Here is a 60,948-nt window from a genome sequence, read left to right on the forward strand (position 1 = left end):
GTCCTGCCACTCCCTTCTGGCCTGTAGAGTTTCTGCTGAGAGATCAGCTGTTAACCTGATGGGGATTCCCTTGTGTGTTATTTGTTGTTTTTCCCTTGCTGCTTTTAATATGATTTCTTTGTGTTTAATTTTTGACAGTTTGATTAATATGTGTCTTGGCGTATTTCTCCTTGGATTTATTCTGTATGGGACTCTCTGTGCCTCCTGGACTTGATTAACTATTTCCTTTCCCATATTAGGGAAGTTTTCAACTATAATCTCTTCAAATATTTTCTCAGTCCCTTTCTTTTTCTCTTCTTCTTCTGGAACCCCTATAATTCGAATGTTGGTGCGTTTAATGTTTTCCCAGAGGTCTCTGAGACTGTCCTCTATTCTTTTCATTCTTTTTTCTTTATTTTGCTCTGCATCTGTTATTTCCACTATTTTATCTTCCACCTCACTTATCCGTTCTTCTGCCTCAGTTATTCTGCTATTGATCCCATCTAGAGTATTTTTCATTTCATTTATTGTGTTTTTAATCGATGCTTGATTCATCTTTAGTTCTTCTAGGTCCTTGTTAACTGTTTCTTGCATTTTGTCTATCCTATTTCCAAGATTTTGGATCATCTTTACTATCATTATTCTGAATTCTTTTTCAGGTAGACTGCCTATTACCTCTTCATTTGTTAGGTCTGGTAGGTTTTTATCTTGCTCCTTCACCTGCTGTGTGTTTTTCTGCTTTCTCATTTTGCTTATGTTACTGTGTTTGGGGTCTCCTTTTTGCAGGCTGCAGATTCGTAGTTCCCGTTGTTTTTGGTATCTGTCCCCCGTGGCTAAGGTTGTTTCAGTAGGTTGTGTAGGCTTCCTGGTGGGGGGGACTAATGCCTGTGTTCTGGTGGTTGAGGCTCGATCTTGTCTTTCTGGTGGACAGGTCCACGTCTGGTGGTGTGTTTTGGGGTGCCTGTGGCCTTATTATGTTTTTAGGCAGCCTCTCTGCTAATGGGTGGGGTTGTGTTCCTGTCTTGCTAGTTGCTTGGCATAGGGTGACCAGCACTCTAGCTTGCTGGTCGTTGACTGAAGCTGGGTGCTGGTGTTGAGATGGAGATTCCTGGGAGATTTTCGCTGCTTGATATTATGTGGAGCTGGGAGGTCTCTTGTGGACCCGTGTCCTGAGGTTGGCTCTCCCACTTCAGAGGCACAGCACTGACTCCTGGCTGCAGCACCAAGAGCCTTTCATCCACCCAGGTATGTGGGGAGTTTCTTGCCTTTTGGGGGGTCTGAGGTCTTCTGTCAGCGTTCAGTAGGTGTTCTGTTGGAGTTGTTCCACGTGTAGATGAATTTCTGATGTATCTGTGGGGAGGAAGGTGATCTCCGCGTCTTACTCTTCCGCCATCTTCCTCCGGCTCCCCAGGGAAATTTTTAAAATATTTTGAACTGGGGCTCCAGACCCTCCCGGCCGGACGCACCAGCTCCTGGGCCCGGGATCTGCTCTCGGACGGAGCCCGCTGCCGCAGCCGCAGACGCCCCCGGCCGAAGCCGCTGTAAAGTTTGCTCGGGGTCTCGCCCTCTCCTGCCTCGGCCCCGGCGGCGCCCGCTCGCGCTGCTGTGGCTCTCCAGGCGCAGAGCGGAGCTCGAAAAACCGGTGCGACTTCTTGAGAAGTGAACCCCAGACGCGGCTCTCTGCTCCCAGCCGTTAAAGGTGCAGGGAAGGAGGGGCTTGGCCTGTTTTTCTCTTTCTGACTGACTTACTTCACTCTGTACGACAGCCTCTAGATCCACCCACGTCTCTACAAATGACCCAATTTCATTCCTTTTTATGGCTGAGTAATATTCCATTGTATATATGTACCACATCTTCTTTATCCATTCATCTGTCGATGGGCATTTAGGTTGCTTCCATGACCTGGCTATTGTAAATAGTGCTGCAATGAACATTGGGGTGCATGTGTGCATGTGTCTTTTTTTTTTTTTTTTTTTTGCGGTACGCAGGCCTCTCACCATTGTGGCCTCTCCCGTTGCGGAGCACAGGCTCTGGACGCGCAGGCTCAGCAGCCATGGCTCACAGGCCTAGTCGCTCCGTGGCAAGTGGGATCCTCCCGGACCGGGGCACAAACCTGTGTCCCCTGCATCAGCAGGCAGACTCTCAACCACTGCGCCACCAGGGAAGCCCCATGTGCCTTTTTGAATTATGGTTTTCTCTGGGTATATGTCCAGTAGTGGGATTGCTGGGTCATATGGTAATTCTATTTTTAGTTTTTTTGAGGAACCTCCATACTGTTCTCCATAGTGGTTGTATCAAGTTACATTCCCACCAACAGTGCAAGAGGGTTCCCTTTTCTTCACACCCTCTCCAGCATTTGTTGTTTGTAGATTTTCTGGTGATGGCCATTCTAACTGGTGTGAGGTGATACCTCATAGTACTTTTGATTTGCATTTCTCTAATAATTAGTGACGTTGAGCAGCTTTTCATGTGCTTCTTGGCCATCTGTATGTCTTCTTTGGAGAAATGCCTATTTAGGTCTTCTGTCCATTTTTTTTTTTTTTTTTTTTTTTTTGGCGGTACGCGGGCCTCTCACTGTTGTGGCCTCTCCCGTTGCGGAGCACAGGCTCCGGACGCGCAGGCTCAGCGGCCATGGCTCACGGGCCCAGCCGCTCCGCGGCATATGGGATCCTCCCAGACCGGGGCACGAACCCGTATCCCCTGCATCAGCAGGCGGACTCTCAACCACTGCGCCACCAGGGAGGCCCTTCTGTCCATTTTTGAACTGGGTTGTTTGTTTTTTTAATACTGAGCTGCATGAGCTGTTTATATATTTTGGAGATTAATCCTTTGTCCATTGATTCTTTTGCAAATATTTTCTCCCATTCTGAGGGTTGTCTTTTCGTCTTGTTTATGGTTTCCTTTGCAGTGCAAAAGCTTTGAAGTTTCATTAGGTCCCATTTGTTTATTTTTGTTTTTATTTCCATTACTCTAGGAGGTGGATCAACAAAGATCTTGCTGTGATTTATGTCAGAGAGTGTTCTTCTTATGTTTTCCTCTAAGAGTTTTGTAGTGTCCGGTCTTACATTTAGGTCTCTAATCTATTTGGAGTTTATTTTTGTGTATGGTGTTAGGGAGTGTTCTAATTTCATTCTTTTACATGTAGCTCTCCAGTTTTCCCAGCACCACTAATTGAAGAGACTGTCTTTTCTTCATTGTATATCCTTGCCTCCTTTGTCATAGATTAGTTGACCATAGGTGTGTGGGTTTATCTCTGGGCTTTCTCTCCTGTTCCATTGATCTGTATTTCTGTTTTTGTGCCAGTACCATATTGTCTTGATTTTTGAGGCTTCGTAGTATAGTCTGAAGTCAGGGAGTCTGATTGCTCCAGCTCCGTTTTTTTCCCTCAAGACTGCTTTGGCTATTCGGGGTTTTTTGTGTCTCCATACAAATTTTAAGATTTTTTGTTCTAGTTCTGTACAAAATGCCTTTGGTAATTTGATAGAGATTGCATTGAATCTGTAGATTTCTTTGGGTAGTATAGTCATTTTCACAATATTGCTTCTTCCAATCCAAGAACATGGTATATCTCTCCATCTGTTGGTACCATCTTTAATTTCTTTCATCAGTGTCTTATAGTTTTCTGCATACAGGTCTTTTGTCTCCCTAGGTAGGTTTATTCCTAGGTATTTTATTCTTTTTGTTGCAGTGGTAAGTGGGAGTGTTTCCTTAATTTCTCTTTCAGATTTTTCATCATTAGTGTATAGGAATGCAAGAGAATTCTGTGCATTAATTTTGTATACTGCAACTTTACCAAATTCATTGATTAGCTCTAGTAATTTTCTGGTAGCATCTTTAGGATTCTCTATGTATAGTATCATGTCATCTGTAAACAGTGACAGTTTTACTTCTTCTTTTCCAATTTGGATTCCTTTTATTTCTTTTTCTTCTCTGATTGGCATGGCTAGGACTTCCAAAGCTATGTTGAATAATAGTGGTGAGAGTGGGCAGCCTTGTCTTGTTCCTGATCTCAGAGGAAATGGTTTCAGTTTTTCACCATTGAGAATGATGTTTGCTGTGGGTTTGTCATATATGGCCTTTAAGATGTTGAGGTAGGTTCCCTCTATGCCCACTTTCTGGAGAGTTTTTATCATAAATGGGTGTTGAATTTTGTCAAAAGCTTTTTCTGCATCTATTGAGATGATCATATGGTTTTTATTCTTCAGTTTGTTAATATGGTGTATCACATTGATTGATTTGCATTTATTGAAGAATCCTTGCATCCCGGGGATAAATCCCACTTGATCATGGTGTATGATCCTTTTAATGTGTTGTTGGATTCTGTTTGCTAGTATTTTGTTGAGGATTTTTGCATCTATATTCACCAGTGATATTGGTCTGTAATTTTCTTTCTTTTTTTTTTTTTTTTGTAGTATCTTTGTCTGGTTTTGGTATCAGGGTGATGGTGGCCTCATAGAATGAGGTTGGGAGTCTTCCTTCCTCTACAATTTTTTGGAAGAGTTTGAGAAGGATGGGTGTTAGCTCTTCTCTAACTATTTGATAGAATTCACCTGTGAAGCCATCTGTTCCTGGACTTTTGTTTGTTGGAAGATTTTTAATCACAGTTTCAATTTCATTACTTGTGATTGGTCTCTTCATATTTTCTCTTTCTTCCTGGTTCAGTCTTCATAGGCTATACTTTTCTAAATATTTGTCCATTTCTTCCAGGTTGTCCATTTTATTGGCACAGAGTTGCTGGTAGTAGTCTCTTAGGATGCTTTGTATTTCTGCAGTGTCTCTTGTAATTTCTCCTTTTTCATTTCTAGCTTTATTGATCTGAGTCCTCTCCCTCTTTTTCTTGGTGAGTCTGGCTAACGTTTTATTAATTTTGTTTATCTTCTCAAAGAATCAGCTTTTAGTTTTATTGGTCTTTGCTATTGTTTTCTTTGTTTCTATTTCATTTATTTCTGCTCTGATTTTTATGATTTCTTTCCTTCTGCTAACTTTGGGTTTTGTTTGTTCTTCTTTCTCTAGTTCCTTTAAGTGTAAGTTTAGATTGTTTACTTGAGATTTTCTTGTTTCTTGAGGTAGGCTTGTATTGCTATAGACTTCCCTCTTAGAACTGCTGTTGCTGCATCCCATAGGTTTTGGGTCATTGCGGTTTCATTGTCATTTGTCTCTAGGTTTTTTTTTTATTTCCTCTTTGATTTCTTCAGTGATCTCTTGGTTATTTAGTACTGTATTGTTTAGCCTCTATGTGTTTGTGTTTTTTATGTTTTCTTCCTTGTAATTGATTTCTAATCTCATAGCATTGTGGTCAGAAAAGATACTTGATATGATTTCAATTTTCTTAAATTTACTGAGGCTTGATTTGTGACCCAAGATGTGATCTATCTTGGAGAATGTTCCATGCGCACTTGAGAAGAAAGTGTAATCTGCTGTTTTTGGATGGAATGTCCTATAAATATCAATTAAATCTATCTGGTCTATTGTGTCATTTAAAGCTTGTGTTTCCTTATTAATTTTCTGTTTGGAGAATCTGTTCATTGGTGTAAGTGAGGTGTTAAAGTCCCCTACTATTATTGTGTTACTGTCAATTTCCTCTTTTATAGCTGTTAACAGTTGCCTTATGTATTGAGGTGCTCCTATGTTGGGTGCATATATATTTATAATTGTTATATCTTCTTCTTGGATTGATCCCTTGATCATTATGTAGTGTCCTTTCTTGTCTCTTGTATCATTCTTTATTTTAAAGTCTATTTTATCTGATATGAGTATTGCTACTCCAGCTTTCTTTTGAATTCCATTTCATGGAATATCTTTTTCCATCCCCCACTTTCAGTCTGTATGTGTCCCTAAGTCTGAAGTGCATCTCTTGTAGACAGCATATATATGGGTCTTGTTTCTGTATCCATTCAGCGAGCCTGTGTCCTTTGGTTGGAGCATTTAATCCATTCATGTTTAAGGTAATTATTGATATGTATGTTGCTATTGCCATTTTCTTAATTGTTTTGGGTTTGTTTTTGTAAGTCTTCTTCTTCTCTTGTGTTTCCCACTTAGAGAATTTCCTTTAGCATTTGTTGTAGAGCTGGTTTGGTGGTGCTGAATTCTCTTAGCTTTTGCTTGTCTGTAAAGCTTTTGATTTCTCCATCAAATCTGAAAGACATCCTTGCCAGGTAGAGTAATCTTGGTTGTAGATTCTTCCCTTTCATCACTTTAAGTATATCATGCCACTCCCTTCTAGCTTGTAGAGTTTCTGCTGAGAAATCAGCTGTTAACCTTATGGGAGTTCCCTTGTATGTTATTTGTCATTTTTCCCTTGCTGCTTTCAAGAATTTTTCTTTAATTTTTGCCAATTTGATTACTATGTGTCTTGGCCTGTTTCTCCTTGGGTTTATGCTGTATGGGACTCTCTGCACTTCCTGGACTTGGGTGGCTATTTCCTTTCCCATGTTAGGGAAGTTTTCGACTATAATCTCTTCAAATAGTTTCTCGGGTCCTTCCTCTCTCTCTTCTCCTTCTGGGACCCCTATAATGTGAATGTTGTTGCGTTTAATGTTGTCCCAGAGGTCTCTTAGGTTGTCTTCATTTCTTTTCATTCTTTTTTTTTTTATTCTCTTCCACAGCAGTGAATTCCACCATTCTGTCTTCCAGGTCACTTATCCGTTCTTCTGCCTCAGTTATTCTGCTATTGATTCCTTCTAGTGTATTTTTCATTTCAGTTTTTGTATTGTTCATCTCTGTTTGTTAGTTCTTTAATTCTTCTAGATCTTTGTTAAACATTTCTTGCATCTTCTCGATCTTTGCCTCCATTCTTTTCCGAGGTCCTGGATCATCTTCACTATCATTATTCTGAATTCTTTTTCTGGAAGGTTGCCTATCTCCACTTCATTTAGGTTTTTTTCTGGGGTTTTATCTTGTTCCTTCATCTGGTACATAGCCCTCTCCCTTTTCATCTTGTCTACCTTTCTGTGAATGTGGTTTTTGTTCCATAGGCTGCAGGATTATAGTTCTTGTTGCTTCTGCTGTCTGTCCTCTGGTGGATGAGGCTATCTCTGGGTTTTCTTTAGTTGCAGCAAGTGGGGGCTACTCTTCCTTGTGGTGCACAGGCTTTTCATTGCGGTGGCTTCTCTTGTTGCAGAGCACAGACTCCAGGCGTGCAGGCTTCAGTAGCTGTGGCTCATGGGCTCTAGAGCGTAGGCTCAGTAGTTGTGGCGCACAGGCTTAGTTGCTCCATGGCATGGGGGATCTTCCCGGACCAGAGCTCGAACCCATTTCCCCTTCATTGGCTGGCAGATTCTTAACCACTGCACCACCAAGGAAGCCCAAAATAATATATTTTTATTTTAAGCTATAAAGTTTGTGATAATTTGTTACAGCAGCAATGGGAAACTCATGAAGCCCCCAAGAAGAGGGGGTCCCAGGCAGGCCTCCACAGGGCACACGAACAGGAGGGACCCTTGGTTCAACCATCTGAGAGCTGAGGGTTCCCAGCCTGAGTCTGAACATCACTGGGAATCTTTGATGGAAGGAATGAAGGCCCCCAGATCTGTCTCAACAATTCACAAAGCCCCAGAGAAGTCATTAATTTGCTCCCAGTAAGGCTTTTCAGGTGAGTTAAAACATTAAATTTCTTTATTTGTGGCTGGAATTGTACCCCCACTATGTGGCAATATGGTTCTGCCACCAGCAACGCTGACTAGCAACTTCTGAGTGACTGTAAAACAGGAATTGCATTATCCAGGACTTAGTTCATGCGGGAAGATTATGTTCTGACAGTACAAGCACAGACTTTTCAAAATGTGACTCTTGCTGTTCCATAAACAATCTCCATAAAGTGAGAGGATCATCCATCAGACTGAGGCCAGGCGACTTATTCAGTTCAGTTCCTAACACCTGTTTTATGAGCTCTCTTATACACATTGTCATAGCCAGAGATCAAGACCCCTTGTCTTAGCTCGGGCTGCCATAACAAAATACCATAGACTGGGTGGTTTAAACAACTTAAATTATTTTCTCACAGTTCTGGGGCTGGAAGTCTGTGACCAGGGTGCCAGCATGGTCAGGTTCTGGTTAGAGCTCTCTTCCAGGTGTGAAATGTGAAATAACATGGAGTTATTTATGTCAAGGGGTTTTTTAATGGAGGCAGGAGGCCATTAAGGAGTTTGGCCTTTACACACGTCCTCACCAGGTGGAACCATAAACTTTTGAATTGGGCAAACAATATAAATATGCTAACGACTCTGCAAGAACACCTGAAACTTGTCACAGTGGAGAACTCTTACTTGTTTAGCCAAGACTAGCTTCTGCCTCCACCTCTAATTAAACTTCTTTGTAGTGCAATCTTCCTTCTTTGCCTTTAAAAGTCCTTGACTTTCAGTCTCTAGCAATACCCTGGGTTGCTCCTGGAATCTGTATGCTCTGAATTGCCAGTCTTTGATCCCAAATAAACACTTTTTGCTTGATTATTGACTCCTAGGTTTATTTAGGTTGACACTGGCTTGCAGAAAAGTCACTAATCCCATCATGGGGGGCCACGTCCTCATGACCTCATCTAACCCTAATTAGTTTCCAAAGGCCCCACCTCCAAATTCCATCACAGGGGACGGTGGGGGGGTGGAGGGGGCGTGGGCTAGGGCTTTGACATATGAATTTGGGGAGGACATTCAGTCCATAACACCCCTCCAAAAACACACACAGGGAAGGATGACCCTTGTTTCTCCCAGACAAACCAACATACAGTATACATCTGACAAGAGGTTCCAGTACACATTTTCCAAACACAAAGAGTAACAGTAATCAAATTAGAATACATGTTTGAAAAAAAATTCAAGTATATGTTTTAAAACAAGGGAAATCTCAGTAAACAAGGAAAAGAATATATCTGAAAGGATATTCTATAAATGTTTGCAAAGTAAAAGAGTTAGAATAATATGTGTTGGTTTTGTTTTGGTTTTTTTTAGTTTTCATTCTAAAACTTTAGTCATAAACCAGGCAAAATACAAAACTCACTAGTTTAGAAGTATCAGTTGGAATAAATTGTTTACTCACTCTGAAGTCTTTTATTATTTGTGGAAGTCTTTCAAAATCTGTATTTGCCTTTGGCAAGCAATTTTAAGGAGGCCGGGATTATTAAAATTTGGGCAAGAGAGTCCTTTTAGCAATTTGTGTTTTAAAAGTCTTCTTTTCCTTTTTTCTTTTTTTTAGTTTTTTTTTCCAAAGATGTATTACAAGGACAATAAGCATTTATGAGTGTGAAATAATGAATTCTAAAATAATTAAGAATCAAGTAAAGAACAAAACCTTTTGGTGACTCAGTTATAGGCCAGCTAGGTGGAATAATACGTGTTTTTAACTTTTAGGATATGTAACATAAAATTCTTTTGATTATATGGGGCGAATTTCCCTCAAGAGAAATTACTGAAGAACCAGAGTCTGAGAGGGAACTCCTGGTGGTTCTTGGAGGTGAAATTTTTCATGATTTTTGGCTCAGAGAAGGTGTCTAGTGAAGGAGGCTTGGCTCAGGCTAAGTAACAGGGCTGTGAGGGAGGCTGGGACCTGGAGTTTTCTGGAAGGGGGAGAACTCCTAAGGCTGAGAAGTCCCCAGATATACCAAGGGTGCTCAAAAGGTGCTGAGCAAGACAATCACTGCCCTGACCTCACAGGCTTATAATGAGGTGGAGGGGTGACCTAGGGTAGGAGGGTGTAGGCTTGACTCCCGCTTTGCTAATGGTGCTTGTGGTGACTCATCAGGAGCTCTGCCTGCCACCTCCCAGCTGCATTGAGCTACTGCCTAGTCTGAGCCTGTCTGTTCACGAACCACTCTTACTCATGTACAACCTGCCAGGTTTTTCCTGGAAGTCTACAGGACCCAGATGGAAAATTTAAACCCAGAAGGATAATGATATGATCTTAATCTCTACAGAAAACAGGAATCCTTTTGAATTTCTCTGAATTAATTACACAAATCCTGCCCTGAGAACCCGTGAAGACACCTCCCACCTGCCCCTCGAAGTTCCCACTGGCAGCTTCCTGAAGCCCTGGTCCCCTTCCCTGGAACTGTAGGGGCTTTCCCAGGGGACTCGCCAGGGGCAGGAATATTAAAGCTTTGGTATTTACCTAACATGCAGGCATAGCTTCTCTTTTTATAGGGGTTAAAAGGACCTGTAAATTTCTTTCTCTCTGCCTACTCTTTCTCTTCTCCCTGCCGTACTTCTGGATATTATCCATCCCCTGTTTTACAGAGGAATGAAATGCAGAATGTCATGTTTTGAAATAGTTACTCTTGCAAGGGTCCTTCATAGGGAGGACTAGAGGAGAAAATAGTATGATTTTTTTTTTTTTTTTTTTTTTTTTTGCGGTATGCGGACCCCTCACTGCCGTGGCCTCTCCCGTTGCGGAGCACAGGCTCCGGACGTGCAGGCTCAGCGGCCATGGCTCACAGGCCCAGCTGCTCCGTGGCATGTGGGATCTTCCCAGACCGGGGCACGAACCCGTGTCCCCTGCATCGGCAGGTGGACTCTCAACCACTGAGCCACCAGGGAAGCCCTAGTATGATTTTTTGAATGGGGTTTTACGGTGCCCCACTGGGGAAGCACAAATGCAACACTTGCACGGAATTGAAAGGAGGGCAGTATGGCCTGTGATGGACATGGTGAGGAGACAGGACCCTGTCACTAGAGACCTGCGGTGAATGTGTCCTTTGACTTATATGCCAGTCCCTCCGACCTTGCTGCTCGAATTTCTTAGAACACTCCATCAAGGCCCCACTTAGCAATGCTCAGGGCCTATTTTGGGTTCAGAGCTCGTGCTGCTCTGTTTGAATCAATGGGGGTCACTCACCTACCTACACTTCGGGGGCACCCATCTCAGCAGAGATCAACGGTGACATGAAATGGTGTTGAACAGCAGAAGATGGTAATCTGGGACAGCGACACAGTTCTCGGGAAGTGGAAGTTCAGACAAGAAATGGAGTTTTAGAATTGAGATTGTGGATTTGGGGAGTGGGGGAGTGGTGAGAGGTGAAGGAAGGAAGAGGGGTACATGGGTGGGGTGAACTGCATCAGAAAAGAAGTAGCACATTCATGGCTTTCGTGAAGTACATCTTCAAAGACTCACGGATGGTGGGGGGATAAATTAGGAGTGTGGGATTCACAGATATGCACTACCATACAGACAATAGATAAACAGAAAGGATTTACTGTATAGCACCGAGAACTATATTCGATATCTTGTAATAACCTATAATGGAAAAGAATAGAAAAAAAGCATATATATACACACTATATATATATATATATATATATATATATCTGAATCACTTTGCTGTACATCTGAAACTAACACAATATTGTAAATCAACTATACTTCAATTAAAAAAATCCTTAAAGACTCACAGATGGAAGAGCAGGGTCCTGTTGGAGAGCCTCAGAAAGTATGATGGGGTGGGCAAAGCCAGGCCTGATTTTAGGAGGAAACTGAAATGTCAAGATAAGAAGTTTGGCCTGAGTTGCAAGGGCCTTTGGCGCTAGACAGGGCTGGCTAGGAGCTCACCACACCATGTATCAGCTGTGCAGTTTGGGGTATGAGCAGTCAGATTTCGATCAGAGAAGCAGAACCACTATGGAATGTGTGTGTGTGTGTGTGTGTGTGTGTGTGTGTGTGTGATAGGGGTTTGACCCTAAGAAATCATGGGAGTCGGCTACACAGTCTATGTGAGACCCTTTTTTCTGTGGCTGGTGCTGGAGCCTGAAGTTCTCAGGGCAGGAGGTGGGGAAGAGAAGGTGGACGAGCGGAGGAGGATGCAGGGACAAGCCGGAACCATGAGTCTCTCACCATCTCCAAGCCTCCAGCAGGGTGTCCTGCAGGAAAAGCTGGTGTCCTTTGCCGGGGAGCTAAACATGCACCTGGCCCAGGAAACAGGGAAGCTGGAGCAGAGGGTCTGGCAGGTGCTGGAGGAATCTCGGGCCTGGCTGCGTCCCCGCCCTCCAGGCTGCGAGCAGATAAGCCACAGTGTTGTGAATTGCAGCAATGCCCCACTCCCTGCCCCAGTCTCCCGAGAGCGGAGGAATGTGGCTGCACCTTCACTTCATTTTTTAAAAAATTTATCTTATTTATTTATTTTTGGCTGCATTGGGTCTGCTGCGCACAGGCTTTCTCTAGTTGCGGCGAGCTGGGGCTACTCTTCGTTACGGTGCGCGGGCTCCTCATTGCGGTGGCTTCTCTTGTTGTGGAGCACAGGCTCTAGGCACACGGGCTTCAGTAGCTGTGGCATGTGGGCTCAGTAGTTGTGGCACACGGGCTTAGTTGCTCTGCGGCATGTGGGATCTTCCCGGACCAGGGCTCGAACCCGTGTCCCCTGCATTGGCAGGTGGATTATTAACCACTGTGCCACCAGGGAAGCCCCTGCACCTTCACTTCTACCTTCCAAATCCTGTAAAAAAAAAAAACCCAAGCAACCCCTGGCCCATGCTAATTCAGAACTATGCAAGAAGGAAATTCTATGAAATGCAGTTATGGCTTAGCTAAATTGATGCCCTACAAATCCACCGCAGGGCGAGTTACTAAATGCTCTGAGCCTGGGTCTCCTCATCTGTGAAACAGGAGTCATGAGGGCCCTAAGTGTGAGGGCCGAGTGGTGTAACACATGCAGAAGTACCCCTGGCCATCAACCAATGTTGGCTTCTTTCTCCACCCCTCATCCACCCTCCTGAGGGAGGGGTGGGGAGCACCTCTAGATTATTTGCATGAAGATCAACTGGTCAGAAGACAGCAAATTAACGGAAAGGAATGGGGTGATACAGGTTTGGTAAGGCTGAAGTTTATGTTTATATAAATTTGTAAAAGAGTACACAATTAAGAGCATAAAATTAGATACAAAAGTATTCATTTAGAATGAGAAAATAAATCACAAGTTACAAATTTTTAAAAGCTGCCAGATACCACTAACATTGCAAAATTCAGAAAAATAAAACATTTGTGTTAGCTCACTGCCTGACAAACCTCTCTAATACTCTTTACCTACATTTTTTTTTTTTTTTTTTTTTTTTTTGGCTGTACGCGGGCCCCCCGCCGCTGTGGCCTCTCTCGCCGCAGAGCACAGGCTCCAGACGCACAGGCCCAGCGGCCATGGCTCACGGGCCCAGCCGCTCTGCGGCACGTGGGATCCTCCTGGACCGGGGCACGAACCCGTGCCCCCTGCATCAGCAGGTGGACTCTCAACCACTGCGCCACCAGGGAAGCCCCTCTTTACCTACATATTTGATTGTGTAATCTTTGCCTCTACATACAACCTTTTCAAATCTGCTCTAGGGAATTCCCTGGCAGCCCAGTGGTTAGGACTCTGTACTTCCATTGCAGGGGGCATGGGTTTGATCCTTGGTCCGGGAACTAAGGTCTTGCAAGCCGCTCAGCACAGCCAAGAAAATAAAATAAAATAAAATAATATTAATAAATTTTAAGATACATAAAATATGCTCTAGAGAAAGAATAGAAAGTTAATTCAAACTTTCCTCTAGAATGATTTATCAAAATGTTTCTTCTTATTGACAATTTAGAAAAGTGTCTTTTAACTTCACAGTCTGCTGTTGCTACATCATGTCAAGACATTTCTCGAAAACACCAGAGTCACCCCAACACAGCCCTACAGGAGAAGTGTATTAAAGGAGAAGTCGAAGAGGAAAGAGACAGAGGTCTGAATGACTGTGGTTAAAATCTCTTACTTGGCCGATTTCACAGAAGCATATGACCATATGAACACAGTGCGGGGAGCCCCTTCCATGACCGTGGAAGAGGTTGTGGAAAGGAGAGTCCCTTTCACACTTTTACTGAGGTGTAAGCTTTCAGCGGTTTCTCAGTGAATCTGCCTCCAAAGGGGAGCAGCTAGAGAAGGGAACCCACTTACAAAGGTTATTTGCAATAAACGGAGCTACTGCATGGGGCTCTGAGGGGGATCGATGGAACCAGACAAAGGGCAGTGGGTGCTAGAGATCCTTCGCCAGAAATGCCAGTGAGACTGTCTTCCTGTCCTCTTCAGATTGAGGATTCCGTAGAAATCAGAGTCATCTATCCACGACTTCACAGTCTCTCAGCCAGGAGGAAGAGGAAAAGGAAAGGCCAACCACGGAGAGAAGTGGCCTTTGGACAGTTACTTGCTTTGGGGATACTGTGTGCCTGAGGTGACAGCGGGATGGCCACCCAAGTGGCAAACTGGGTAGGCTCCTTTTAGTGCTTTGCCAGGAACTGTAAGGCAAATGTAAACCCCCTACGTTTTAGCAGAGAAGAGCTCTGGAAGGAGATTCTCCAGCTGAGGAGAAATACTCTGGGGGTTTTCAGGTACCCCTCGAGGACCACAGGCTTTATTGCCGCTGCCCCTGAGAATTCTACATCAAGGGAGATCCCAAGCCCTCCCTGGCCTGGGCTGAGACACATGAACTTGTGTCCTTTTCTTTAACTTGACTTTTTTTTTTTTTTTTTCCTGATTATAAAAGTAAAATATGCCCATTGGGGGAAAAAGAGAAAAACATTAAACAAACAAACAAACAAAAAACCTGTTACCGTTCATAATCCCACACCCTATTTCACATCGGTGTTGAGGCATATTTCCTCCAGTCTTTCTCAATACGTCATTTTTGCAAGGACTCTGCTTTTTTCACAACATATGATCATGCCTTTGTCTTGAAAAACTCAAATTACCATTCAAATACTGCTAGATATTTCATCACATGTGTTTGCAACAGTGGCTGTAGAACTCGAAAGAGTTCTACAGTAAGGAAATAAAATGCAAAAAGTCCAAAAGTAAAGCTGGATGTTGCCACACGTTACGTGGCCAACTAGCCCAGCAGGGCCCCCCAGCGGGACCGACGACCCTCTCCCTTCACTCTTGGTCTCCCCGCCCCGTCCCATCCCCACGACTCCCTCCCTTTCTTGCCCCGCTTCCTTCCCTGCTGAACCTGCTTTATGGCTCATCCTGGGAGAACAGCAGAGACTCAAATCCTTGCTGGCATCGAACTGGAAACAGCGCAGACTCAGCCTGAGGGCAGGCCTCCCACACACACACCCGCAGCCCCAGCGCCTGCGGTTACTTCCTCATACCCGCCTTCACAGCCTGAACCTGGGCCAAACCCACAGGCTGTTTGGAAATGTGGGACATTTCTCTCCCCCTCCGCGATACTGGGCGCCCATTAGCCCCCGAAGCCCCATTCCTTCCTTCTCGCAGGCTCTTTCAATCCACTATACCCTTAAAACCTATTTTCAAAAGAGGGTTCAAAGCTGAGTAGGTACTTTAGAGACTAATAAGCAAGCAAAAGTTTCAGCTCAAGGGAGGAATGCTCCAACTGTGCAACCCCTGGAATCAGGGAGCAGTGGGAGAAGAGGGGGTGGGGTGAGGATGGAGGGCTCCGCGCGAGGCCCCCCCAGGGCCTTGGGTTTCGAGGGGGTCTTTCCAGAAGGGTCGCAAGGCCCCCGAAGGTGGCGTCTGGCAGGGTTCTCCTGCCCCGCCCCCAACCACCCCCGTCCTCCGTGCCAGGCCCAGGCCTCGCTCCGGGAGGCCGGCCTCGGTGAGACCCCGGCTCGGGCGGCCGCAGAGGCCGGGATCGGGCCGCGCTGGGCGCTTTGGCCGCGGGGAGACGGGGGGTGGGGGCCCGGGCCGCGGCTCCCGGGAGCGCCGGCGCGAATGGGGGGCGCCGGGAAAATCCCCGCGGCGGGCGGGGCGCAGGAACTTGGCGGCCTCGCGGGGCGGGGCGCGGGCGCCGGGAGGGGCCGGCCTGGGCGCGGCGGCCGAGCCGGGCTCTCCTGCCACCCGGGACGCGCCGCCGCCGCTCTGGAAGAGGCAGGCCCCAGCGCCCTGCGCTCGCCATGGCCACCTAGGCGGCGACGTGAGCGGCTTGGCGACCCCGCGCTGGGGCCGGGCCGCGCCCAGAACGCCGCTGAGCCCGCAGCGCCCAGAGCCCCGGGCCATGCGGCCGCCGCCTCTGTTACTGCTGCCGCTGCTGTTACTGCTCAGTAGCTGCGGCGCAGCGGCGCCCCCGGCAGGTAAGCGGTTCCTGGACCCCACCCCCCCACCAGAGGCCGGCCGGAACCGTTGTCGCACGGGTGGGTGTCAGCGGAGAGCCCGGAGTATGTGGGGTGCCCACTGGAACCCCGATAGGTTGGGGGTAAACGGGGGTGTCCCTAGCGGGTGGCGTCCGCAGGGAACCTGGATCGGTTGAGGGGCTACAGGGCTGCCCCGATCGGGCGGGGTCCGCGGGGAGCCCGAAGTGGGTGTGGGGTGGTAGGGGAGAATGCCGGGCAGTCTCGGGGCGTGGGGCTGGCGCAGCGGGAGGAGCCGCTGGACGCCGTTCGCCCCTCCCGGCGCCCTGGACATCGCTGGCAGGAAGGAGGGGCTCAAGCTGCCCCTGCCTGAATCTGGACACACTCTAGCTCCTTCTCCCCCACCCCCGCGCCGCCGCCCAAACACCAGCGCGGCCCGACTCCGAATGCCTCAAAATGAACAAAGGAAAAACCGGATCCAGGGCTCGAGGAAAGGCCGCCTCTGCGGGCCACAGAGTCTTCTCCTGGGCCGCCTGAACGTTGCCCCGTCTGGCACGTCCTCACGTCCTCAGTGGCCTGAGCTAGAAGCAGGTCCCAGGCCTGCCTTCCTGGCAGCTGCGTGCCGTGGAGGCCAGCCACCGGCAGGGACCTCCGTCTTGGAGGTTGTGACTGTAACTCAGTCTTACTGTGGCCGGGTGTGTTTAATATTGGTGTGAAATCCCGATAGGGAACGGATAGATGGGGGGGCGGGGAAGGGGGCGGGGCGGGGCAGCGCTCAGGGCAGGACCCAGAAATGTCGCGTTCTGGGTAAGGGGGTCGGTCAGCTGAACCAGACGGTTAATCCCAGCTCCGTTCCCATCTGGACGGCCCTTTACCTGGGATCGGCCACCTGCTTACCTCTGACACTAACTGACCATACTTATGAGCAAAAGAGAAAAACTACGAAAAAAGAGAGAGCAAGAAAGAGAAAACAATGACAAAGGTGAATGTGTGAGAACATTCTGTGCATGTCCACGTGTTTGTGTTTTGCTGGGTTCTTTCCCGTGGAAAAGCCGGTATCATAGCTTGGGTAACACTTAAGAAGTCTCAAGAATTTAGAAGTTTCCTCCCACTTGAATTCTCCAGGTGTTGTTTGCGTTTGTTTCTTTTATCAGCATCCCTTGCTAAAGCCCTTAAACGCCGTAGATCCTGGCTTAGGGGAGCCTTGCATGTGGGGATGTGTGCTCCTGGTTAAATGGCTGTTTCCCCTGGGAGTCGGACAGATGGGTTTGAATCTCGACTCTGCTTCTCCCCAGCTTCAAGCCTTGAACAACCTATGTCTGACCCTTCCCTGCTTCCTTCACATGAGATTTGGGCCCTGGTAAAATGTTGGTAATTGCCCAAGGTAGTCCTTTATACTAGTGCTGCTCCTGATCAGTCTGTGAACTGTTTGTGACTTGTCTGCCAATAGTCCAGAGGTTGAGAGAAGTATTTCGAAACTTTGCGATTTGATATTGCTATAGCACGCATGGGCAGGTCCATCTTTCTAGTGATTATCTTTGATTGTATTCTGCAAAAGTTTGGGTCTCTGTGATGCACTGGAAATAAACTGGTCCTTCACCACAGATCCTTTGCAAAGCAGCACCGCATTATGCTAATCTGTTTTTTGTGACTATTTGAAATTGTGCATAATAAACAATTAAAAACTAACCGGGATATTTTTAAGAGAAACTCTTTGTTAGTCAAAACACAAAGTGAAAAGATGAACGATTATATAGTAAACGGGTAGTAAGTAGAAAAATTTCCAGACTTCTCCATAATTTACAGGTGTCTTTCAGTAGTCACGTAATTGCTTTTATGGTCAGAGGGGAGAAAAATCAAGTACTGGAAAATTTTTAAAGGGAGACTTGCAATATCTACCCCTTCGAGTTGTTAGAAGGATGACATATGTAAAATACCGGACCTGACCCAATCTGTAGTAAGTGGTACTTTAGATAGACGCTAATCAAAGCATTAAAGTGCAGTAAGTCAACCCACTCTTTAGTAATTTAATTACCCGAATGTTGAAGAATTAAGGCTTCTATTTGTAATTGTCATAGCTGCTGCTTATTGTCTAGCAGATTGGAATGTCCTTAGGCCACAACATTTTCTCACCATGACTTTCTGGCTTGAACATCCAAAGCTTCTCAGAGCTTAGAGACCACTGAGAAAGACCATAAATCCCCAACCACATAAAAATCATTGCAGATAAATGTGTATTAAGTAACTCCTGTTTGTCCATAATCTCAACAGTGGAAACTACTATGTAACTGGCATGTTTGGGGGCAAACTCTATAAATGATAGTAATGGCCACCATTTATTGGGCTACTCTTTTAACTCAGACAAGCTGTTAAATGCTTTCTATACATTATCTCTCCTAATTTCCTCACCCATAGTTTGAAGTACATAAGAGCCCCATTTTACTCCCTGGGAAACCAAACCATCCTTTATAGGAAGAGACAAATGGTCTAGGTAAGTAAGCTGATGTCCAGTATTTACAGACGAGAGCAGCTTCCTGGTTATGGGTGGGGATTCAGGGAATGTCTTTTTGACTTCTCCTCATCTGCAGGGAGGTGACATCACTGATGTTCATCATAATGACCCATCCATGGGAAGATCCTGAAGGGTGTTCGATTGTCAAGATTAAATGATTAATTTTGATGTTAGCAGTACTTTATTTTATTATCTGTGTGTGATGTGTGTTTATCAAACTATGCTGTTAAGACCCAGGAGAGACTATTCTTAAAAACGTATAAAATCTCAAACACCTGGATCCAGGGTGGATCGGAGGTGGCCAGTTGGGGCAGGAAGGTGGAACAGAAGGAGCTGTGGTTGTGAGGTGCAGAGAACACACTTGGCACCTCCCTAGGTTATCTCTTCTTACCATTAACAGTTAGTGCACCATTGCCCCAAAGACCGTGGAGAACCAAGTAGAGTGGGGCTTTGTACACCCTACTTAGGACAGTGAGCTTTTATCTTGTAGGAGCTGGGGTGTCATTAAAGGCCTGGTGTCCACCTCCAGGGACTGTATTAGTTTCCTGTTGTTGCTGGAATGAAAGACTACCAACTTGGCACCTCAAACATGTTCGCCGCCTAACTAATTGGATATCAGCCGATTTTGCTGTAAAAGATAAAATAACTGGTTGATCGTTTGGTTTCACAGTTTGGTTTCAAGTGGTTGAAATGTGTCAGCGTTTCTTCCAGTTAATGAAGTTACTGATGACTTTATCAAGCTGACAGATGATGATGATTTGGTTTCTGATTTTGAAACACACTACCTTGGAAGAGAAAGAGACCAACGGCCTTAAAGGTGCAGCGTTGACCCAACGTTTCCCATAGAACTAAACGTTTATCAGGGGACATGTGACAATATGCCAAGACCACACAATAGTGTAGAGGCTTTCACAACGCAGTACAAAGCTCAGTTACAAACATGCATCCCAGTGTTCAGAAACTGACACCTCGCTTAATGAAATACGAAATCTTAGTGAAAAAGAGAAAGCATGAAACAAGTCAATGAGCAAAAAACAAAACAAAACAAAACAATGTATAATATGATGAACGAAAGACTTTGAAGACAAGGGCTTTGTAAAGCCCACAAAATAAAATCAGTTGTTTGCGCAGTATTGCCATGCATCTACACACATTTTAAATGGATTCAAATATTTTGTATTTTGCAATAAAGTCTTCTAAGTTTTGTTATCACTTTTCATGTTTCATTATGTCTTGTGTAATGTCTCTCTTTTATTTTTCATTATTTTACTTTTTACAGCTAAATTGCCTTACGGCAAATTAGTTATTTGGCAAAAATGTTTGCAGTGAAAATGCTGTGGCAAAAATGTCTACGGCAAAGAAGCTTATGGTGAAGATGCCTAGAACCAAATTTAGTGTCTTACAGTTCTGGAGGTCAGCAGTCAGATGCAGCTTTCACTGGGCTAAAATCAAGGTGTTGTAGCGATGTGTTCCTTTCTGAGGGTTCTAGGGGAAGGATCATTTCCTTGCCTTTTCCAGCTTCTAGACAAACATCCTTGTGGTGACATTGGGTCCACCCAGATACTCCAGGATAATCTGTTTTTAGGTCTTCTGATTAGGACCCTAAATTTCTTTTTTTTTTAATTTAACATCTTTATTGGAGTATAATTGCTTTACAATGGTGCGTTAGTTTAGTTTCTGCTTTATAACAAAGTGAATCAGCCATACATATACATACATCCCCATATCTCCTCCCTCTTGCGTCTCCCTCCCTCCCACCCTCCCTATCCCACCCCTCTAGGTGGTCACAAAGCACCCAGCTGATCTCCCTGCGCTATGCGGCTGCTTACCACTAGCTATCTATTTTTACATTTGGTAGTGTATATATTAGTCCATGCCACTCTCTCACTTCGTCCCAGCTTACCCTTCCCCCTCCCCGTGTCCTCAAGTCCATTCTCTACATCTGCATCTTTATTCCTGTCCTGCGCCTAGGTTCTAAAGAAACTTTTTTTTTTTTTTAGATTCCATATATATGTGTTAGCATACGGTATTTGTTTTTCTGTTTCTGACTTCCTTCACTCTGTATGACAGTCCATGCACCTCACTACAAATAACTCAATTTCGTTTCTTTTTATGGATGAGTAATATTGCATTGTGTATATGTGCCACATCTTCTTTATCCATTCATCTGTTGATGGACACTTAGGTGGCTTCCATATCCTGGCTATTGTAAATAGAGCTGCAGTGAACATTGTGGTACATGACTCTTTTTGAATTATGGTTTTCTCAGGGTATATGCCCAGTAGTGGGATTGCTGGGTCATATAGTAGTTCTATTTTTAGTTTTTTTGAGGAAACTCCATGCTGTTCTCCATAGTGGCTGTATCAATTTACATTTCCACCAACAGTGCAAGAGGGTTCCCTTTTCTCCACACCCTCTCCAGCATTTATTGTTTGTAGATTTTTTGATGATGGCCATTCTGACTGGTGTGAGGTGATACCTCATTGTAGTTTTGATTTGCATTTCTCTAATGATTAGTGATGTTGAGCATCCTTTCATGTGTTTGTTGGCAATCTGTATATCTTCTTTAGAGAAATGTCTGTTTAGGTCTTCTGCCCATTTTTGGATTGGGTTGTTTGTTTGGGTTTTTTTTTAATAAATTTATTTATTTTACTTATTTATTATTTTTTGGCTGTGTTGGGTCTTCGTTGCTGCATGTGGGCTTTCTCTAGTTGCGGCGAGCAGGGGCTACTCTTCGTTGCAGTGTGCAGGCTTCTCATTGCGGTGGCTTCTCTTGTTGCAGAGCACAGGCTCTAGGCAGACGGGCTTCAGTAGTTGTGGTGCGCAGGCTCTATAGAGCAGGCTCGGTAATTGTGGCACACGGGCTTAGTTGCTCTGCGGCACATGGGATCTTCCCGGACCAGGGCTCGAACCCGTGTCACCTGCATTAGCAGGCAGATTCTTAACCACTGTGCCACCAGGGAAGCCCCGGTTGTTTGGTTTTTTTTTGATATTGAGCTGCATGAGCTGCTTGTGTATTTTGGAGATTAATCCTTTGTCAGTTGCTTTGTTTGAAACTATTTTCTCCCATTCTGAGGGTTGTCTTTTCGTCTTATGGTTTCCTTTGCTGTGCAAAAGCTTTGAAGTTTCATTAGGTCCCATTTGTTTATTTTTGTTTTTATTTCCATTTCTCAAGGAGGCGGGTCGAAAAGGATCTTGCTGTGGTTTATGTCATAGAGTGTTCTGCCTATGTTTTCCTCTAAGGGTTTTATAGTGTCTGGCCTTACATTTAGGTCTTTAATCCATTTGGAGTTTATTTTGGTGTATGGTGTTAGGTAGTGTTCTAATTTCATTCTTTTACATGTAGCTGTCCTGTTTTCCCAGCACCACTTATTGAAGAGGCTGTCTTTTCTCCATTGTATGTTCTTGCCTCTTTTGTCATAAATTAGGTGCCCATATGTGTGTGGGTTTATCTCTGGGCATTCTATACTATACCATTGATCTATATTTCTGTTTTTGTACCAGTACCTTATTGTCTTGATTACTGTAGCTTTGTAGTATAGTCTGAAGTCAGGGAGCCTAATTCCTCCAGCTCCGTTTTTCTTTCTCAGGATTGCTTTGGCTACTCAGGATCTTTTGTGTTTCCATACAAATTGTGAAATTTTTTGTTCTAGTTCTGTGAAAAATGCCATTGGTAGTTTAATAGAGATTGCATTGAATCTGTAGATTGCTTTGGGTAGTATAGTCATCTTCACAATGTTGATTCTTCCGATCCAAGAACATGGTATATCTCTCCATCTGTTTGTATCACCTTTAATTTCTTTCATCAGTGTCTTATAGTTTTCTGCATACAGGTCTTTTGTCTCCTTAGGTAGGTTTATTCCTAGGTATTTTATTCTTTTTGTTGCAATGGTAAATGGGAGTGTTTCCTTAATTTCTCTTTCAGATTTTTCATCATTAGTGTATAGGAATGCAAGAGATTTCTGTGCATTAACTTTGTATCCTTCTACTTTACCAAATTCATTGATTAGCTCTAGTAGTTTTCTGGTATCATCTTTAGGATTCTCTATATATAGTATCATGTCATCTGCAAACAGTGGCAGTTTTACTTTTTTTCCAATTTGGATTCCTTTTTCCTTTTTCTTCTCTGATTGCTGTGGCTAAAACTTCCAAGAATATGTTGAATAATAGTGGTGAGAGTGGACAGCCTTGTCTTGTTCCTGATCTTAGTGGAAATGGTTTCAGTTTTTCACCATTGAGAGCAATGTTGACTGTGGGTTTGTCATATATCGCCTTTATTATGTTGAGGTAAGTTCCCTCTATGCCTACTTTCTGGAGGGTTTTTATCATAAATGGGTGTTAAATTTTGTCAAAAGCTTTTTCTGCATCTATTGACATGATCATATGGTTTTTCTCCTTCAATTTGTTAATATGGTTTATCACATTGATTGATTTGCATATATTGAAAAATCCTTGCATTCCTGGGATAAACCCCACTTGATCATGGTGTATGATCCTTTAAATGTGCTGTTGGATACTGTTTGCTAGTATTTTGTTGAGGATTTTTGCATCTATCTTCATCAGTGATATTGGCCTGTAGTTTTCTTTTTTTGTGGCATCTTTGTCTGGTTTGGATATCAGGGTGATGGTGACCTTGTAGAATGAGTTTGGGAGTATTTCCTCCCTCTGCTATATTTTGGAAGACTTTGAGAAGGATAGGTGTTAGCTCTTCTCTAAATGTTTGATAGAATTTGCCTGTGAAGCCATCTGGTCCTGGGCTTTTGTTTGTTGGAAGATTTTAAATCACAGTTTCAATTTCAGTGCTTGTGATTGGTCTGTTTATATTTTCTATTTCTTCCTGGTTCAGGTTGTCCATTTCTTCCAGCTTGTCCATTTTATTGGCATATAGTTTCTTGTAGTCAGCTCTCATGATCCTTTGTATTTCTGCAGTGTCAGTTGTTACTTCTCCTTTTTCATTTCTAATTCTATTGATTTGAGTCTTCTCCCTTTTTTTCTTAATGAGTCTGGCTAATGGTTTATCAATTTCGTTTATCTTCTCAAAGAACCAGCTTTTAGTTTTATTGATCTTTGCTATCATTTCCTTCATTTCATTTTCATTTCTTTCTGATCTGATCTTTATGATTTCTTTCCTTCTGCTAACTTTGGGTTTTTTTTTTGTTCTTTCTCTAATTGCTTTAGTTGTAAGTTTACGTTATTTATTTGAGATGTTTCTTGTTTCTTGAGGTAGGATTGTATTGCTATACACTTCCCTCTTAGAACTGCTTTTGCTGCATCTCATAGGTTTTGGGTCATCATGTTTTCATTGTCATTTGTTTCTAGGTATTTTTTTATTTCCTCTTTGATTTCTTCAGTGATGTCTTGGTTATTTAGTAGTGTACTGTTTAGTCTCCATGTGTTTGGTTTTTTTACAGACTTTTTCCTGTAATTGATATCTAGTCTCATAGTGTTGTGGTCAGAAAAGATACTTGATATGATTTCAATTTTTTTAAATTTACCAAGGCTTGATTTGTGACCCAAGATATGATCTATCCTGGAGAATCTTCCATGAGCACTTGAGAAGAAAGTGTAATCTGCTGTTTTTGGATAGAATGTCCTATAAATATCAATTAAGTCCATCTTGTTTAATGTATCATTTAAAGCTCGTGTTTCCTTATTTATGTTCACTTTGGATGATCTGTCCATTGGTGAAAGTGGGGTGTTAAAGTCCCCTACTATGATTGTGTTACTGTCAATTTCCCCTTTTATGGCTGTTAGCATTTGCCTTATGTATTATGGTGCTCCTATGTTGGGTGCATAAATATTTACAATTGTTATATCTTCCTCTTGGATTGATCCCTTGATCATTATGTAGTGTCCTTCTTTGTCTCTTGTAATAGTCTTTATTTTAAAGTCTATTTTGTCTGGTATGAGTATTGCTACTCCAGCTTTCTTTTGATTTCCATTTGCATGGAATATCTTTTTCCATCCCCTCACTTTCAGTCTGTATGTGTCCCTAGGTCTGAAGTGGGTCTCTTGTAGACAGCATATATACGGGTCTTGTTTTTGTATCCATTCAGCCAGTCTATGTCTTTTGGTTGGAGCATTTAATCCATTTATATTTAAGGTAGTTATCAATATGAATGTTCCTATTACCATTTTCTTAATTGTTTTGGGCTTGTTATTGTAAGTCTTTTCCTTCTCTTGTGTTTCCTGCCTAGAGAAGTTTCTAAAGAAACATCATAATAAGCTCACAGGCACCCCAAAACAGGCGTTTGTTGTAGAGCTCGTTTAGTGGTGCTGAATTCTCTTAGCTTTTGCTTGTCTGTAAAGGTTTTAATTTCTCTATCAAATCTGAATGAGAGCCTTGCTGGGTAGAGTAATCTTGGTTGTAGGTTTTTCCCTTTCATCATTTTAAGTATTTTCTGTCACTCCCTTCTGGCTTGCAGAGTTTCTGCTGCAAGATCAGCTGTTAACCTTATGGGGATTCCCTTGTATGCTAATTGTTGCTTTTCCCTTGCTGCTTTTAATCTTTTTTCTTTGAATTTAATTTTTGATAGTTTGATTAAGATGTGTCTTGACGTGTTTCTCCTTGGATTTATCCTGTATGGGGCTCTCTGCATTTCCTGGACTTTATTGACTATTTCCTTACCCATCTTAGGGAAGTTTTCAACCAAAATCTCTTCAAATATTTTCTCAGTCCCTTTTTTTTTCTCTCCTTCTTATGGGACCCCTGTAATTCGAATGTTGGTGCGTTTAATGTTGTTCCAGAAGTCTCTGAGATTGTCCTCAACTCTTTTCATTCTTTTTTCTTTATTCTGCCCTGTGGTAGTCATTTCCACGATTTTATCTTCCAGACCACTTATCCGTTCTTCTGCCTCGGTTATTCTGCTATTGATTCCTTCTAGAGAATTTTTAATTTCATTGGTTGTGTTGTTCATCATTGTTTGTTTGCTCTTTAGTTCTTCTAGGTCCTTGTTAAATGTTTCTCGTATTTTCTCCATTCTATTTCCAAGATTTTGGATCATCTTTAATATCATTACTGTGAATTCTTTTTCAGGTAGACTGCCTATTTCCTCTTCATTTGTTTGATCTGGTGGGTTTTTACCTTACTCCTTCATCTGCTGTGTATTTCTCTGTCTTGTCATTTTGCCTAACTTACTGCGTTTGGGGTCTCCTTTTCACAGGCTGCAGGTTTGTAGTTCCTGTTGTTTTTGGTGTCTGCCCCCAGTGGCTAAGGTTGGTTCAGTGGGTTGTGTAGGCTTCCTGGTGGAGGCGAGTGGTACCTGTGTTTTGGTGGGTGTGGCTGGATCTTGTCTTTCTGGTGGGCAGGACCGCGTCCGGTGGTGTGTTTTGGGGTGCCTGTGATCTTATTATGATTTTAGGCAGCCTCTCTGCTAATGGGTGGGGTTGTGTTCCTGCCTTGCTAGTTGTTTGGCATAGGGTGCCCAGCACTGTAGCTTGCTGGTTGTTGAGTGGAGCTGGGTCTTAACATTGAGATGGAGATCTCTGGGAGAGCTTTCACTGTTTGATATTACCTGGAGCCGGGAGGTCTCTGGTGTACCAATGTCCTGATCTTGGCTCTCCCACCTCAGAGGCTCAGGCCTGACACCCGGCCAGAGCACCAAGGCCCTGTCAGCTACACGGCTGTGCACGCCCCGCGTCCTCTTCAGAACCCTAAGTTTCATCCCCTCCCAAAGATATCTGTGTCCTGTGAATACATTAGGACACAGACATCTTTGGGAGGGGCCACTGTTCTGTGTACAGCAGGGTCAGACCATTGAATACAGTGATCAGCATGGGGCTGGGCCCCCTGTTGGTGGTCACTGAAGGCAGGGTCTGGGTATCGGGTCGCGGCTCGCCACCTGCAGAAGCAGCCGTCCATCAGATCACCCTGAGATAGGCATGTCTTAAAAATCACACTTAGGCAGCAGTGTCTGGTTTGCCTTTCGTTCGTGGTCCTGCATTTGCCCCTCACTCCATCTCTGGGAGAGATGGTATCATTTCATTATTCATGGGGAAACTGAGGCTCAGGTGGGGTCGTGGTAGGATCCCATGGCCCTAGGTGGCAGGATCAGGATTCCAGCCAAAGCCCTTTGTCCAGAAATTCTCTTCCCTTCCCACAGAGCCTTTGTCAACACTGTTGACAGCAGGTGCTATGGCCCTAAATATATTGACCCTTTAGAGCCATGCAGATAAGTCCATGGTCCAGAGTTGTACCCACTCCCTGCCCCAGCCTCTGAGACCAGAGGAAAGGCAGGACTTACACATAAAGCAAGGAAGAGAAAGAGGAACTGAGCTTAGCGTGGGTTTCGGGTGGACAAATGCAACACTGAGGAGACAGAAACTGGCTACATAATCCCTGAAGCAACTCAGGCCGCTGGGCTGCAGGCCACTCGCTCCCCAGATCCTGCGTGCCTGGTCCTCCAGGCACTGAGGATGAAGCAGCCCCCAAGGGTGGCAACACCCAGCCCTCCTGGAGCTCGCTGCTCTAGTGCCGGGGGAGACTGTCAGTGAGCTGCTAGCAAGGAGGAGAGGAAACGATCACGTGGTGCTCGCGCTGTTCTCAGCACCGCATGTGAAATTAACCCACTCATTCCTCAGAGTAACCCTTTGAAGTCTGCACTGTTTTCGTTTCCATTTCGCAGGTGAGACCACCGAGGCACAGAGAGGGAAACAGCTTGCTCAAGGTCCCGCAAAGAGCGCGTGGCTTTGAACCCAGGCAGTCAAGTTCTGGAATCCATGCCTCTCACCACCGGGGTACAAACAAAGGACGCAGGTGGTGGGAAAGCCAGGAGAAAAGGAAGGCAGGGATCAGGAGTCCCCTGCCCTGGGCTTCGTAGGCAGGAAGCTGCTCTGATAAGGTGGTATCTGAGCAGAGACATGAAGGGCGCGGGGGAGAGAGCCTGGCACAGGGGGAGAGAAGGCTCCAGAGAACGGCAGCAGCAAGGGCAAGGCGAGGTGGGAGGGTACCCGGCGCTTCCCAGGACCAGGGAGGAGGCCACGGGAGGCCGTTGAGGGACGGGCCTCCTGAGAGGCGTGCAGGGCCGGGGTTGAAGCTGTTGGTGTTAATGAGTGGGCAGCCTCTGGTACTTCACTGTGAAGTCTACAGCCGTCAGACTCATTTTCTTCTCTGAATGTGGCGAGACAGGGGAGTCCAAGAAACTCAAATACGAGAGCAAAACTGCAGGTCCTCTCTCCACACCTCAGTAAAATGAACGTTGAAGAAAGTGGAAGGGGCTTCCCTGGTGGCGCAGTGGTTGAGAGTCCGCCTGCCGATGCAGGGCACACGGGTTCGTGTCCCGGTCCGGGAAGATCCCACATGCCGCGGAGCGGCTGGGCCCGTGAGCCATGGCCGCTGAGCCTGCACATCCGGAGCCTGTGCTCCGCGACGGGAGAGGCCACGGCAGTGAGAGGCCCGCGTACCGCAAAAAAAAAAAAAAAAGAAAGTGGAGGACGCATCTGGAGACCCCAACTTTTCCAGAAGGCTTTCTTCTGGTCCACGTGCCAGTTGGGGTGGAAGACTTTGCTGGTCCCCTGTCGCTCCCTTTCTCAGCTGAATGTTTAGACGGGGGAGAGGGTGCCAGAAGAAGGGCGGAGGGAGGGGGAACGCCTTCTGGCTCCTCCCCAGAGATGGGGAGGTGGGGAGGAGCCCTGGGGCAGGCCAAATAAGGGCCCCCAAAGATGTCCACATCCTCGTCCCCGGAACCTGTGACCACGTTGTCGTACATGGCAAAAGGGATTTGGCAGACGTGATTAAATTAGGGGTCCTGAGCTGGGGAGATTATCCTGGATTTTCGGTCTCTGTGGGCCCAGTGCAATCACAAGGGTCCTTGGAAGATGGGAGAGGGAGGCAAGAGAGTCAGAACCAAAGAGACGGCAGCACAAGAAGGACTCAGCCCAGCATTGCCGGAGGAAGAGGCCATGAGCCAAAGAATGTGAGCAGCTTCTAGGCAAGGAAAAAGGCAAGCTTCCAGAAGGAACAGAGCCCTGCCGACACCTTGACATGGGCCCAGTGAGACCTATTGCGAACTTCTGACCTCCAGAGCTGTAAGAGCATAAATCTGGGTTGTTTTAAGACACTACATTTGGGGTCATTTATTTCAACATCAGTAGGAAACTGGGGACTTCCCTGGTGGTGCAGTGGTTAAGAATCCGCCTGGCAGTGCAGGGGACGCGGGTTTGAGCCCTGGTCCGGGAAGATCCCACATGCCGCGGAGCAACTAAGCCCTTGCGCCACAACTACTGAGCCTGCGCTCTACACCCTGCGAGCCACAACTACTGGAGCCCGCGCACGTAGAGCCCGTGCTCCGCAACAAGAGCAGCCACCGCAATGAGAAGCCCACGCACCGCAACAAAGAGTAGCCCCAGGTCGCCGCAACTAGAGAAAGCCCGCATGCAACAAAGATCCAGTCCAGCCAAAAATTAATTAATTAATTATTTATTTAAAACTAGGAAACTAATATGGACAGTAGAAGGTCTCCGGGATGCTCTGATGGGTGCCCAGCCCTAACCAAGCACTCACCCCTGAGACCTTGCACATCCCTCCCTGAAAGCAGAACTTCATTTCTCAGCTCAGCTTTGGCATCCACTGGGCTACAGCAGCCACAGTGAGTGGGATGGGCCTGACCCAGAGACCAGCCTCCCGCCATGCTGTGCCTTTGGCCCGGCTTCCATGAGGCCTGGTATGAGTTGGCAGCAGTGCTGGTGAGCTGCTTGAATTAAGATCTAGAATGGAGGTCAGCCCAAGGTCATAGCTGTGAAGACAATGGACATTCTGTAAGTAAACAAGCGGCCACAGACTCTAGGTAACGTACCTTTCAGAAGAGAGCGGCAGGCCAGGCTATCAGCTGATCTGGGCATCCTTCTTTCTTTAAGATTGGATGCATTTACTGAAATTGTGTGGTTTGAGTTTCCTGCTTTGAATTCTGGAACGGCATGTTTTTCAAACTTTACTTTCCACTTCTGGGTGTTTCTCATTAATCTTTTTCTTTTTTTTTTTGGTCTGCTGCATTGGGTCTTTGTTGCTGTACGCGGGCTTTCTCTAGTTGCAGCGAGCGGGGGCTACTCTTTGTTGCACAGGCTTCTCATTGCGGTGGCTTCTTTTGTTGTGGAGCACAGGCTCCAGGCACGCAGGCTTCAGTAGTTGCAGCACACGGGCCCTACAGCTCATGGGCTTCAGTAGTTGTGGCGTACAGGCTTAGTTGCTCCATGGCATGTGGGATCCTCCCGGACCAGGGATCGAACCCGTGTCCCCAGCGTTGGCAGGTGGATTCTTTACCACTGCGCCACCAGGGAAGTCCCCATTAATCTTTAAATCTCAGAGAAAGTCTATCATTACGGTCTGTTTTCTTACTAGAGAAAAGCCCCCCGTGTGGGCAGTCTCTAGCCCAATCCTGTAAAGCACCTGCTTGGAGCTGTGTCTCCCAGGTCACCCCGAAAAGGGGGATTCAGATCTTGGCGGCAGTTACCTGGGGAATGTGTTATTCTATCGTTTGTAGTTCTCAAACTTCAGTGTGCGTGAGGATCAACTGGGAAGCTTGTTGAAAACGAAGAATTCCTGGTCTGGGGTGGGGCCTGGGAATCTGCATTTTAACTTCAGTGCTTGTGATGTTGGGGGGTCTTTAAGAAACACAGCGACTCTGATGAATCCCAGAAGACAAGTCCTCACCCTCCCAGGTGTCTGTGGGCTTTGCACGCCTGGTTTGGGGTATGTTTCTCTATGTGTGTGTGTGTGTGTGTGTGTGTGTGTGCACCCATGTTTGTGGAAGTTTACCAAACACTCCTTTGGTATAAGTCTGGGTCTAATGCATGTCAAGTGATCATCAAGTTAATTTTCTCTACAGCCTTCTGCAGTCTACTGTTATCTATTCCTTATTCCTGATGAAGAAACGGAAGCCTGGGCTGCTAAGTTACCCACACTTACTAAACGTAAAACAGGCATTCTGGTTCAGCCAGACCCCATACCCAGGACCCATTCATAAGGACTGGAACCTGCAAGTGGAAAGGCAGCCCCAAGCCGCTCTTTTTCCCACAGTCTGTGTCAGTGGTGCCGTCTTTAGTCAAAGGCTAAAGGAGTGGGGGAGAACGGGTAATACCAGAAACCGAGGCGTAATGGGAAGGAAATCCAAAAGAGGGGATATATGTATATGTACGGCTGATTCATTTTGCTGTTCAGTAGAAACTAACACAGCATTGTAAAGCAACTACACTCCAATAACAATTAGTTTAAAAACAAAAAACAGGGCTTCCCTGGTGGCGCAGTGGTTGAGAGTCCGCCTGCTGATGCAGGGGACGCGGGTTCATGCCCCGGTCCGGGAGGATCCCACATGCCGCGGAGCGGCTGGGCCTGTGAGCCATGGCCGCTGGGCCTGCGCGTCCGGAGCCTGTGCTCCGCAATGGGAGAGGCCGCAGCAGTGAGAGGCCCGCATACCGCAAAAAAAAAAAAAACAAAACAAAAAAAAAAAAAAAAAAAAAAACCAAGGCGTAGGAATGGTTTGGTAGAGTGCATTGGAATATTTTTGTAATCGATTTTTCTCCTCTTGACCCTCCCTTTCTCTCCCGCCTCTCCCCCCTTCTCTTATTCTCTGTCCCTGTCAAGACACCCCCTTCCAGCTGCCTGCTCCTCGAAACCTGAAGGTTCACCTGTACAACGCCCAGCAGGCTCTGAGCTGGGATCCCGTGTCCCTGAACAATGACACAAGGCCGGTGGTCTACCAGGTGCAGTATAAATAGTAAGCGACATTTCTGTTGGCATTCTTATGGGAGCTGGGGTTGGGAGGTTGTTACGGAACCTGAGGCCAGCTGCTTGTTCTTGCCTCTTGGCAGGATTGTAAGTAAATCCATGGGAAGCAGATAGTTCTCTTGTACTTTTTACATCTCCAAGGACAGAGATTTCACAACACCCCACGCATCGGAAGGCTGAAAGGACGCTGGCCATCAGAGAACTCAGCTGTCTAACCACATGGCTGCTTAGTTTGGTGGAAGTTGATTCATCAGTTTCAAGAGAAGATGTATAAAAAGCCTTCCTGTCTTGAAAGGGCAAGAGGCATCTTTTGGTCTTCATCTTTTTCAGGTGTCAAAATCTGGTTTATTAGGCTTGTGGGCCAAATTTGGTCTAATAAGGAAGTTATTCATCTAATGAACTATTAATTCTCAGTTTCTAAACTGGTGTTCCGTTTTGCATTTTATTCCGGCCCCTCATTCTGTCTCTCACCTTCTTTTCAAGCTTTTTTACAGTTTGCCATCACTTGATTTGCAGTATAGACACATAGGGGAAGAAGAAAGGCAAAATCCAAGTCCTTGTTTACCTTATTAAATGAATTAAGTGAAGACTAAGTTAAAATTATTGTGGGAATTCCCTCGCGGTCCAGTGGTTAGGACTCCACTCTTCCAATGCACAGGGCGTGAGTTCAATACCTGGTCGGGGAACAAAGATCCTGCATGCCACACGGTGCGCAAAAAAAAAAAAAATTATCGGCTAAGTCGTTTTTATATTACTAAATAAGCAAAATTTTAAAAAATAGGAATGCTGGGGGCTTCCCTGGGGTCGCAGTGGTTGAGGGACCGCCTGCCTACGCAGGGGACACGGGTTTGTGCCCCGGTCCGGGAAGATCCCACGTGCCGTGGAGCGGCTGGGCTCGTGAGCCATGGCCACTGAGCCTGCGCGTCCGGAGCCTGTGCTCCACAACGGGAGAGGCCACAACAGTGAGAGGCCCACATACCGTAAAAAAAAAAAAAAAGGAATGTTCAGTGCTTTTGAGAATGTGGCTGGTGGATACAGTGCTGGATCAGGATCAATTATGAGCACAGCCCCCTTAGAAAATAATTCTACTCTTCACTTAGAGTCGTAGGGATGTCCATGTTACTTTTATCCTAGACAGACAATACGACCCCCCCATCAGGAAAAAAAACAAACTTATATTCATGAAGATATACTGATACATTGAAGGGTCTATTCACGTCCATTAGCAGGAAGGTGGCAAACTGTGTCAGGTTAACTTATGGATGAACCCTTAGGTGACCAGTAAAAAGGGTAGTTATGTGTCACATGACAGCAGGTGCAACTGTATGGGATTTGGAATGAGTCTGTGGTCAAGAACAGGCAGGCAATGTAGAAAAATTACAGATGGTTAATTTGTTAGAGGAGTAGTTTCCAGATGACTTCGTTTTCATCATGAACTGTCCATTGCAACAATACTTGCTTAACAAAAATAAATTCTGAACTGGGATTTGAGTACTATCTCTGGATCGTATTTATCTATTTCTTAAGTAATTATAAATTACAAACATGATCATCTGTAATAAAAGGACCAGTCCATGAGGACCGGCTAATTAATTTGCGGGGCCCGGTGCAAAATGAAAATGTAGGGCCCCTTGTGCAAAAACTATTGGGAATTTCAAGATGGTAAAGCAGAGCTTCAAACCAGGTGCCCTCCTAGGAGTACAGCTTTGTGCCACTGCACAGGTCACATGCCCATGAAGCTGGCCCTGCTCAGCATTGAGTAAATATGGTATCCTAGAGCCATACAAGAAGATTTCAGTAAGGGGAAGTCACAGCTGATCTGTTGACTAGCATTCCTTAGCCTTGACTGGGGAAGTACATTTGTGGGTTGACAGAGCGCCTCTAAATATTAGAAGTATTTGTTAAAGCCTTTGACAGTTTCATATCACAGACCAACCTGTTTCACTGTGTTTTCTATTCGGAAAGCATTTTGTAGATATTTTATCAGGTTAGAGGTTGGTTTTGGTAAAAGAAACCAAGAGATGTGTTGAATGTGAATGTCCCTATTTGGAAAAGCTGAGGGGGTCCCTGAAAACTCAAACAGAAGCTAATTTTGTTTTCTTTTCCAATTACAGATTTGATCATGGAAGAGGGCCTTTGCTTTTTTTGTTGGTTTGTTTCTAGATGCTTTCACATGTTTAGGACATTTTAGTTACATTAAATAATTTAATTTTGAGGCTCGTGGGACTTAAAAGTTCCCATTCTGTTTCTCTCTAGTAAAACATCACTATAATTATAAATAAACATGCCTCTGTTTTTTGACAGTCACAGTAGCAAAGCCAAAATTACATAGAGCACTTTGTGGGAAAATTTTAAGTTTAAATCAGAAGTTGCAGATCATGTGGCCTAAAGTCTGTGTTTGGTCCACAGTGTTTAATTTTTTTTTTTCCAATTAGTGCCAACATTTAAACATCTGGAGATTTCACTTAAAAAAAAAAAAAAAAGAACCGAATTTCTGTTTTTTCTTGAAAATAAAGACAGGCAGACAGCAGGGCCCTTTCTAGGTCACACCCCACTTGCCCAGTCTTCCCAATGCATTTTTAAAATTTCATTGTTTTATAATTTTAATAGCAATACATTTTCTTTATAGAAAATGTGGAAAACCCAGAAAAGTAAAAAGAATAAAATTAAAACAACCCGCTGTCCAAGAAAAATCACTATTCTCATTTTAGTGTATTTCTCTCTAGACATTTTTTTCTAAATACATGCAGTTGTTTGCAAATGTGCCAGCATGTGTGTAAGACTGCAACAAAACTGGGGTTACACTTCTGGGTCCTATTTCCTTTTTTTTTTTTTCCTTTTAACTTAATGTAGTTAAGCATGTAGCCACTTTTTTCATACAGTTATTTCTGTGTGAACATTTTTATTCTATGTTCTGTTATATGATGTATCACTCAGGATTTTTTAAACTTTTCCTCACTCACGAGCTGTAAAAATAGTTGACAGTTTGTGACTGTTATAAGTAATGTCCTCAAACATAAATTGTGCCTGATTGTTTTCTTACATTTCTGGAAGATGACTTGCTGGGTTCAAAGGGAAAAAACTTCATCATTTTTGGAAGTGATGTAACAGAGGCTGGACAGTGAAATCATTGGTTGCCCAAGTGTTTAACAAACATTTAGATGGTGCTTACTAGGCACCAGGCCCTGATCCAGGCACTTTCCTGGTGTCCACTGTTTCAACTGTCAGGACAGCCCTGAGAGTCAGATGCTATAGTTCATCCCATCTTATAGATAAGAAGACTGAGGAACAGAGAAGTGAAGTAACTGGAATTTGAACCCAGGTAATCTGGCCCCAGAGTCCATATGTTTAATCATTATGCTGTTCTCCCTTTCATGATGAGGTTGCTTTCAAAATGAGGTAAAAGGGACAGAGACCATCCACATGAGTACATTGCCAGGAGCCAGGACTACTTGCTGGGTAAGGCTCAGACTGGCTGATTCAACATAAGCCTGGGCAAGAGGGTGGGAGTCCAGACATGGGGCAGTGCCACGCTTGTGAGGCTGTGTCCATTTCATTATCCGTTTAAATGGGGCCCACAGCACCTTATTTTTACCCTTTGCAGTTGATGCGGAGGCCACATTCCAGAACTCCACTTTCCCCCACAAACTGCTCACCTTCATGTGTCAGCTGTCATTTAAATTTGGATGGCTTGTGCCCTTTTAAACCCCTTTTTTGAGAAACACTTTTAAAAAGTAGTTCTGAAATTCAACGGATTTCTGTGTATTGATTTTTGTAACCTGCAACTTTACCAAATTCATTGATGAGCTCTAGTAGTTTTCTGGTAGCGTCTTTAGGATTTTCTATGTATAGTATCATGTCATCTGCAAACAGTGACAGTTTAACTTCTTTTCGAATTTGGATTCCTTTTCTTTTTCTTCTCTGATTGGCTAGGACTTCCAAAACTATGTTGAATAAAAGTGGCGAGAGTGGACATCCTTGTCTTGTTTCTGACCTCTTAGAGGAAATGCTTTCAGCTTTTCACCCTTGAGTCTGATGTTAGCTGTAGGTTTGTCATATATGGCCTTTATTATGTTGAGGTAGGTTCCCTCTATGCCCACTTTCTGGAGAGTTTTTATCATAAATGGGTGTTGAATTTTCTCAAAAGCTTTTTCTACATCTATTGAAATGATCATATGGTTTTCATTCTTCATTTGTTGATATGGTGTATCACACTGATTGATTTGCGGATATTGAAAAACCCTTGCATCCCTGGGATAAATCTGAAGGGGGCAAGCTTGGAGGTGAGGGGAGGAGATGGAACATGGGTGGTCAGTTCCCTGGCAAATCAGGGAGAGGGCCTTTTGCCCCAGTTCAACAGCTGGGATTGGCAGGGAGAAGGTTATAGTACCTTTAAGTATCTGTATAACTTAAAAAAAAAAAAAACCACTTACCCCCTTGTGAAGCGCACCACCCCCAGTCTGAGAGGGGGACCTGTGGTTTGTGGTCCCTTTCCCCATTAGGGCCTGTGACCCCAGGGCGTGGTGGTGTGTGAGTATGATGGGCATCTTCTGTGGAATCCCTGGCTACACATCTTGATGTGGCTTTCATCTGGTCACCCGCCACATTAGCAGAAGATAAGTCTCCAGGCAGGGTCAGAGGTACATTTAGAAGCACATGTGTTGTGTGAGAGCTGGTGGCCGTGACCGCCCAGCCTCATCTCTCCTGTCTCCCCTGGCCTTGCTTTCCAGGCCAGAGTTGCTGTCCAGGGCACAGCCTGTCCCTAGAGGGGACACTGCCTGCTGCCACACTACTGAGGCTTCTAGAGCTACCTCCCTGCCTTTTCTCAAGTCAGTCACCTAAGGACAGAGCTCAGAGTCAGCGAGTAGAATCCCACGTGGGCAGGTGGCATTGGGACTCTGGGGAATGCATTCTCACTTACCAGGATGCATGGCCTTACATTTGGCAAAGTTTTCATGTGGCCAAGACTCTCTTTAAATGGGCAGCTATGGGGTGAAAACAGACTCTACACCAGCAGGAAGTATGGGTATGGTTTGTATGAACACAGTATCATTCCTAAGACATAGGCTACAGAGGCTGAGTTTGAAGCATTAAAATCAACTGTAGAACAAAACGGCAGAAAATGTTTGCAAATCATATATCTGATAAGGGACTTGTATCCAGAATGTATAAAGAACTCTTACAACTCAAAATTAAAGGGCAAATAACCCAATTAAAATATAGACAAAGGATTTGAGTAGACAGTTCTCCAAAGAAGATATGCAAATAGCCAATAAGCACATGAAAAGATACTCAACATCATTAGTCACCAGGGAAAATACAGCCACTTGGATGGCTACAATAAAAAAGGCATGGGCTTCCCCGGTGGTGCTGTGGTTAAGAATCTGCCTGCCGATGCAGGGGACACGGGTTCGAGTCCTGGTCCGGGAAGATCCCACATGCCGCGGAGCAACTAAGCCCGTGCGCCACAACTACTGAGCCTGTGTACTACAACTACTGAAGCCCACGTGCCTAGAGCCCTTGCTCCGCAACAAGAGAAGCCACTGCAATGAGAAGCCCGTGCACCGCAATGAAGAGTAGCCCCTGCTCGCCGCAACTAGAGAAAGCCCACACGCAATAATGAAGACCCAATGCAGCCAAAAATAATAAAATAAATAAATTTATTTAAAAAATAAAATAAAATAAAAAAGGCATAATAACAAGTGTTGGTGAGGATAAGGAGAAATTGGAACCCTCATACATTGTGGGTGGGAATGTAAAATGGTGCAGCTACTTCGGAAATCAGTTAAAAATAGAGTTACCATATGACCCGGCAAGTCCACTCCTAGGTATACACCCCACAGAACTGAACATAAGTTCACAAAGAAATTTACATGTGAATATTCTTAGCATTATTCACAATAGCCAAAAAGTGGAGACAACCCACATGCCCATCAGCAGATCAGTGGATAAACTAAGTGTGGTATGTACGTACAGTGGGACATTATTTGGTCATAAGAAGGGATGAATTACTGATACATGCTACAACATGTATCACGCTTGAAAACATACTAAGTAAAACAGGCTAAGTGAAGGGCACTAGTCACAAAAGACCACATAGTTTATGATTGTATTTCTATGAAATGTCCAGAACAGGCAAATCCATAGAGATAGAAAGTAGATCAATGGTACCGTAGGGTTGGGGGGTGGAGGAAATGGAGAGTGATTGCTATAGGTGCAGGGGTTTTTAGGGGATTGTGGTGAGGCTGCACAACCGTGTGAATTTACTGAAATCCATTGAATTGTACACTTTAAATGGGGGTAGTGTATGGTATGTGAGCAATGTCTCAATCAAAAACATCGAATTAAAAACTCATCTCTGGGGAAACTTATATGTGATCAAAGAGAGACTTGTGCAAAGTAAAATCCTTCTTGCCTTTGCAGCAGCACTAGTAGTACCTGGTATGACGTCAACAAAAAAGACAGCAGGGTGGATTGTACGAACCTCACCGGGACTGAGTGTAACTTTACCGCAAACAGCCTCTCGGAGGGTTTCCCACGGCATTTCAACATCTCTTTACGCCTCCGAGCTAAGCTGGGGGACCTCGTCTCTGCCTGGGTAAAGGCGCCTTGGTTCGAACACTATCGGAACGGTAAGACGACTTGGGTACAAACTTCCTTTAACGTTTGCAGGTTTTCTTCACTTTCCCCTTCGTTGAGCGGTACTGACTCCACGCCCCTCCGTCCTGCCTCTCACCCTAAATAACCAGCACCCAGGGGGGTATGATGGTCAAACCCGAGTACTGACCACGGAAGCTGGGGCTAGGGGAGGGTGATTTGCTAGACCTGGGAGTTGTCAAACCGCAGCCTGCAGGTCAAATCCCGCCCGCCAACCGGTTTTTGTAAAGTTCTATTGGAAAGAAAATGTGTTATATATGTACAATGGAATGCTACTCAGCCATAAAAAAGAATGAAATAATGCCATTTGCAGCAACATGGTTGGACCTAGAGATTATCATATAAGTGAAGTAAGTCAGAGGAAGAAATATTGTATGATATCACTTACATGGGGAATCTAAAAAAATGATACAAATGAACTTATTTACAAAACAGAAACAGACTCACAGACATAGAAAACAAACTTATCGTTACCCAAGTGGAAAGGGGGAGGGATAAATTTGGAGTATGGGATTAAGATATACACACTACCATATATAAAATAGATAAACAACAAGGACCTACTGTATAGCACAGGGAACTTGTAATAACCTATAATGGAAAAGAATCTGAAAAAGAATACATGTATAACTGAATCACTTTGCTGTACACCTGAAACTAACACAATATTGTAAATCAACTATACTTCAATTTAAAAAAAAAAAGTTTTATCGGAATGCAGTTTCCCCATCTTTTCATATACTGTCTATGGCTGCTTCCAAGCTGCAACAGGTGAGCTGAGTAGTCGCAACAGGGGCTGCGTGACCAGTCAGAGCCTAAATTCACTCTGGTGCTTTACTGAGAAAGTTTGCTAACCTCTGTGCTGGAGGGAATACTAGCATATTGGCTTCACTGATCACTGTTACATGGCACAACTTCTTTTATGTTCAGGAAAGATTTTAGTTCAGCCTTGAACAGTACCTGGCACATAGGAGAAAATATCTGTGGAATGATTGAATGAACGGATATGCTCCCAGATATTGGAAGGGAGCATGAGAGTCGTCAGCCACTAGTTTATAGATTTGTTCCTTCACTGATTCATTTTTCACATGGTCAGCCATGCCTAATGTTTCTCCAGTGTCTATGCAAACACAAAGTATGGAACTTCTTGGGATCCTGATTCAAACTAAACAGAGGTATAAGACAATGGAGGAAATGTGATCACTGTCTAGATCTTTGATGATTTATAAAGCAATTGTTGCTAATATACTTTAGGTGTTGTAATGGTATTTTGTTATTTTTTTTAAAAAGGCAGGGAGTCTGGTCTTTTCAAGATACATACTGAAGTATTTACAGATGCAATGATGTAATGTCTGAGATTCCTTCAAAATAATCCAGAGAGTGGGAGGGGCAGGGTGGTCCTTACAAGGTGGATGGGCACAGGAGAAACAAAACTGGTCAGGACTTGACGGTTGCTTTAAAGTTGGGTGATGAGTACATGAGCTTTGTTTACAGTCTTCTCTCTACTTTCTATATGTTTGAAATTTTCTGTAATAGAAGCTAAGAAAGGGACTTTCCTGGTGGTGCAGTGGTTAAGACTCCACACTCCCAGTGCAGGGGGCCCAGGTTTGATCCCTGGTCAGGGAACTAGATCCTACATGCATGCCGCAACTAAGACCCAGCACAACCAGATAAATAAGTAAATAAATAAATTTTAAAAAATTTATTTAAAAAAAAGGGTTTTGCTAGCAATTTGAGGATGATATGAGAAGGCAGTGCAGTCCCTGCTGGCTGGTCTTCTGTGGACAAGTTATTTGTCCTTGAGCGGAGAGTCATCACACATCTGAGCTATCAAGCGTTACCTAAGTGGGAATTAGTGGAGAAAAAAGTAATGGTGGCATCAGAAGCAGGACCTGTCATGAAGTCGCTGGTCCAGCGTCAGCCAGCTGTGCTCTCTGTCCTCCCGGCCAGAGTTGGGCAGCCATGTCCTCGGTTAGTTACTGGTGGGGTGTCACTGGTAAACTTCAAGACAGTGGTGTTCTCAGAGCCCATCGCTGCTTTCAGCACTTGCGGTCGAGTCAGGATGGGTAACCAACTTGAAGATGCTTTACTGAGGGTAGAGGGATGAGATGCTGCCTGAAGGGGGCAGGCTTTGGCATCGCATAAACTTGGGTTCAAATCCCAACACTGCCACTTACCGGCTGTTACTCTGGGCAAGTAATGTCCCTCTGGGCTTCAGTTTCCTGCTCTGGGAAATGGGGATGGCCTTCTGTGGTTGTTACATAGATGTATGTGGACACAGATATAAAGTCCGTGTTGCCAGGTTTAGAGTGATCGCTCAGTCTGTGGACACTGCTATCAGTAATGACCCATAGATCCACAGAGCCCTCCTTCAGGGCCCAGAGAAAAGGCAGACTGTCCACCTTCCAGAGACAGACTCATCACGTTGGTATCAGATTCTCCGTCTGGCACGCCCTTCAGAAAGGCAGGTCTTTCGGTGCTGACCTTTCAGCAGTTAAGTGATTAGTCATCCAGGCTCCCATGCCCACTCCGGTGGGTAAGTCACAGAAAAGTCTAGAGAATCTGCTCAGCGGGGGCCTGGGCCTGCAGGTCCGCATGTGGTTCCACGCTCCAATCACTTCGCTTTCAAAAGCGTAGCTTGAACACGTGCGTGCCAGCATCTGTGAGCGGGTTTCATGAGAGCTTTTAGTTACACACAGCTGATCCACTACCATCGCTGTGGCTTGAGGTGGGCCAGGCCCGACCCTGTATCTGTCTGGACTTAGTTCTTCCACCAGAACAAAGGAGATTAGAGGGCTTGAGTGCAAACCCTTCAGGGACCAATTACTTTTACACAGAGAGAAAGGTGACCAGAACACATGCCTAACCCTCCCCAACCTGGGAGAACCCAGGGCGGAACATGGAAGCGAGAGAGAGAAATCCAGCCCCACTTTGGTGAACGCAGAACCGTTCACCGTGATTTGATCATCTGTGTGCGTAGAAGGTGCAGAAACAGGCCTCTTAGAACTTGGAGGACACAACCTGTACTTTGATCCGAGTTCCTCTGGTTAATTATACAATTTAAATGCTCACCTGATAAATGCTGTCATCTTCCTTCTAAGAGCATATTATGAGCCATAGTCCTTGGCTGTCCTGTGACTTATATGAAAAGCCTTAACAAATAGACGTATGATGGTAATATTTCTCAGTTATTATATTTAAGCATTGTATTAGAAAAAGCTAGAAGATACATGTATTTAAAAGTTTGCAAACGCCACTTTTGGTGCGCTAACAAAATCTTTTCCCTCTCTGCATGAAAATTTGACCTTTGGGGCTTCCCTGGTGGCGCAGTGGTTGAGAGTCCGCCTGCCGATGCAGGGGACACGGGTTCATGCCCCGGTCTGGGAAGATCCCACATGCCGCGGAGCGGCTGGGCCCGTGAGCCATGGCCGCTGAGCCTGCGCGTCCGGAGCCTGTGCTCCGCAATGGAAGAGGTCACAACAGTGAGAGGCCCGCGTACCGCAAAAAAAAAAAAAAAAAAAAAAAAAAAAAAAAAAAAAATTGACCTTTGGTTAACCTTCCAGCTCTCTGGAAACCTGATAAAGGTGGCATATGAACCACGTTATTTTTTTTTCTTTTTCTTTTTTTATTGGGGTATAGTTGTTTTACAATGTTGTGTTAGTTTCTACTATACAGCGAAGTGAATTAGAGTTCCCCACGCTATACAGGAGTTTCTTATTTGTTATCTATTTTAAACATATTAGTGTATATACGTCAATCCCAATCTCCCAGTTCATCACACCACCACCCTGCCAATTTCCCCCTTGGTGTCCATCCGTTTGTTCTCTACATATGTATTTCTGCCTTGCAAACCGGTTCATCCGTACCATTTTTCTAGATTCCACATGTTTGCGTTAATATACGATATTTTTCTCTTTCTGACTTACTAGCATTGCTTATGGTCAGAAGGACCTCTGGTTTGTAAATAGCACTTCAACCAGGCCAGTCTTAACCACCTGGTAGGAAACCGTATCTGGGGCATTGCTGAGTGAAGGGGTTCTTGTAACTGGGCGTGTCCCTTGTGGGGACTCTGGAAACTCTGCTTGTGGAGCTGTGATGAGAAATACTGGCTCTTGTGGTTGAGCCAGGGAGTGCCCTGTACCTGCCGGATGTGGGTGTCAGATCCTTGCATCTGAGCTGTCTCCTAGGGGTGGGCAGGCGTGGCCATGTGGACAACTGTGAGGACCCCTCCTTCCACCGAAGGCCAGAAACCCCTGGTGCCACTCTGTAGCCCCACTGGGCTTCCTGCCCTGTAGCCTTCCAAGTAAATCTGGTGCCCAGAACAGCCTCTCTTAGTCTGAATGCAATCTCATTGCATATATAAATATATGCATGTGTGTATCATACTAAATATAATTACATGTACAATACACATATTCTGTATATATATATATAACGTACATGTGTATGTATATATATGTATCTACGTATATACATGGACTGATGGATTGATTTTGTTTGTAATTCTATTTCAGCCACCATCGGGCCTCCAGAAGACATCTGGGTGACCCCAGAAGAAGGCTCCCTTATCATCAGCTTTTCTTCTCCCTTTGATGTCCCTGCCTCCGTGGCCTATTTTTTGTACTATGTCTACTACTGGGAAAAGGCAGGAATCAAACAGGCAAGAGCATTTTTCTTCTTTGTTTTTGATTTTCATTTCTTTGGAGTTTCTGGATAGCAAAAGAAAGTCTACTTTACAATGGCCAAGGACACCAGTATCCCCTTAGAGGCTGAGCCTTAGCGGCTTTGATCCTCCTCTTCAGGACCTCTGCTTCTACTCACTGTGCTGGGACTCCCCTCCCACCAGACCCATCTGCAGGGCCCTCTCTGCCTGGTATCACAGGGTCCCCATGGTCTGGGTCTGGACTCAGCCGGTGCCCAGGGTGCCTTTGCCACACTCCGGAGTTCCGGGAGCTTCTGTGGGCCTGTTGCTACAGCAGTGAATTTACTACTGCAGTCTGCAAGGTTTAACTCTATGAATTCTCTGGTTTGAATGGTTTGCAAAGAGGGCAATGTGAATAGGTGAAAAGTCTACTGGAAGGAGAGAGAGCGTTCTAGGGAGAAGGGCCAGTAGGCTTGAGAAGGCTCGGCACATTTGGGGAACTGCACGTGCTCGGATCCTTTAGAAATGCAGGCCACGTGAGGGGCTGGGGCAGGGTAAGGTTGACAAAGGTGGGTCAGAGCAAAAGGGGTCTGGTCAGCCCTGGGTAGCACAAGAAAAAACTTATGGCCTTTAAGCATCTCCAGTACCTGATTATCCAAGCTACTTTTTTTTTCCTCTATTTTTTGGTCACGCCGCACGGCATGCGGAATCTTAGTTCCCCAACCAGGGATCGAACCCACACCCCCTGCAGTGGAAGCGTGGAGTCGTAACCACTGGACTGCCAGGGAAGTCCCTCCAAGCTACATTTAATGATGTCTTACTACCTGTGTAAACTTTGTGATTTCCTAAGTTCAACATTATTATAATTTTTTATAAGAATAAGAGCTTATGTTTATCCAGAGCTTTCTTTGTGTCTGGCACCGGGCCAGGCACTTTAGATACATCATCTCATTTAACCTTTACACCCACCTGTTTCACAGAGAGGGAAACCAAGTGGTTAAGTAACTTGCCCAAGGCCAGCAACTGACAGCAAAGCAGAGGAGACATCTAGCCTCAGGGTCCATGCTCTTAATGGCTGTTTGTCTCCCACTTAGTTGATGTCTGCACTTGCTCTTCCTTTCTTTGTGGTGAGTGTAAAAACACCGAGGAAGGCAAAACTCACTGAAGAACAGACTCTTAGCAAATAGGGAAGAAAGAAATAATCGTTTCCCAAAATCCCGAGGTCAAGGTCTGGTCAACTGGAATAGGGAAGGCCTGGAAGAATCCAGAAGGGATTCCCCTTTCTCCCTTTCAGTCAGAGCATATACACTTTGGACTTTCATGAACAAAAGATTCTGGGGCTAAAGTAACTCTGAAAGGCACCTATACGATCTCCATTCCAGCTGTGAGTCTGTATGTCAGGGGTCCCCAAGACCAACCCCTAGATTTGCTCGAAGGATGCATGGGACTCAGTGTATAGTTGTACTCAAGGCTGTGATTTATTCCAGAGAAAAGACACAAAACAAAGTCAGCAAAGTGAAGAGGCACATGGGGCAAAGTCTAAAGGAATCCAGGCATAAGCTTCCCTGAGTCTTACCCTGGAAGTCACCCAGGACACACTTAACAACAAGAGTGACGTGACAGCACATGTGAAATCTTATCTACCAGAGAAGCTCGTTAGAAGCTCAGTGCCCAGGGCTTTTATTGGGGGCTGGTCACACAGGCACCCTCTGCCCAACATAGACACCAAAACTCCAGACTCCCAGAGGGAGAGCAGGTGTTCAGCCTAAAAGGCATTGTTTATACACTAAACCACCCTTATCAGTCAGGGAATGGTGGAAACACTCCTCAGATCCAAGTCCCAGATGCCAGCCTTGGGTCAACCTTGCAAGCAAGCCTTTCTAAGGACAGCGGTCTCAGGCCTGAGTGGTAGCTCTCCTCTGCAGTCTGTGATTCTAACTTTTGGAATAGCCAACTGGCTGCCAAAATAAACTCAAAAAGAATGTTGTCCTTAAAATTGCTTTCTGTGGCATCAGCAGTAACAATTTTTCTCCTCTGCCGTGGCAGTCAGCATTTCAACTAGGAGGGAAAAAATTAAAAATCAGTTCTAATCCTACTATTCAAATATAATAGGATCATTTGTATTTTTAAAAATAAGATCATGGGGCTTCCCTGGTGGCGCAGTGGTTGAGAGTCCGCCTGCCGATGCAGGGGACACAGGTTCGTGCCCCGGTCCAGGAAGATCCCACAGGCCGTGGAGCGGCTGGGCCTGTGAGCCATGGCCGCTGAGGCTGCGCGTCCGGAGCCTGTGCTCCACAACGGGAGAGGCCACAACAGTGAGAGGTCCGCGTACCGAAAAAAAAAAAAAAAAAAGATCATTGGACTTCCCTGGCGGTCCAGTGGTTAAGACTCCGCACTTCCACTGTAGGGGGCATGGGTTCAATCCCTGGTCGGGGAACTTAGGTCCCGCAGCGTGGCCAAAAAAATAAATAAATAATAAGATGATGTTCTATATACTGTTGAAAAATCTGCCTTTTTTCAGTCAACATATATAAGCAGCTTCACCTCCACGTTCCGGAGTGTGTGTGATATTCCACCATTTCAAATGGCTATAGTGTATTCTACTGTAGTATCTCAAAATCAGACAGCAGTCCTGGGACTTCCCTGGTAGCGCAGTGGTTAAGAATCCGCCTGCCAATGCAGGAGACACAGGTTCGATCCCTGGTCCGGGAAGATCCCACATGCATGCCTCGGAGCTACAGAGGCCACAGACCGCAACTACCGAAGCCCGCACACCTAGAGCCCATGCTCCGCAACAAGAGAAGCCACTGCAGTGAGAAGCCCGCGCACCACAATGAAGAGTAGCCCCCGCCCGCCGCAACTAGAGAAAGCCCGTGCGCAGCAACAAAGACCCACAGCAGCCCCAAAAAAAAAAAAAAAAAAAAAACCTGAAAGCAGTCCTTTATAAGAAATCCTATATTGCCGTAATATAGTATTTTTTTTCTCCTTTCCCTGTGGAACAGTGACAGTTTGTCCGAGGTGAGAGTGAGGGGCCATTGACTGACCATGTGGAGGTGACAAGACCCGAGGGAGGGTAGCAGCAGGGAGGGAAGGAGGGGACAGAATCCGCTAAGAATTTGGGACCCACCCCATTCCTGATGACATAAATCACTCAGATCATTTCGACCAAAACTATAAAAGGAGTCAGCACATTTCAGTGAAAACCAGAAGCAGATTGGGAACCAAAGGAACATTATTTCCTAGAATGCCTTTTTTCCTTTATTTGTTGACTAACTTCAAGTATCTAGATGAGATTAACCATGAAATACAAAATGTTCATTTGAAAGGAGGAAATTTCGTCCTAGAAACTGGGATTTGCTAAATTCCAGCTTTGGACCCTCCATGGCTGTGATGGGGCTTCGCCTGGGCCCTCAGACCTCACAGCCAGAAACACAGCTCTAATGCCATTAGCATCTTTCTTGACGCTCACCAATTTTCACATAAAAAATTTGTCTGCTCTAAGCATAGGTGATACATATAAAATTGGTATTCTGTTTCTTTAGAAACAGAATTACGTTCTTCTTTGGTTATTGTGTTCAGTGTGAATTTGAGGAAACATTGGAGAAGATGGAAGGAGCTTGACCCTGTCTATGTGGGTGATTTTCAGGTGTGGTTCTTGGTGTTTTTTACGTAGGTGACACGCCCTTGCAGGAGCAACTTCATCACGTTGAATGATTTAAAACCCTTAAGAGTATACTGTTTCCAAGTCAAGGCGGAACTGTTTTTGGCAAAAGAAAACGTCTCTAGACCTGGGCATTTAAGCAACATATCTTGCTCCGAAACAACAGTGGACGGTAACGTATGCTTTCTTAAGTCCTTTCTGAGCTGGGAACGGAACACTCCTAACATAATGCAGTCAGGGATTGCTTACTAGGGGGAGGGTGGTGAGAGTGGGGAGACCCAGAGAGAAGGGGCTAGGACAGCACTTCACTGTAGACACAACAAGCTCGTGCTGAAGTCTCCAGTAGCCAGAGCTGCCGGCCAGCTAACGCTTGCTTTGTTTCAGGATTGCCTTTACTAACTATTAATTAAAGCATACAGGGCTGGGTGGAGGAGGGGCCGTATCCATCCAGTTTACTGGGACATGAACTCTATTTATTGCAGTGGTGGATGAGAAATTACCCGATGTTTGTATCGTGTGTAGGATGGTCATCTTGTTGACTTTTATGTCACCTCTTTAGCTTCTACCAAGCTTCAACAAGTCATCCTGATCTCTGTGGGAACCTTTTTGTTGCTGTCAGTGCTGGTGGGGGCCTGTCTCTTCCTGGTCCTGAAATACAGAGGCCTGGTTAAATACTGGTTTCACTCTCCACCAAGCATCCCATCACAAATAGAAGAGGTATGTGTGTACACATCTAAAAGGGTGACGTGTCAGCCTTTCATGCCCCCCTGGTAACACCTAAGAGTAGAGCAGTGGACAAAGCCATGACACAGAGATTTGAGTTAAAAGCAGCACTTGGGGGCTTCCATGGTGGTGCAGTGGTTGGGAGTCCGCCTGCCGATGCAGGGGGCGCGGGTTCGTGCCCCGGTCCGGGAGGATCCCGCGTGCCGTGGAGCGGCTGGGCCCGTGGGCCGTGGCTGCTGGGCCTGCGCGTCCAGAGCCTGTGCTCCGCAACGGGAGAGGCCACAGCAGTGAGAGGCCCGCGTACTGCAAAAAAAAAAAAAAAAAAAAAAAAGCAGTACTTGGTTATTTGTACACCCATGTTCATAGCAGCATTATTCACAATGGCCAAAAGGTAGAAACAACCCAAGTATCCATTGACAAATGAATGTATAAATAAAATGTGGTGGGAGTTCCCTGGCAGTCCAGTGGTTACGACTCAGCGCTTTCACTGCTCTGGGCTCGGGTTCAGTCCCTGGTTGGGGAACTACGATCCTGCAAGCCACAGGTGCAGCCAAAAAAACAAAAGAGAGATGTGGTTTATACATATGAATGGAATATTACTCAGCCTTAAAAAGGAAGGGAATTCTGAGACATGCTACAACATGGGTGAACCTTGAGGACATTATGACAAGGGAATAAATTAGTCACAAAAAGACAAATACTACATGATTCCACTTATATGAGGTGCTTAGAGTACTCACATTCACAGAACCAGAATGTAGAATAGTGGTTGCCAGGGTCCAGAGGGAAGGAGGAAATGGGCAGTTACTGTTTAACGGGGACAGTTTCAGTTTTGCAAAATGAAAAATGTTCTAGGGACTTCCCTGGTGGTCCAGTGGTTAAGACTCCACACTCTGAATGCAGGGGGCCCGGCTTCAATCCCTGGTCAGGGAACTAGATCCCCACATGCTGCAACTAAGACCCGGCACAGCCAAATAAATTAATTAATTAATCTAAAAGATCTAGAGACAGATGGTGGTGATCATGGCCCAACAATGTGAATAGACTTTACACTTCTGAGCTGTACACTTAAAAATGGTTAAGATGGTAAATTTTATGTTATGTGTATTTTACCACAATTAAAAAAAAATTGGGGGGCAACTTCCCTGGTGGTCCAGTGGCTAAGACTCAGCGCTCCCAATGCAGCGGGTCAGGAAATCCCCAGAGTTCAGGGACCTAGATCCCACATGTCGCAACGAAGATCCCACATGTGGCAACTACGACCCGGCACAGCCAAATACATTAATTAATTAATTAGTTAAATAAAGTAAAAAAAAAAATTTTTTTTTAACTTTTTTAATGGCACGAGGTTGGCCAAAAGGTGGGCTGGTCTGGCCCGGCCAGGAGATCGGCCGCAGTAGGTCCCTCTGGAGACAGCACGACAGTCCCGGGCTTTTGGAGCCTGGCTGGAGGGGACATGGACCAGTGGGGACAGCAGTCGAGAGCATGAGCTTTGGGTCAGACAGTGTGCAGGCAGGAGGATTCTAGAGTAAACGCACCCAGAGCCGTGAGTTCAAAGCTTTGCATGCCGAGTACACAGGGGATGTTACCAGTATATTAAAGGATTTAAGAAAGAAAAGTGGAGCGGGTAGGTCTTATGGAAAGTCTTGTTTTCGTGCCCAGCTCCAGCGACCCCCTGAGGCTCTGCAAGGGAACCAGGCCCTCTGAGGAGACAGCCAGGACATTCCTGGGATTAGAAGCTAGCTGATAGAAGCATATTTAGAACTATTTGCTTCTGGAGGGTCATCATTCTGCAGTAAAATCAGGGTACTGGAAAAGTACCTGGAAACAGAACCTTATGTTGTTGTATCTAGTCTGTAAAGACAGAGTGGTGCTTCTAGAAAGAGCTACAGTCACTTGTTTTCCTTCCTCTGTCATGAGGTGTTTAAAGTACACAGACGTTATGTGAAGCACATGTTAAATTCCCTACTGGAACCTCCATACCAATGCTGCAGGATTCCACTTCTATCAAGAATCTAAATAGAATAATAGTCAAACTCATAGAAGCAGAGAGTAGCACAGTGGCTACCAGGGGCCAGGCGGCAGGGGGAGCGGGGCGTTGCTTTCAAATGGTATAAAGTTTCAGTTATGCAAGATGAATAAGTTCTGGTTTCTGCTGTACAACATTGTGCCCATAGGTAGTACTGTGTTGTGCACTTAAAACTGTGTGAAGGAGGTAGAACTCATGTTAGGTGTTCTTACCACACACACACAAAAACCTTCCCTGGTTAATACTGTCACAACGTAACAGCTCTCAACTCAGAATTTTACTTGCATCAATAATTTCTGTCTCGGGACTTCCCTGGTGGTCCAGTGGTTAAGGCTCCAAGCTTCCACTGCAGGGGGCACAGGTTCAATCCCTGGTCAGGGAACTAAGATCCCGCATGCCACGTGGCACGGCCAAAAAATTTAAAAAACAAACAAACAAATAACTTTGTCTCACAGAACTAGCAGCAGGACCCTAGTAAGTGAATTTACTACTAGTTGTTCCTTCGGTGCTTGAATCTAAAACATAAAGTCTTTCGGTTCACTTTTCTGGGAAAGTGTGAAAAGTCTATATGAAAGGTCACTGAAGTTACATGAGAATAATGAATCAGGTTTCACTTATATTTTTGAGGTTTCACAAATGCGCGTGATTCGTGGTCGTTGGTCTTCTCATCAGCCAGCTCTAAGCTGACTGTATTTCAGTATCTTTCAGCATTTCCAAGAGCCAGGCAGTTGGTTCTTGGTAACTTGGTAATTGATGGCTAAACCCAGAGCAGAGGCAGGAGGGCCAGGGCGAGTTAAGGCCCGTGGACCAGCACTTTGCCTTGAGGACCTGCGCTTTCTGATGCGCCCAGGGCTGCATAGCCCAGACCCTCTGCACCCCGTGTGTTGTGTGAAGTAGAACCAACCAGTGGATGGAGTGGCCAAGAAAAATGCTCGTGAACTTTCCCTCTTTGCCCCCACGGTAGTTGAACAAGAGGCTCCATTTCCTCCTTCCCTGAAAAGTTAGAATTCCAGAGACATTTTAGGATTAATAATCCACAAGCCCTCATCCAGCGCAGCAAGTCAGAACTTGCTTTTCCTGAGTTACGCCCTTTCATGCTTTCAGAGTATTCCCTGGGTTGGCCCTTGGATTCGTGTGAGTTATTGAGATGGGGGGTGAACAGGGGTTCCGGTTTTAGAAGTTGCTTCGTTGGTGGACAGAATTGGAAGTTATACCTGAATGAAATAGGATTATGCCAACTAAAACTGAAGTATGAAGTTCTGGTATTTGGAACTGATAAGTTATGATAATGGTGTTCAACCTTTTCAAGTATTTAAAGGATCCAGCTCAGCCCATCTTAGACGCCTTGGACAAGGACAGCTCGCCAAAGGATGATGCCTGGGACTCTGTGTCCATTGTGTCGTTTCCAGAGAATGAGCAAGAAGACATTCTCCAAAACATTCTGAGCCAAAGCACCGATCCAAGCCACCAGCCCGCGGAAGGAGGACCCTGAGACAGTGAAGCTGAGGATGTGCCTGTCAGGACTTGATGGAGCCCACTACTTCTTATTCCTGTCGTGAAAAGACCCGGGGGTGCCTAGGGAGAGGTCGTGGGTCCCGTGGGAGAGAAAAACTTACTTTTTTTAAACAAAGAATTTCCTAGGGCTTCCCTGGTGGTGCAGTGGTTGAGAGTCCGCCTGCCGATGCAGGGGACACAGGTTCGTGCCCTGGACCGGGAAGATCCCACGTGCCGCGGAGCGGCTGGGCCCGTGAGCCATGGCCGCTGGGCCTGAGCATCCGGAGTCTGTGCTCCGCGACGGGAGAGACCACAACAGTGATAGGCCCGCGTACCACAAAAAAAAAAAAAAAAAGAATTTCCTAAATCCTACAAGTTTCTAGACCGATTCTACATACCAAAAAAATTAAGGTTTCTCTTAAACACTAAAAAGGCCCATAATTATTTGTTATCAAAATGGCTGTAGCACCCCTCTGATATTTTGTACATTGTGGGTGGGGCCAGGCGGTCAAGAGACGGGGTCCTCTCCTGGCTATGGCAAGGAGCTTGGGCCCCTTGGGCAGGTCACCTAAGCTGTCCCAGCCTCTCCCAACAAGGGACACTGAGTGTCCTGGCTTAAAATGTGATTAATCCTGTAAATAGTTTCCTATTAATTTAAGGGTCATTTTTTTTTCAAGCTAGAAATAAAAGACTGTATAGTTAACTTTTTAAAAGTCTGTGAAGTTTTTTCCCTTCACCTTCTATTTTGGTCTATTTTCTGCAAAGTTTCAACTTTAAAAAATGACTATATTGGGCTTCCCTGCTGGCGCAGTGGTTGGGGATCCGCCTGCCGATGCAGGGGACGCGGGTTCGTGCCCCGGTCTGGGAAGATACCACATGCCGTGGAGCGGCTGTGCCCGTGAGCCATGGCCGCTGAGCCTGCGTGCGTCCAGAGCCTGTGCTCTGCAACGGGAGAGGCCACAACAGTGAGAGGCCCGCATACCGCAAAAAAAACAAAAACAAAACAAAAAAAATGACTATATCTAAATTTTTGTTTTCTTAAATAACACCCAGTAGAGCTACCCAGAGGCCTCATGGTCACGCAGCAAGAAATTTTGACCTGTGTCACTTGATTCCTTGAAAAGTTAGGAAGGGGATTCTCAGAAGCTGCATCAGCGTGCATTTGTACGTGATATGTCACATGTGTAGAGCAAGGCATGTAAAGAGAATTAGGCAATGGGCAATAGTGATAGCCACTGGACCTGCAAGTCTTCTGACGATGCAAGTATTGATGGGTTATTTTGTTCAGAGGATATTAATTAAAAATCCATTTATATGGGGGCTTCCCTGGTGGTCCAGTGGTTAAGACTTGACGCTCCCAATGCAGGGGGCCTGGGTTCGATCCCTGGTCAGGGAACTTCATCACACATGCCGCAACTTAAAGATCCTGCATGCCACAACTAAGACCCAGCACAGCCAAATAAATAAATAAATAAATAAAAGAAAATATATTCTAAAAAAAAAAATCCATATATATGACTCTTAACGTTTAGGAAATGGATGCGTAGCTTCACTCCTCCCCTCCAACACACACACAAAGTGACATGTTGCCGTAAGGTTGCTTGAGAAAGAAGCCCCTACTGGCAGCCTAACCTTGACAGTGGGAAGAGGCGATGCTGACAGGAGGTATATGAAGCTTCCAGCACTGGTCGATAGAACCATCTTCTCTGTCTCCGTTGGGGCCCTGTGCCTCTGGTGAGGGATTGGCTCTTGGGCTGACTTTCTAGCCAATCATTGTGCACCCTTCCATCCAGGGTGACATGAGAGAAAAGGACACCCACCCACCCCAGGCGAGTCCTCTTGTGAGATGTCTATTGATGAGGTGCACCTTGAGTTGGGACAGGTTTGGAGAAAGAGTTAGTAGAGGGAAATGGTAAAGACCTCCCTCAAATCATTTAGGAAAACATAAGATAGAAGAGCTTCCTCTGTTGGGCCACACAAAGCAGCCCAGTGAGGACAGGAGGACATGCATACAGCAGGAAGAGAACCGGTTAAGAGTCTGAACCCAGCAGAAAGGGGGACAGATCAGCTCTGTTAGGAATAAGCTCTTCTGTGCCACGCTCCATAAAAGGAGGTGCCAGCTGGTCGGGGGCAAGCAGGCTGGCCGTGGGGACCAGATTCTGATAAGGCTGAACTGGGTTCGGGGTGGCATCAGTCCAGTGTCCTGGGGCAGACTGGAGTTCAGGCCCAGAAAGGCCCCTCTTAATTGCAGGCAGCAGCTTCAGTGAGTGACAGACTCAGAGCCCAAGCCCAGGGCCAGCGCTATTTCCAGGTGCCACTCAGGGGCCAAACTCTACAAGGTTATTGCTTTATAGGGGAGGGGCTACACTGACACCCAGCTGGGTTCACCAAGCGTCCAACCGTGCTTCTCCTCTCAGGCCTGCGCCATCCTTCCTCAGTAAGCATCCCCAGGAGGCATGGGGCTGGCCTGTTATCCAGCCCCAGGGAGAAAGGACAGGAATTATTTGAGTAAGATACTCCTTTTTAATAGTATTTTCCAAAAAGAAACACCTGGTTCTACTTTGTCAAATAAATGACTAAGCAATGGGATTAATACTTATACTAACTTGGGACATTAATTTCTAGTCAAGCTAAGTAATCATGTTTGATCTGGAAACAGTCTATAAATTACCTATAACAGGGCAAACTGCCGCCCACATGCCATATCCAGCCTGCTCCCTGTTTTTGTACAGGCTGTAAGCTAAAAATAGTTTTTACATCTTTAAATGGTTGAAAAAATCAAAAGAAGAATAATATTTCATCACACATGAAAAGTATATGAAATTTACATTTAAGTGTCCATAAGTAAACTTTTTTTGGACCCAGTGATGCTCATTCATTTCTATATAGCCTATGGCTGCTTTTGCACTGCAAGGCAGAATTGAGTAGTTGCAAGAGACTGTTTGCCTACAAAGCCTAAAATATTTACTACCTGAACCCTTGCAGAAAGAGTTTGATGACCCCTGATCTGTACAATGCAGTGTTCATTGTATAGGAGAAAACAGACTCACTTCCATTATTTAGGTTTATACAGTTACAGAAGGTCCCTACAAGACCCCATTTGATACTGAGACTGTTTAATTCAAGGCTCATATATTATACAGGAGGAGGGGTATTTGATTCTTGCATGTATTCTATAAAGCACATTATGGACGATGTACCCTGGATACAATTTAGGAGTATGAAGATCAATGGAGGAAAGTAGGCCCTACATCAATAATAGGTCACCCAGAGATGACGGGTGAGTTGGATCAAGGACGCTGCTAGCCCATAATGTACCGTTATGTGAATTAGATAAGACATCCATCTTTCAAGACACTTTGATGTGTGCCACGAATTTTCTTCTTAAGTGAACATACGATCTCCTGCGCTTCACTGTGAATAGCGCCCCCTGGGGGTTCTGCAGCGCTCAGCTTGCAGATTGCAGACAACTTCAGAGCCCTGGGACAGGAAGCTGCTGGGTGAAGCCCTCTTGTTCTGGATGGTGCCAAGGCCAGCAGGGCGAGGAGCTGAGGGACATGGGGCTGGAGAGGGGAGGCCCCCAGGGGGGGTTGGAGGAGGGATAGGGTCAGAGAAGGGAGACTGTCTCCATATCTGTAGGTCACTGGCTGGTGCACTGTAACTGGAGAAACCGCCGCTGCTCTCTCACCAGAAACTACCAGCGTGGAGAACAGCACAGGTCCTAGCCCGTGATTGGGGCATCTGCCTTTGTGGCTTTTATTTCAGTTACCATCACTTATCTCTGTCCATAGTGTTTTTTAAAAGTCTGCATAGTCACTAGTTATGCTGCTTTCAACTACTGGTAAACAACTGTATATCCCTAAGGTGCCCCAGGGCCCTCCAAAATAACTTTGCTTTATGCCAGAAAGCCTGTATTTTAGGCGAGAACATCCTAAACCATCCCAACTGTTTGGTGAGAGTTCGAATCCACACAGGCACCTCCCCGTGAAGCAGTCAGACCTCCCGCTCCTCAGTGCTCACAGGCTCTCCTAAGAAGCAACAGCTCTCTGATGGGGATACAGTCAAAGTGACCTCTTCCTCCTTGCTTCCAGTTTGTGGTGAGGCAAGATGGCCAGCTGCCTCAGGAGGGCACAGAAGCTGGTCAGAGTGGATACTTGGAGCAGCACTTGGCTCCGGGGAGGGATCTGGTCAGTGCCATTCACCGACACTCTAGGAAGACGGAGATGCCACCTAAAATTTCAAACCGATGATGAAATACAGGCAGTAGTGGCTTCTCCAGGCCCCCCATTTATTAAAAAAAGGGGGGAGGCAGACCCCCCAGGGTTTCTTTACGTACATACCCCTGGTTAAAACATAATCACTTGCAAAAGACATTAACTACTTTTCCCTTGTAATTAAATAGTGCTGTGAATAAAAATTTATAATAAACATGAATTGGACTTGTTTCATGTTTGCATTCAAGTGAATAGAACTATTTGATATCGTCCCTGTAGAAAAGAAGTGTACTTTTTGTAGTTGAGAGCATGAGAGAAGGCCTAAGCCCGCCAAGAGCTGATTAGTCTACATAGGACTCTGAGGCCCTTGCCAATGGGCAAGTAAAGGGCCTGGCATAAAATTCAATTAATCAATTAAACCGATATGCTTCTTTACTAGCTCCTTTCTGAAGTGTTTCTGTGAACCTTAGTATGACTGTGTGTAACTGCAGCTACCCCAAACACTTCTCAAGTGGCCAGCCCCATGCTACAACTAAAAGATGAACACAGCACCGATAGTCAGGGCCATGTGTACATCTGTATAGGTTGTGCACTGCACAACCCCAGGGGTGCCATTTATATACATAGGTAAAAATGTATTTGGTTCCTTTGAGACTTAGAATTTCCTCATGAGAAACTGTCAAAATTAATGGTAAGGTTTCCATGCTAACTTGCAAAATCAGTTTTAAAACTTATTACACACCAAAAAGCCACTAGTAGACTTTAGATGGTAACATGAATTTCTTTTTACTTTATGTTTTCCAGCGATTTTCTAGAGAATAGTCCTTTACATAATGAAATAATGGGAATTCCCTGGCAGTCCAGTGGTTAGGACTCCGAGCTTCCCCTGCAGGGGGCACGGGTTCGATCGCTGGTCGGGGAACTAAGATCCCGCAAGCCACGCAGAGCGGCCAAAATAAATAAATAAAATAAAATTTGATGAAATAATGTCACAAATTTTGTATAAAATGAAAGCTCAGTGCTCTGGTCCAAGAGACACTGGGATGGAAGAGACTGAAAACAGGCAGATTTCAGGATAAGGTTATACACTCCCCCTCTCCCCCCACATCTGGGTTTTTCTTCAACCAGACAAGAAGCATTTATATATGTAAAGAGTATAATTTGTTACACACAAATTGTATATCTCCTCTGTCATATCACAGGGCCACTTTAGTTCAAGTCTACATACTGCTGTCAGTAAAAAGTACAACGAACATGTTCTGTTTGACTTATTAATCAGTCTCTCTCCCCACAAGGTACTTTAATAATTATAAAGGAGAAAAATAGCTACTTTACAGTGGAGATACCTGGTGGACACCACCTTGAGCATCAAGGCAGGCAAAGTTAAAATCACCAGTACTGGGACAGATGTGTGCTTGCTTTGATGTCCTGAAAACATAACCTCTGTGTTATTCCTGCTCAAACTGTATAACCAGAATCTACTCCTGATGGGACATCAGACAAACCAAAATTGAGGGGCATTCTACACAACAGCTGGTCTGCATTCTTCAAAAATACCAGTCATGGGTTTCCCTGGTGGCACAGTGGCTAAGAATCCACCTGCCAATGCAGGGGACACAGGTTCGAGCCCTGGTCCGGGAAGATCCCACATGCCACAGAGCAACTAAGCCCGTGCGCCACAACTACTGAGCCTGTGCTCTAGAGCTCACAAGCCACAACTACTGAGCCCACGTGCCACAACTACTGAAGCCCACGCGCCTAGAGCCCGTGCTCCGCAACAAGAGAAGCCACGACAATGAGAAGCCCACGCACTGCAACGAAGAGTAGCCCCTGCTCGCCGCAACTAGAGAAAGCCCACGCACAGCAACGAAAACCCAACACAGCCAAAAATAAAAACAAACAAATAAATAAATAAATTTATTAAAAGAAAGAAAAGAAAAGAAAACCTAGTCATGAATGACAAAGGTTGAAGTTGTCCAAAGTTAAGAGCCACTAAAGGGCCATGACAACTAAATGCAATGTGTGATCACGGACTGGATTCTGGAACTGAAAAAAACTCATTTTCCTTTACTATAAATCATACTAGTGGGGCACTTGGCAAAATTTGAATGAAGTGCTTAGTGCTGTATCAACGTTAACTTCCTGATTTTGGTATTGTACAGCAGTTGTGATTTGGGGAAATATACACAGAACTATTCAAGGGTAAAGAGCCATCCTGTCTGCAGCATACTGTCAAATGTCTCAGAAAAAAAATAGACTAAAGCAAGTGCGGTAAAATGAAACCTTTGGGGAATCTAAAGGTTATACAGGAATTCTCTGAGTTATTTTTGTAACTTTCCTGTAAGTCTGAAGTTATTTCAAAATAAAGTTAGTCAATCTCTACGTTGATAACTTTCATAACAGGAAGTAAATACACTTAGCCTCATACTGAATCCCTTTTTGTCACCTGGACGAGGTGCTCCTAAATCAAAGATCTGGTGATCTCTGCACTGACATAATCCATGGGGGTCTAGAAGGCTTGCCCTGCCACATTGACATGTAGAAATTTAAAATATCCTATTTGCTGCAGCTTAAAGAATTGAAGAGGCATATACTATCATCTAAAAACCCTACGGAGCAGTTTGAATCATGGCGCGACGAAGCCGTAGGCGGCAGGTTCTTGCTGGGTAATCTGACTAGTCCTTTCTCTGCCTTGCTTGTTTGAGCTTCAGCAGAATTCGAAATGGCTGGCGGCAAGTCTGGGAAGGACTCCAGAAAGGCCAAGACAAAGGCGGTTTCCCCCTCGCAGAGAGGAAATACGCTGGGCCGTATTCATGGACACCTGAAATCTAGGGCGACCAGCCATGGACGTGTGGGCGCGACTGCCGCTGTGTACAGCGCAGCCATTCTGGAGTATCTTACCGTGGAGGTACTTGAATTGGCAGGAAATGCATCAAAAGACTTGAAGGTAAAGCGTGTTACCCCTCGTCGCTTGCAACTTGCTATTCGTGGAGATGAAGACTTGGACTCTCTCATCAAGGCTACAATTGCTGGTGGTGGTGTCATTCCACACATCCACAAATCTCTGGGAAGAAAGGACAGCAGAAGACTGTCTAAAGGATGCCTGGATTCCTTATTATCTCAGGACTCCACATACTCTTAACAGCTGTCCAGTGCTGGTGATTCCAGTGGACTGTATCTCTGTGAAAAACACAATTTTGCCTTTTTGTAATTCTGTTTGAGCAAGCTGAAAGTTTAATTAGTTTTCCAATCAACCGAATTTCTGCATTCTAGTCTTAACCTTATTTAAGTGTTACTGTGGCTTCAAAGAAGCTATTGATTCTGAAGTAGTGGGTTTTGATTGAGATGACTGTTTTTAAAAAAATGTTTGGATTTTAATTGTGATGTAGAAGTTACAGTAACAGACATTGGGTTTTGTACTGACATTATTTCCACTCCGGTGGATAAGCTCAATAAAGGTCATATCCCCCCAAAAAATAAAATAAAATAAATTTTAAAAAAATTTAAAAAAATTAAAACCCTATGTAAAATGACTTAAGCTGTGTTAAATCTGCTACCAAAAAAAAAAAAAAAGTACTGGCAGGTTCAAAACAAAAACCAACCGACTCCAGATTCTTTTTTAAGGTGGCACGCCACCTTGTGACAAACGGCCAAAAAGCCATCAAATGAGGAAGGAAAAACCACTGCAGGCAAAGCCACCAGGGAAAGAAGGACCCAGCTTTATTGATCACTTACTGTTTCCAGGCACCACAAGGCATTCCCTCATGTTAATTCTCAAACCACACTTACAGAAAGACAAACAGCCTCGGGGTCACATAGCTAATAAATAGCAATGGCAGAATTAGGGAAAAGCAAATCAACCTAAATTTATAGTCCCCCAAGAATCCCAGATCCAACACCAGAAATCTCCAGTAACAATGCAACTGGAAGTACTCTTCCTCCTCTCTCCAACCTCATCTTTTCTATTCTGCATGTCAGGCTGGCCACTGGCTTTTCCCAAGGTCACAACATCCACACCTAAGTTTCCCTCTCCTTTTAATTCCCTGCATTCTATCTATTCTTCTAAAGTCACCAGAGCAGCAGTTTCCCCAAATTTTATTTCTCAACATGTTCCAGGAGATAAATTTCCAGGACTTAAGGATGTAAAACAGCATAGAATTGACACTTCCTTCCTAAAAACATACAAGACATAGTGTATAAAAAGCTCTAAGAAAAAAAAAAAAAAAGCTCTAAGAAAAAAACTTTACAGGAAAAAAAAAATGTTTTAACCTAGTTCAGCCAAGGGTCTCCCAAGGTTCTCTGACCAGCACGCACTTTTTCCTAAAGCAACACCAAGGTTCTAGGGCTGCTCGGGAAATGCGGACTGTGAGAAGAGCAGGACTTCGCCCTCAGGAAGAAAGGGCCTGAGATGTGATCCCGATCCATGGGCAAGTCACTTCACCTCTCCAGATAAAAGTTCCTACCTCCAATTGTGAGGATGGAATGAGACAATACACAGCACATAGAAAGCTCTCGATACAAGTTAGCAATCAGCATTGAGCAGAAAAATGACATGACGAAATAGGGCCCTCCAGTGGGAAGATTTAGCTAATGGCAGAGTATTAAATGAGGAAAGAAATGATGGACCATGATAGGAATGATGATGAAAAACTGCTATGCTAAAGGAAGATAAGGTCAATCAGAGTTCTTTATAAACAGCGGTCGAAATTCATTATTTGCAAGTTCACTTACTCGATAAAACATTTATTTGTAACTCCCAAGTCAATACTCATGGCACGCCCTGGTCATTTTCAGACATGCTTCGAGTGGTAATTGAGGTCGCCTGACCCACAGATTCCCAGCTGAGGTGGAACGAGATGAAGCTCTGCCTTCTTGTTTCAGCTCTCATGCTGTAATGTGTCCTTTCCACAGCCTATTTTGTGCCACCTTTTTCACATTTTTATGTCTTGTTACTGATCTCACTGTGTAAAATGACCCCCAAGACTGGAATGGGCCTTACGGAAAAAATGCATGAGTTAGAAGCTTCCTTGGGGCATAAGTTACAGTGCTGCTTTGAGCTCAAGCTTATGAATCAACTATATTAAACAAGGTTCTTTTTTTTTTTCTTTTTTTTAAGAAGATAAACAGATTGCCAACAAACACATGAAAGGATGCTCAACATCACCAATCATTAGAGAAATGCAAATCAAAACCACATCGAGGCATCACCTCACACCGGTCAGAATGGCCACCACCAGAAAATCCCCAACAAGATTTATATGGGTGAACCAGTTGTGGTATATCCATACAATGTCATATCATACAGCAGAAGGATAGAATTATGAGGAATGCAACAAGGATGAATGTCAGAAACATTATGCTGAGAAAAAAGCTAGACACACAAGAGTATGTACTTTATGTTTCTGTTTATATGACTTTCTAGAAAAGGAAAAATGAATCTCTGGCGACAGAAAACATATCAGCAGTTGCCTGTATCATATATGGAGTAGAGAGTGACTGCAAAGAGGAAAGGGAAAACTGCAAAGGGGGGTAATAGCAAAATTGTCTACCTTCATGGAAACAGAAGTTACAAAATACTTATATTTGTCAAAATTCATTAAAGTGTACATTCAAGTTAGTATATTTTTATATTATACCACAATATATTTCTTTTAATAAAAATAATTATGAAGAGTAGGTAAGGGGGCAAAGGACCTGAAAGCCAGCTTTAGCTATGTTAGAGCTGTAAAATCAAAAAAAGATCAAATTGCCCCTAATTTAAAAACCAAGAAAATGCATACAAGTTGAGGAATAGAGATTTTAACTTATTTTAAGAGTGAGTTTTCTAACAATTAGAGCTTCCTAAAAATGAAATAAACTTATTTTAAGTTGGCAATTTCTTTCTCAGTGAGGACATTCAAGTACAAGATGACGATCATTTTTCAGGTATGTTATAGAAGTGCCTTAGAGATTGAAATTTGCATTAACCAATATTTAAGATGATTCAATAACATCAGAAAATATGCTACATTTATATATGCTCTTTTATGGTAGAGTTCTGTCTATAATGTTTTCTAAAATATCCTTTGAATTAATATTTCAATAGTAGTCTCCAGTGCTGCAAATGTAGGCCAGAAAGTTAGATCTGTGCACAGTCTATTTTTTAAGAAGCTTGTAATTTGTTGCTTGATCATGGGGACTTCCTCCTCTGAATAAATAAGACTTGACTTTGCCTCTTTATGCAGTCATCTGTTCACAGTTCTGCCTCTCTCCAGTAGACCGTGTCTCATGCTAAGGAAGCACAGTGGTGGAAGTTTTGCTTATCATA

General features: G+C 44.8%; 1 protein-coding gene and 1 pseudogene across 2 annotated transcripts; both read left to right on the plus strand.

The window, feature by feature from the left end:
• Positions 1–15,915: 15,915 nt before the first annotated feature.
• On the plus strand, positions 15,916–51,131 carry IFNGR2 (interferon gamma receptor 2; the record flags this gene model as incomplete). Its single annotated transcript, XM_079705633.1, has 7 exons — positions 15,916–15,991; positions 31,078–31,210; positions 37,645–37,853; positions 42,393–42,538; positions 46,194–46,353; positions 46,741–46,898; positions 50,243–51,131. The coding sequence occupies 7 exons, from the start codon at positions 15,916–15,918 to the stop codon at positions 50,423–50,425; spliced, it is 1,065 nt and encodes a 354-aa protein (XP_079561759.1). The 3' UTR covers positions 50,426–51,131.
• A 6,232-nt stretch (positions 51,132–57,363) lies between these two features.
• Positions 57,364–57,737, plus strand: LOC307054090 (histone H2A.Z-like; annotated as a pseudogene). The gene has a single exon. The product of its transcript is annotated as a histone H2A.Z-like (transcript).
• The last annotated feature ends 3,211 nt before the right edge of the window (positions 57,738–60,948 follow it).

Source organism: Hyperoodon ampullatus, assembly GCF_949752795.1.
Source record: "Hyperoodon ampullatus genome assembly, chromosome: 5".
Taxonomy (NCBI): Eukaryota; Metazoa; Chordata; class Mammalia; order Artiodactyla; family Ziphiidae; genus Hyperoodon; species Hyperoodon ampullatus.